This window comes from Euphorbia lathyris, chromosome 2 (assembly GCF_963576675.1).
Source record: "Euphorbia lathyris chromosome 2, ddEupLath1.1, whole genome shotgun sequence".
Lineage (NCBI taxonomy): Eukaryota > Viridiplantae > Streptophyta > Magnoliopsida > Malpighiales > Euphorbiaceae > Euphorbia > Euphorbia lathyris.
Genome location: NC_088911.1, coordinates 43,973,429 through 44,045,517, shown reverse-complemented (window position 1 = coordinate 44,045,517; position 72,089 = coordinate 43,973,429).

Below are 72,089 nucleotides of genomic sequence, written 5' to 3'. Positions count from 1 at the left end.
TTTAAATTTATTTTATATATTATAAAATTAATTCGACAAAAATAAATATAAAAGGAATAAGGTACAATAATACTCATAACGTTTGTAATCTGACTTTTAAAGTTGGCAACCAGTAGCAACTTTACGCATAAAATTAGCAAGTTTGGTAAATTGCGAACATAATTATAAAACACAAATATTTTATTTCTTATTATGCATCAATTGCATATTAGTGGTTCTAAAACAAAGATTTCACATTTTTATGATTTAATAATATAACTGGAGATTAATATTTTTAAATCCAGCGAAATATTTGCATTTTTTTTGTCAAATTCGTACAAAATATAATATATATATTTATTTTTTAATTTTTTTCATGTCTAACCATATGTTTGTGATAGGTTACTAATAATGGTAATGTTACATGTAAAATGTAGATGACAATATTCATGACTGAGAATAAAATTTGATGAATTATTTGTCAAAGTTGACCCAATTTATCAATATTAGAGCATTTTATATTAGACTCACAGCTCTCCAACTCACTTAAACACCTTCCATTTATACTTTGACATCTATCAATTCGATAAACCATTTTATTTATTAACCCATCGCAAACGGAATCAAGAACCACTAAAAATGGAAGAGAGAACGATGCAGCTTTATCCAGCGCCACCGTGGCTCTATCCAATGCCACCCCTATATCTGACTATTTATCAATGATTGGTGCACGCAGCTTCACACCATTCCGGTTAAGAGGGATGAATGCATCGTTAAGAGGGATTAATTATGGGGAAGGAAATGATAATTGTAGAGTTACATTTATGGTTGATAAAGAATGGTTTAGTTATAATACAATCGGTATTTCTGGGTTACCGGTAGGGGTGCAAACGAGCCAGGGTAGTTCGCAAACTGTCCGGGCTCGGTTTGGTCAAAACTCGGTCAAAGCTCGACTCGATAGAGTTCGGTTTGAGTTCGGGATCAGCTCGAGACATTCATGAGCAAACCGAACTTCTTTAGGTTCGGCTCGAAAGCTCGTGAGCGGGCTCAATTGATTTTTTAATTACTATATATATATATATTAATATTTAATATAAATGTAACAAATAATAATAATAAAATAATTATCTTAATTGGTCCTTAAAAAAATATAAAGACATTCAATTTGTATTAGGCTAAAAAAAGACATTTAAATGTTATATTTATTTTTTGGAGTTCAAATTTGGTATTCCTTAATTAGAAGTCTGATTTTAGATAATAAAATATTAATAAAGTATAATTAAGTATATTCAAATTTTTTTTTAAATAAATCAAAACGAGCCGCTCGACGAGCTTCGAGCTCGAGCCGAGCCGAACCGGATCCTGTTCGATCTCGATTCGGCTCAAGTGCACCCCTAGTTACCAGAATATGTTCCGATGGTTTTGGATTAGGAAATTGAAGATTGAGTTTTGCAGTAATGAATCTTCTGTGAGGAATTCAAGTGATTTGTGTGGGATGAATGCTTATTGTTCAACTAAAATTGGAATTTATTAGGAATGTTTATAATGGAAAACTCTGAGTGGAATTACTAGTTCATAAAAAAAATTGAAAAGCACAATAAAATTAGTGGTATTGAATCTAAAATTCTGTTTATTAATATTAGAAAAGTTCAAAAATTGCCAATACAAATACAGATGTGGAGAATAGAAGAAAAGGATGGTGCATTTCAAAAAAAAAAAGAAGAAAATGGTGGTGATGAAGAACTGCGGTGAATAGAATAAAATAATGGTGATGAATTAATATGATTTTAGTTTTTTTTTATGATTTTTGCAAATGATTTTAAATTATTTTATGTATCAATCATTTTTATGGATTTATTATGGAGAGAGAGTATTTTTGAAAAATGTGGACAATCATTTATTATAGAGAGAGAAATATGCCATTCAAAAAAAAAAAGAAAATGGTGGTGATGAAGAACTGCGGTGAATAGAATAAAATAATGGTGATGAATTAATATGATTTTAGTTTTTTTTATGATTTTCGCAAATGATTTTAAATTATTTTATGTATCAATCATTTTTATGGATTTATTATGGAGAGAGAGTATTTTTGAAAAATGTGGACAATCATTTAGGGCTTGATTGGATGGAGGGTTTAGAGGGGTTAGTAAGGGAAGGGTTAGTAAGGGTTGATAAAAACCCTTGTTTGGTAGGGGGAAGGGTTAGTAAGGGTTTCTACAAACCCATGTTTGGAACACACAAAAATTAGAAGGGTAAGGGTTTGGAGGGGTTTTGAAGGGTTTCTTTTTAAGAAATTCCATCCAATTTTCAACCCTCCAATTTGGTGGGTTTGGAAGGGTTAGAAATTAACCTTCCTTCCCCTTCCTTCCCTTTCCTTACCTTTCCCTACCATTCTCTACCATTCCTTTATTAACCATTCCCTACCTTTCATCCAATCAAGCCTTTATTATAAAGAGAGAAATATGCCATTAAGTAACATATTGGTAACCTGCTATAGCAGGTCATTTAATTAGAATATATTAGTCTCCATGGATGGAGACTCACCATTGAGAACTCATATATATATATAGGAGAGGGCTCTTGTGAGAACCATTTCCTAGGTGAGAACCACCCAAAACTACGTCGTTTTGAGTAGAAAAATTTAGAAAAAAACACTGCTGCTTGGGGGGGTCAAACCTGAGACTCTATATTTACACTCCACACAACTTACCACTAAGCCAATTGCTTTCTTTGTAATTTATGTCGCGCGCTGATTAATATACCATTGCCCTTTTAGCTTCTATTGTTTAATTTTGATGCATGCACTTATTAATATCGATTAAATATGGATAATAATAAATTATTAATAGAAAAAAAAAGAAATGTGCATAATAATGAATTATTAATAGAAAAAAAATCTAAGAACATGCTCTAATTTCTTATTTATTTAATTCATTTATATTCTTGTAATTTATATTTTAAAATGTTAATGACGATGTTCTAAATATTGTTACATATGTTCTAAATTTTATAATTTGGGTTCTAAAAATTAAGTATAATGTTTAAAAAAAATATATATGGACCATTTTTACATTTATTCTATAATATAATTTATAACTCATATTTTAAATAACATAACGTATGTTCTAAAAAATATAACGTATGTTGTAAAGTTTATATTTTGTGTGCCAAAAATTAAGTATAATGTTCTAAAAATATCAGTAGATATCTCGATCGTTTTTTCATTTGTTCTATAATATAATTTATAACTCATGCTAAAAAACATAACGTATGTTCTAAAAAATATGTCGTACGTTCTAAACTTCATAGTTCGTGTTTTAAAAGTTAAAATATATGTTTTAACGTTTGTTTTAAAAAATATATAGTTTGTGTTCCAAAAATTTAGTATAATGTTCTAAAAAATCAGTAGATATCTGCATCGTTTTTTCATTTGTTCTATAATATAATTTATAATTTATGTTCGAAAAAACATAACACGTGTTCTAAAAAACATAACGTATGTTCTAAAAAATATGTCATAGGTTTTAAACTTCATAGTTCGTGTTTTAAAAGTTAAAATATGTGTTATAACGTATGTTTTAAAAAATATATTTTCTTATATAACATAAATTACAAAAATATAAAGGAATTAAATATATAAGAAATTAGAGCATATTCTTGGATTTTTTCTATTAATAATTCATTATTATGCACATTTCTTTTTGTTCTATTAATAATTCATTATTATGCACTTTTTTTATATTCATAATTCATTATCGATATTAATAAGTGCATGCGTCAAATACTAAACAATGGAAGCTAAAAGGACCGTGGTATATTAAGCAGCGCGCGATATTATAAACAAAAAAGTAATTGGCTCAGTGGTAAGTAATATGGAGTGTGGATGAAGAGATCCAGGTTTGAATCCCCTAAGTAGCAGCGTTTTTTATTTTATTTTCCTACTCACAACTACGTAGTTTTGGGTGGTTCTCACCTAAGGTGAGTTCTCACCTAGGGGAGGGTTCTCACTTGATCCCTCCCCTATATATATATATATATATATATATATATATATATATATATAATTGGCAAATTCCAAAGAAAGAAAAGGATGAAATTTATGAAACTTCTAAATTTCATTTTTTCAAAACAAATTTTACAATTAAGACTGAAGAAAGAGACCTTCAGTTAACAAAACCTTTTGAAACAATAAATCTACTTTCTCAACAGTCTTTGAAAAAACATCGGGATAAAAAATTTAAATATATCCATATAGGTTTAATCCAAGTCGGAATTAAACCTTTGACCAAAGAAGGACTAGATACCTCCATCCTTGCCATCCTAAGAGATGCTAGATTCACGAACTTTGGCGATTCCCTATTAAGTTCCGTAGAGTCTAGTCTCTGTACAGGTCCAATATCTTTTGAATGTTATCCCAATTTTACTATCTCCTTAAATGATAAAAATATTTTGAAGTCTTTGGTTTTACAAATCAAAACTCACAATTATAGAATGCTTGAAGGGTCAATTCCAGTTGCTTTAATCTATAGAATTCACTATAAGGCCATGATGTCCGCCTTTGCCACTAAGGTAAAATTCCATAGTAAGAAGGGTGAAACCATCCTTCTACAAACAGACTTAACCAAGTCAAACACTGTGATACCCAGATCTATACTTTGGAAGGAAGTTACGCTTCCTGAAGAATGGATATTGGAAGGGGTAAATGAACCTCGACCAGTTAGACCATTAGAGACTCCCAAACCAAACTCCGAGTTGAAACATATAACTCAGTACCAAGATGGGAAAGTTAAACTTTCATTCCATCGACATTCTACCAGTAGTAGATATTCAGATAATTCCTCGGTCTCAGATACCATAGACCTAGGAAGAGTTACTAATTTTCCATCTGTTATAAATTTGCCATACTCAAATATGGCAAGACATTCAACTTCTGAGATTCCCGATTCTATGTTAAGAGGTGTAAATTTCACCTCAGTGATACCCAGGGTAGTTTATGACAATCCTAATAGAGCAGAGAGTTCTGGAACTCAAGCTCGTATTGAGGAGACCCATAATACCCAAATCCAACATGATCAATCTCACATTCCTGAAACGGACTTGCCTACAAGCCCAACGTTTTCAGCCGTCACAGAAAATGTTTTTAATGAATTGAACGTGATTTCAAGAGAATTTAATATCAACAAACAACTTCTTCATGATGACTTTTATTCAGAAGATAACATTGAAAAAAGGTCATGGTTTTTTAAAAATTTTATGGATTCCAGAAAAGCAATTCAAAATGAATTTTATGAATTTGTAAATCAAAATCAAGTTCATATTTTGTTTTTTGATTGGTTTGAAATTTATGCTTCAAAAAATTCCATTGATTATCCTTTTAGAAATTGTGTTAGCCCAATTACCCTTAGAAATAAGGCACCTGAGTGGGAAATGTTAGATAATAGGAAAGTTCAATCGACTCATCCACCACTTAGGGGTATAAGGCTAGATCACAATAACCAAAAGGTAGAAGCGATTCCTTATAAGACACCCAGTAATGATGACAAAACCAATGTTAAAAATATAATTCTCCAAAATAACTATACCAATACAAATTTGAATACAATAGGAAGACAACTAGATAGGATAGAAAAACACCTTGATAAACAACCTATAGTTTTTGATTCCTCCAAACCCATTACCAAACCTAAGATCCAAAATCCCATTTTTAAACCATATCAAATGACAAATCAAAGTTCAAAAAATATCCAAGATAGCAAATCTGAATACATTAAAGCCATTCGTGATCAATTAAGTAGGATGACTCCTACGAGTACCAACTCCAACCAAGATTCCGCTCAAATTATCCCTGATACTCCTCCCCATTCGGCCAGTAAAGTTAATGTCATAACTCAAGACTCTGAAACTGAAAGTCTCATTGAACAATTCCAAGAAGTCACTCCTGAAATTAATAAACTTCATTGGTCTAGGATTCCACAAGACCGTTTGCAAATCATCCCTGCCCCTGATATCAATACAGCTAAACCTTTATCTCAATCTCGTTTCAATGCCACCTCTTTCTATGATTGGAACATAGATGGACTCTCTGAGTATGAAATTCTTGGTCTTCTACAATAGATGACCATGGCTGCCAATGCTTATAAGACTCAACCTGGTACCCAGGATAGGACAGTTGCTGAACTCCTCATAGCAGGATTTTCAGGGCAACTAAAAGGTTGGTGGGATTACTATCTCACACAACAACAGCAAGAAGAAATTTTAGATGCCATTAAGATAGATGAAAATGATGAACCAATCTTTGATGATGATGATGGTGACCCGATTCAAGATGCCGTAGCCACTCTAATTCTTACAATTTCTCTTCATTTCATAGGAGATCCCTCTCATTTAAAAGATAAAAATGCTGAACTTTTATCAAATTTGAAGTGTAAAAAACTTAGCGATTTCCAATGGTACAAAAATACGTTTTTAACTAGAGTAATGCTTAGAGAAGACTCAAATCAACCCTTTTGGAAAGAAAAGTTTTTGGCTGGCTTACCAACCCAATTAGGTGAGAAAGTTAGAAACAAAATTAGAGAAACACATGGACACCAAATTCCTTATAACAAATTCACTTACGGTGAGCTGATTAGTCTAACCCAACAGGAAGGATTAAAAATTTGCCAAGAAATGAAATTACAAAAACATCTAAAATGGGAACTTAAGAAAACTAGGTCCGAATTAGGAACTTTTTGTAATCAGTTTGACATCAACATAAATAAACCCTCAACATCAACTTGCCCAGGAAATTGTAGCAAAAATTCTAGGAGAAATGCTTATAGGAAACCCAAGAAATCCATGAAAAAATATCAAAAGTCCCAAGATGATTATTATAGAAAATCTCACTATAGGAAACCGAGAAAATACAAACAAAAGAAAACTGAAATTAAGAACAAAGAAAATAAATTTAGAGATATTACATGTTATAGATGCCATAGAAAGGGACATACATCGAAATTCTGTAAATTCAATAAAAAATTACATGAACTACAACTAGATGATGAAATAACCAACAAAATCTCCAATCTACTTCTTGATTCCTCTTCCGATACCTCTAGTTCTGATTCTGAAAACCTTTCTTCAATATCCTCTGAAAACAACCAAGACCTTCAATTAGATGAAATCGTTGCAACTAGCTCTACGAGCTCTTTTGAAATTAATGTTTTAACTAGGGAACAAAGTACGACTTTAGATATCATTAACAACATAGGAGACCCAGAACTCAAAAGAGAATTTTTAAATAAACTTTTAAGATCCTTAGACAACCAAGAAGAGAGAAAAGAAGATAAAAAGGTAGAGAAAACTTCCATTTTACCCAATACCAGTAAAGGAGCCTACGATCTAATCAAAATTCTAAATAAAAGGAAAAACCCCATCTTAAATGAAAAAACAAGCATTCAAGAACTACAAAAGGAAATCAAGGAAATAAAATCTGAGCTTAGAGAACTTAAAGAAAAGCAAAGAAAGGATTCTGAATTAATTTCGAAACTTCTTCAAGATACCTCTGATTCTTCTGATTTTCCTGAAGAAACTGAGATTGGTCAAACCTCTTCCCATGAAATTCAAAATGTTCAAAATGTTGAAAAGATTCCAACTGATTTTCTCTTTGTTTTACGGGAAATCACTACCCGAAAATATGTTATCAAAATAACTCTTGTTTTTTCAAAAGATTTCCAAATCGATACCATCGCACTTTTTGACACTGGTGCTGATTTAAATTGTATAAAATCAGGAATTGTTCCAAAAGAGTTTTTAGAGAAAACAAATGAAAGGCTTTCTGCTGCAAATAATTCCAAATTGATTGTTGATTCAAAAACGGAAGCCTCGATTTTAAATAATGATATTCTCCTAAAAACTTGGTTCGTTTCTGTCAGTGCTATTCAACACAGTGTCATTTTGGGAACTCCTTTCATGAATCTGATTACTCCTTATAAGGTGAAAGCAGATTCAATTTCCTCAAGAACAGAAAATGGAAAATTAAATTTTGAATTTATCGAAAAACCTCAAACAAGGAATCTCGATTTAATCAAAGCTTGTTCGATTCATGAAAATTCCTTAAATGTTTTAATCAAAGGGAAAACTTACCATCTTCAATCTCTCCAAAAAGATGTTGTTTTCAAACGGTTTGAAGAACAGATAAATAATCCTTCAATCCAACAGAAAATTTCTGAATTTCAAAACTTGATTGAAAAAGAAATTTGTTCTGATCTTCCAACTGCCATTTGGGACAGAAAACAACATATTGTTGACTTGCCTTACGAAATTGATTTTGATGAGAAACAAATTCCAACCAAGGCTAGGCCAATTCAAATGAACCAAGAACTTGAGCAATACTGTAGAAAAGAAATTCAGGAATTAGAACAAAAGGGTCTAATTTCAAAATCAAGGTCCCCTTGGAGTTGTGCTGCATTTTATGTCAATAAAAATTCTGAAATAGAGAGAGGAACGCCTAGGTTAGTAATAAATTACAAACCTTTGAATAAGGCGTTGAGATGGATTAGGTACCCTATTCCAGATAAAAAAGATCTTTTGCAAAAACTTCATTCTGCTTATGTTTTTTCGAAATTTGACATGAAATCAGGATTTTGGCAAATTCAAATTTCAAAATCTCATAGGTACAAAACTGCTTTTACTGTTCCTTTTGGTCAGTATGAGTGGAATGTAATGCCTTTTGGTTTGAAAAATGCCCCTTCTGAATTCCAAAGAATTATGAATGACATTTTCAATGATTATTCAAAATTCTGTATTGTGTACATCGATGATGTTCTTATCTTTTCAAATTCTATTCAAGAACATTTCAAACACCTTAAAACCTTTTTCTATGTTGTTAAGAAAAATGGTTTGGTTGTGTCGAAATCGAAATTTTCCTTGTTCCAAACTGGCATCAGGTTCTTAGGACACTACATATCCAAAGGAACTATCACACCAATTGAAAGATCCCTTCAATTTGCACAAAAATTTCCCGATAGGATTCTTGATAAAAATCAATTACAGAGGTTTTTAGGAAGCCTTAATTATGTTCTTGATTTTTGTCCCAATATCAACAGAATGGCTAAGCCATTACATGATAGACTCAAGAAGAATCCTGTCCCATGGACTGAAGAGCATACTGCTCTTGTTAGAAAAATCAAACAACAGGTCTTAGAGATTCCTTGTCTTCATCTAGCTGATCCTTCCCTACCTAAGGTTGTAGAAACAGATGCCTCAGACCTAGGTTATGGTGGAATTCTTAAACAAGTTTCCGAGGGTAAAGAACACATAGTTCAATACACCTCTGGACATTGGAATGAATGCCAAAGAAATTACTCAACAATTAAAAAAGAAATTTTGAGTATTGTTTTATGTATAAACAAATTTCAAAGTGATTTACTAAATCAAAAATTTCTTTTAAGAATTGATTGCAAAAGTGCAAAAGAAGTTTTACAAAAGGATGTTAAAAACATTGCATCAAAACAGATTTTTGCACGATGGCAAGCAATTTTAAGCATTTATGATTTTGATATTGAGTTTATAAAAGGAGATACAAATTCCATTCCTGACTTCCTAACCCGTGAATTCCTTCAAAATTCCAGCCATACCGAAGAAAAATAAAGGAAAAGAAATCACTGGGAGAGATTCCACAATCACTGGGAGAGATTCCAACAAAAATTCTGATGAAGATTCAAAAATAAAAACATGGAGAGATGCCGCTCTAAAGAAAGAATCAACTCTTGAAGATACCAACCAATCAGGTTTGGACCCTAAAATCCAAAAATGGTTGGCAGAAACATTTGCAAAATCCCCGGAGCTTCAACAAGCTCTAGTCAAGTATCAGACTCCAAAAGAAGAGATTCCAATTGTTCAAAAACCTGAGAAAGGAGAATCTTCTTCAACAAAAGCCCTTTCTCATGAAATTTCTAAAAATGTTTTAAGTTCCCAAATCTCAACTTCCCAAAAATATTTTCATGATACCCAAAAAACAATCTCCAATTCCAATTTTCAAAATTCCCAAGTGGCTTTCACACATGTTGTCCCTTCTCCAATTCCTTCAACTTTTCCAAGTGATTTTATTGTCAAGAATTCATTTCAAAATGTTCTTTCTGTAGAAAAAGGCTTTTATCATGAAGATCCTCAAGTTTCAATTGAAAAAGCTTTTGGTAAAAATTGGTTTTTCAAATCATGGGACTTAAACAAGACTTCACGATATTATGAAATGATTCTTACTGTCACAAATTCTGCTTCTTTCAAACACTTTTACTGGAAATCTGAACACTCAGACCCAGCATATTCCACAGTAAAAATTCACAAGGTTATTTCTCCGATAGACTGGAAACACCCACTGTCTGAACCTGTGTATTTTCCTGTGGAATACAAAGAAGAAGAATTTTATGAGACTCCTTTTAATTACTGGGAATACCAACAGGCCTGGTGGAATGCCCTCCTGATTAATAATGTTGGGAGAAAACATTCTTGGCTTATCTTTTTTGATACCGCTTGTAATCCAGAAAAATTTCCTCTTTGGTTCCAACAATGGTGGGAACATTGGGGTTGCGTTGAGCAAATCCTCCAAGACAGAATTCTTACTTGTTACAAAAAATTTAAGGCGGGTTACAAACCCAGTGAGGAGGAAAAAAGGTTCTCTCCCTTGGCTTTATTTTGCATGAAATTTTACTTTGCTTGGGTAGGTGCTTCGAAGGTACAATATGCAGAAAATTATAGAAATTCACTGATTCAAAGGAGATTTCTAGTAAGATGGTGGGACAAATTCAAGATTCCTCCTAGTCTCACTGTTGAGAAAATGGATATATGGTTGAAAAATCCTACTAGAAAATCTGGAGAAATACAGTTCACTGAGAATCGATTCCTTCCACTTTCCAAACAAATACCTGAAAAAACCATTTCTTTGGGACAAGCACAATTTTTGGCCGAGAAATCCCACTTAGCCTCAAAATTAGCTGCAGCAAAAACCCCTGAAGAGATGACTGCTTTGTTTAGAAAATACCTTCCCCAATCCCAGTCAGACTCGGACCAGGATGAACCAGCAATTAACTTGAGTGATAATGATTCCGACTATGATCACTTTAGCATGTTTGGTAATTCTGGTTTCTAAAAAAAAAAAAAAAAAAAAAAAGATCCCGCTAAGTTACCTTAAAAGGTACTTAGGCAAAACTTAAGGGACAATTACTCCCCAAAATCCAAATTTTGAAGATTGCAGATTTTGAAGATTCCAAAGATTGAAGATTTTTGAAGATTTCTGAAGATTTTTGAAGATTCCAGAAAACTGTGTTCCAATGAAATTATTTGAAGATTCCAACACGTGACCACTGACAATTTTGCAGACAGACATTGCAGCTGGCATGTGGATATACTGTACCAGTACTATTCACAAAGACAAAATTGCCCTTGGTTACTATTCATGATTCCAAAAATACCCCTGGTTACTATTTATGATTCCAAAAATGCCCTTTGGTTTTCCTATATAAGGAGGTACCCTCCAACACTACATCCATCCATTTTCATACATCCATTTTCAAGCATTCATTCTACTCTCCATACACCTTCTCTCTCCTTCCAACACTCTCTCTCTTCTCTCCATCATCTCTTCCACTTCCATCCCTACCTTCTACCTTCATCCATATACACCACCTTCCTCCTTCATCCATATACACCACCTTCCTCCTTCATCCATATACACCACCTTCCTCTTTCATCCATATACACCACATTTTCCACCCCAAACCTTAAATTTCTCTCTTGTAATCAATTTCAAGAATAATTTGTAATTCCTTTTACGAAGGAAGTTGTATCTCCAGTTTTTGATTCCAAATTTGTAAGTTTTTGATGGTTGGCTACGCCACCTACTTTTAATAAATTTCATATTTCAAGTTCATTTATCTAGATCCTTTCAAATTTTGTGGGATCCCTTACAAAAGTATGCAAGCTTATGGTCTATGATCATAAGTAGACAAAAACTGGGGGACGCTCAAGTTTGAAAGTTACTATTTTGTTTATTTCATTTTCTTACCTATATATATATATATATATATATATATATTTATCTATTAGTATTATATTAAATATATATACATATATTATATTATATATATATTATATATTATATTATATATATATATATATATATTACATATCTATATATATTATATACATATTATCTATATATTATATTATATATTATATATTATATATATACATATACATATATATATATATCTATATTTATATTTCATTTCAATATTCTCATCATCATTTTTGTCTTTTCCTGTTTTATTTTCATATTCCCATTATTATCTTTGTTTTTTCTATTTATTGGTTATATATATATATATACTCTTAGGTTAGGCCTGTTTGATTCCACTTCATTAGCGGGTTAGCGGATAGTTGTTACTGTTATTGTTGATGGTTTGTTATTAGTTAATTGATTATTAGGGGCTAAGGTTCCTGTACCTATATTATACTGATGCTTTGGGATCCTATTTCCCGGTGGTAATTTTGTGGATTCGTCTGGTGTTCGGTGGGTTATTCTGTGTTTCCTCCTTCCGTTCTGCGTGCGACGGTGGTTCTGCGTGCGGCGGGTGATACGGTGGGTTTCGGCTTTCGATCTGTGTGCGGCAGGAAGGTTCGTTTAAAGATTCTGACATCTCGTGATCTCTACCATTTCCTGGCGGGTGAATCCGGATTTCTGTCTACGGATCTATGTGCGGCGGTAAGAACTGATTGGAGGGTGGCTTCTCGCGATCTCTGATCGTTGCCTGTCGGCAAACCTTCGTGCAGCTGTGATTTCTGTCCGACCTTTTCGGATTTTGATTCGGATCTGATCTTCTTGTCCGATCCCTGAGCGGCGGCTGTAATAATGGAAGGAACAGTGGTTCAAACGGATCAGATTGACGATGGACTTGAGTTCCCTGACATTGGAGATCAGCGGGAAGAGATTTCATATGTACTGTGTCTAGTTGGTTCGTTAATTACGGACAAAAATTTTAATTTCAATATATTTAAAAGTCGAATGGCAAGCTTGTGAAGACCGGGTAAAGGCATAACCATAACGGATTTAGGTATGAGGCTGATTTTATTTAGGTTTTACCATAAACATGATCTCCATTGGGTGATGGAAGGTAGCCCATGGTCATTTGATAATAATGTGCTTGTGTTACAAGAAATTAGCCAAGGAGAAGAACCAAGTACAGTTCCTTGGCATTTTGTGAACATTTGGGTGCAGGTGCATAGTTTGAATGCAGGTTTATTTTCTGAAACTGTTGAGAAGGCGCTGGGAAATTTTATTGGTACATATATTGCCTCAGATAATAAAAATAAGTGGTCAGTTGAGAGAATGTTTATCAGAATAAGGGTAAAAATTGATATTAGATTACCTCTGAAAAAAGATAAGAAGGTTAGGAGAGCTGGGGGCAATTGGTTGACAGCGACCTTTAAATATGAAAAATTGCCTTGCTTTTGCTTCATTTGTGGGATAATTGGACATATCGATAGGCATTGTGCCAAGTTTTTTGAACAGCCATTGGATTCTGTGGTAAGAAACTGGGATGCAAGTATCCGGGCACCTAATAGACGCCTCAATGCAATTGGGGGAGAAAGATGGTTGAGAGAAGAAGATGAGAATGCTGCAGATTTTCAAGGAAGAATGGAGCAAACAATCACGCAAGTTAGTAAGTTATCCTTCTTAGCCCATAAATTTGGTGTTACGGCTACTATGAGAGAGGAAGGGATTGGGTCTTCTGATGCCATGGTTATGGATGAGGTGCTAATTATCCCAGAGGAAAGGAAAAGAAGGAGCGCGGAAATAGTAGGGATAAATGTAGATGCATTGAGTGTTAATGCAAACAAACCAAATAGCATGATGGCGTGCGATGAACAGGATGGACATGGGAGAAACATTACAGGAAATGAGAAGATTACTAATATGGAGACCGTTCTAGAAAACGGGCCACAAGCAGGCCCGATCGATAGGGTCTGCCTAACCATATGAAAATTTTGAGTTGGAATTGCCGTGGCTTGGGACATGCCAAGGCAATTCTTGTTGTTTGTGCGCTTGTTAGAGTTCACAAACCGGATATGGTGTTTTTGTCTGAGACTTTGGTGTGTAAAGCACGTATAGAATTCATTAAGAGAAAAATTAATTTTGCTGGCTGCTTTGTGGTTGACTGTGTAGGACGTAGTGGTGGGATGTGTATTCTATGGAGAGAGGATGGGGAGTGCTCACTCTTATCTTTTTCTAATAATCACATAGATATGGAAATTATGGATTCAGTTAAAGGGAACTGGAGATTAACTAGATTTTATGGATACCCGGAGAGGGCTAGAAGAAGAGTTTCTTGGGATTTGCTACGCTCTATTGCCTTCGCTTCGTCATTACCATGGATGATAATTGGTGATTTTAATGATCTTCTTTCTCCAGATGATAAAAAAAAGGTGAGCACGATCACCCTAATTGGTGTTTTCAAGGCTTTAGAGAAGCGATAAGTGATTGTGGTTTACTCGACTTACCTTGGAGGGGTTATCCATTTACACAGATCAGGCATAGAGGTAAATGGAATGAAGTGCAAGAAAAGCTTGATAGGGCAATGGCCAATTCTGACTGGCTACTACTTTTCCCTGAAGCCTCTTTGCTTAATATCACGGTGCCCTTTCGGATCACAGTCTGATTCTGGTAAACACAATTATAGATATTGAGAGTCGGTCGTGTAAAAGATTTATGTTTGAAAGGAAGTGGCTTAGAGAGGCAACATTGGAAGAAACGGTGAAGGAGAGCTGGAATAAGGCCGATTTTATGCCGTTGCTGGATAAATTAGATACTATGTCAAGTTCACTTGATCGTTGGGGCAGGGGTTTACTTCGTGCTGAGCGTGAGGAGGTGAGTAAGTGCTCAACAAGACTTGATCAATTAAGAGAGGTGGACTCTGGGGCAGCGACTGAAGAATATAAAGCAGTAAGAATAAAATTGATTGATAGACTTCTAAAATGGGAAGACCATTGGAGGCAGACAACAAAAATTGATTGGTTTAGAGATGGCGATTCCAATACGAAATTGTTTCATGCTTATGCAAATGGTAGACAAAAGAGGAATAAAATTGGGAAATTACAAAAGGATGATGGGAGCTGGACGTCGAGTACCGATGAGTTATGCAAAGAGGCGATCTCGTATTTTAAAATTTTGTTTGATGATGCTGGCATGGGGCAGGCAATGGGGAATGATCCAGGTAGGCTCAGTGATTTGTCATCCATTTGTAATTTAATCAAAACAAAGGTCACACCTCTGGATAATAAAAAATTATCTAAACCATTTACCCTTGATGAGTTCCGAGTGGCGCTTTTTGACATGCACCCGGATAAGGCCCCCGGCCCGGATGGTTTTAATGCTGGCTTCTTTCAACGATTTTGGTGGTTGATTGGTCCTTCGATTTTTCAAGCAGGTAAAACTTGGTTGGAGATGGGAAATTTCCCTCCTACTTTAAATGATTCAATTATTACCCTCATCCCGAAATGTGAACAACCTTTGTCTATGAAGGACTTAAGACCCATTGCTTTGTGCAATGTGATTTATAAAATCATCGCAAAAGTCCTTGCAAATCGATTAAAAGAAGTGCTTCCTAATCTCATATCATATTTTGATTGCTTTTGAAATAATTCATAGTATGAAAAGAAATATTGGAAGAAAAAAGGGGGAGGTTGCACTTAAGATAGATATAAGCAAAGTATATGATAGAGTGAGTTAGGATTATTTGTCAAATGTTCTCATGAAGCTGGGATTCTCGGAGGTGTGGATTGGATATATAATGCTCTGTGTTAAATCAGTTAAATATTCAATTAAAGTTAATGATCAAATTGTTGGTCCTTTTTTCCCCCGGAGAGGTTTGAGACAAGGAGACCCACTATCACCTTATTTATTTCTATTATGTGTTGAAGGGCTGTCTGCTTTGATGTTGGATGCTGAAAGTAGGGGGGTTATTCATGGAGCTAAAGTGAATAAAAGGGCACCATCAATCTCTCATTTATTGTTTGTTGATGATGCTTTTATGTTTGTTCAAGCAAATATTGAGGAGTGTAGGGAATTAAAAAAGTTGCTAAATTTGTATGAGCATGCTTCGGGACAAGCTGTCAATTTCTCTAAATCTGGCATACTGTGTAGTAATAATGTACATCCAATGCTGGTAGAGGGGATCTCATCTATTTTGGAAGTTTCTCAACCTATCAACACAGGTCGATATCTTGGTTTACCTTCACTCGTTGGAAGAAATAAGAAGGTAATATTTGCATTCTTAAAAGATAAACTATGGAAGAAAATTCAATCTTAGAGATATAAGCATTTATTTAAAGCTAGTAAAGATACTCTAATCAGAGCCACAGGTCAGGCTTTGCCGGTTTATTTTATGAGTGTTTTTATGCTTCCTACTTCAACTGTTGAAGAACTTCAAAAGATGTTGAATTCATTTTGGTGGGGTAATAAGAGGGATGGGTCAAGAGGGATAAATTGGTTGGCTTGGGATAAATTATGTATTCATAAAGATGATGGTGGATTGGGATTCTGAGATTTCACTGCCTTTAATTTAGCAATGCTGGGAAAACCAGTTTGGCGGTTACAGTCAGCCCCTGAGTCTTTGGTTAGTAATTTTTTTAAAGCAAAATACTATCCAAATGGGGATTTTCTAAAAGCTAGGTTGGGTCACTCACCAAGCTATATTTGGCGAAGTATTTGGGGTTTCAGTTATTGTTACAAAAAGGGGGGCGGTGGAAAATTGGAGATGGTACGTCTATCAATGTATGGAAAGATCCATGGTTAAGAGATTCACCTTCTATGACAATCTCTACTGCAATGGTTGAAGGGTTGGAAAATTTAAAAGTAAGCGATCTCTATATCCCTAGAACAATTGAATGAGATGTTGAACTATTACAAGAAATATTTTCGAAACAAGATGGAATGGCCATCATCCGGTTAACTCTGCGTGTATCTGGAAGAAAAGACCAATTTATATGGAATGCTTCCCGTAGTGGGTGTTATTCGGTTTGTAGTGCATACCGCCTTGGAATGGAGGAAATACCAAGTAGTACACATCATAGAGTTGAGGGGGAGTGGCAAAAGATATGGAGAGCTAATGTGCCATTTAAGGTCAGACATTTTTGTTGGAGGCTTGTTCGTGACTGTATCCCAACTCATCACCGGCTTAGGAGTCGGGGTATTAATATGGAGGATGATTGTGTTATGTGTACTCGGGACTTGGAGGATAATTGGCATTTATTTGTGCTATGTCCAAAAGTCTTGGAAGTTTGGAGAGAGGCGGGCCTTGCTAATTTAATTGAACAATCAAGCCTTGATGCAGATAACTTTGCTGGCTTCTTTTTCTATTTTTGCAGATTAGCTAGTGTAAAGAATTCTGAGATTTTTATGATGTTGCTGTGGTCATGGTGGGAGGCGAGGAATGACTACTTTTGGAATAAAAAATCCACAACCGCCGTTGGAGTCGTTTTGAGGAGCAGACGTTGTCTAGCAGACTGGAAAACGGCTAGGGAGCAGAGTATAATTCCTTCTGCGGTACCTAGAGAGGATGTCTGTGAGAAATTATGGCACCGACCACCGACTGATGTTGTTTCCTATTGCATAGATGCAAGCATATTTACAATTCTTGGAAAAACAGGAGGTAGTGCAGTACTTAGAGATTCACAGGGTGCTTTTATCTCGGCCCGGACAAATCTGATGGAAGGAATTATGGAAGTTAGGGAGACGGAAGCTTGGACGGTCTTACATGCACTCGAATGGACCATGGAGGCAGGTTACAATAAAATTCTATTTGAATCTGATTCCTTGACCACTGTTAAAGCTATTACTTCAGGAAGTTTGGATCAGTCTGAGTTTGGTGATATTATTGGGCAATGTCGCACACTTTTATCATCTCAAAACGGTTACACTATCCATTTCATTAGAACACAAGAAAACGATTTAGCTCATGCTTTTGCTAGAGCGACCTCTCAATTTGCTAGTCAGCGTTACTTTGATATTATCCCTAGTGGGTTTCCTCTTTCTGTGTTAAACTTTTGCCGGCTTTTGGCTCATTAATGATATTTAGCTTCAAAAAAAACTATATAAAATGTCTAATATGAACATATTTTAAATTAATCAATAAATGGATTATAAAAATAATTTAAATAACTAAATAATAATTAAAAATAATAATTTATTAAATGGAGTAAAACATTGTTCTTTCGATAATAATATTATATTAATAGGAATGACGTTAAAAAAATGTGTTTTTGTCAAAAATTAAATAACTACCAACAAATTTTTATTAAAAGCTCTAAAATGTTGTTGTTTCCATCCAAAAAGCTAAAAGAGGTTTTTATACAAACCTAACCAAATACTATATTTCTTGTGATTTGGAATAAAACGTTAAAAGTTGCTCTGAAAAGCTGAAACAAACACTCTTTTAATCAATGATGATTATTTTAATTATTTATTTGTTAATAAGGATAATTTCTAATTAAACTTTGTGGTTACAAGTTTTTACAGATCGGTATGTGTGGTTTTTTTTTACAAACCAAACTCTCTTGTTTGCGCTAGCAAAATCAAAACAAATGTCTTAACTCTATTAAAAAGCTGGCGTGATAGAGGGATTTTTTTTACAAACCATGGTGGTTTGCGCCGTTAGCAGGATCAATACAAATGTCTTGACTCTGTTAAAAGGCTGATGTGGCAGAAGGGTATTTTGAAAAAAAAAGATCCAAAACAAATATTCTTCTTCTTCTTCTTCTTGAGGGGAATTTTTGGGAGGAAAAAAAGACCTAAAATAAGTCTTTTCTGTTGGTCCCTTGTAAGGTTGCAAGTATAGTTCCAAGAGGGGGGGGGTTAGGAACTATTTAAACTTTTTCGCAATTAGGGCAGACTTCTTTTTCTAAAGAAAAAGGTTTGAACAGCGGCGCTGAGTAAACAGCAAGATGCTGGCTTAGTCAACAGGTGACTAGGTCAGTTTCTTAGCTTGAGTCAGGAGATAGCACTTAGAGTCTATTCCTGAGCTCAGACGTTCAACGCGCACAACTCAACTTGACCTCTTTACTTGGTCAGTTTTTGGTTATTTTAAGCAAGCAATATAAATAAGGAGTTAAAGGTAAGAAATACTTCACTCAGCAGATTTATCCAGGTTCGGCTTCTTCTAAGGCTACGTCCTGTCCCCGGAACACGTTCCGAGATTTCAAATCCTCTACTGAGCTCTTTAAAGGTAGAGCCTCAAACCTTTTACAATATCAGCAACTGAGTATGACAAGAGTACCTTCCTCTATACTTCTACTCAGTCCTAATCTCTCGCTGAGTACTAAAACCGAGTACTCAGCCTCTCCTTTCTATCTCTAGAAATGATAAGTGTTTTGTCCTATACAAAGATTTGCTAAGACACTTTAGACGATTTAACAATCACTCTAGACTTTTACATAGATATAAGAAATGTAGTGTAAGAATTTGCTTTACTTCTTTGCTTGCAGAACTTGTAGAAATTTGGTCAGCGTAACTGCTTGATCAAGTTCTTTGTAGAATGAAGCTTGTGATGGCACTATTTATAGAGACGTCTGGGCATCGGTCATTTCGAATTTCGAAATAACCGTTGGAGGGAAACGGCTATATGTCGTTGTCATCCTGACTTGCTCAGAGCTCTCGGCCAATCAGAATTGTGTATCTTCTGTCCTCGGTCAGCTCAGCAGATTGTCTCTCCTTTTATGGTAAAGTCAACTGGACAGCATACTGTGTCGTCTGAACTTTGCCCAAAAGGGAAATACTTTGTCTGGAAGTTTTGCTATGCCAGCTGATGTCTTGTACGCTTTGTCGAGACTACTCAGCAGCTTCATCTTGAAGTTGTTCCCGAAGGTCTTCTAGATCCTTCCGTTTGCTGAGTTGCGTTTTGTTCAAAACGGCAACGTCTTGACATATGCGGGCCGAGTGTACTGAGTTGTTTGACTTGGGCCTTGGCTTCCGTATTGGGCTTGGGCCTTTTAATCCTTATGTCTTATAACAGTTTTAACTCAACATTGAACAAACACATTAGTAGAATAAATCAAAGCATTTAAACTTAGTGTGTTTAGAATATGTATTTTAAATTACACTTAAACAATTTTGTCAAATCAAAATTATGTGGAAAGGTGTTTCAACAAACTCCCCCATTTTGATGTTGGCAAAACTATTCAGCAAGGAACTCAGTATGAGCTCCCCCATGATAGTTGACCTAGTATAATTTAGCAAACTCCCCCGTAAGGGTTGAGCTACTAACTTAGTTTTACTCAAAACATTTAAAGGTTTAAATGAGTAAGTCTAAGGTCAGTTTTCAGATATAGGTCAGCTATATCAACATATTCTATTTACTCAGTATTTAGCGAAAGGTTTAGTCATATAGAGTGCGCTGAGTAATTTGTTGTTCAATGAGTTCTTATCAGAATGTTTATAAACACATAGGTCAATGTCAAACATGTTATCAGCATATCATTTAGTTAATAAATGTTACAAGTATTAAACATAGCTGATTTAATTGAAGATACATACTGACTCAGTACTTAATAACATATATCATAACTCAGGATTTGAATAAGAGATGCAAATATGATATATAGATAGAAGTCAGTAATTACATAGCAACATATATATAGATAAGGCAACTAGATTACAACTGTATTAGCCTATACTGAGCTAGCCTATCTATTTCTTTTTCTTGTGTTACGATGACTGACTTCGCTCATGCTGAGCTCTTGCTGCATGTTCTTTCTCCCCCGTTTTGTCAACTTCAGGGAGCCTGAAAGCATCAGTTAATACAGCATGAGTCAGTTCTTGGGATAGCTCTTTAAGCAGCTTAGCGCTTTCATTTACGCCATAAAAAATGGCAACTCCATCAGCTGAGACCTCGTCGGGTACTTTGAGATCAGCAGCACTGAGCATATTGACGCTGAATGCTTGAGCTTTGCCTTGCCAGATAAGAGCTTCAGTAAGGCCAGCAAAGATTTGGTGGAAGGTTTTTAAGAGAGCTGTGTCGTAATACTGACGTTGGATGTTGTTATGACGAATGTGATTGAAGGTCTGTTGTGCAAGAGTCATCATCTCGTTCTGCTTCATTGCGTCAGTATCCATCTCTTGCTTATTTAGATTAAGCAATCGTACTGCCTCACCAATTTGCTCTACTGAGCACTGACTGTATGATACCATTTGCTCGTTGGTCTTAAGTTGCTCAGTATGAAGCTGAGCAAAGAGCATTTTAAGTTCAGAGGAAGTGGCATAGTCAGTGTGCATAGCTGACAACTTCTGGACTTGTTGATGGAGAGAGTTCCGATGTTGAACGGTTGTCAGCTGGATCTCTGCCAACTTAGCAATGGAATCCTGCTTAGCTTGCTGGGCTTGGAAAGATAGGACGACGTTCAGCAGATCCTTGAGTCCCTTAACTTCGTTAAGAAGCTGAGTGACCTGAGAGAGCTGGGTGGTCTCAAGAATTGAAGAGCCAGCAGCAGGAGAAGTGGAATGTTGAAGGTCTCTGATTAATGCTTGCACTGAGTCAATGATTTTTTTGCCGGACTCAGTGGCATTCAGATGGCTTTGCGAACCTTCAGGGACATCAGTATGACCGGAAGGAAGTGGAGTGAAGGGGGTAACCTGGTCAGTGACTGGAATAGAAGTCTCAATCTGCACTTGAGTTGAAGGAATAGTTGATTGATCGGCAGAGAGTTGAGTTTGAGAAGTTGCAATGCGAATACTATCTGTGCTGACGGCAGAGGTATGTGGAGTCAGCACCATGCTTGAGGAAGTAGCATGAACAGTAAGCAGCTCAACCTGACTGGTTGATGTTGCAGAGGCATTGGGGTCGGCATGTTCCTGTTGAGAAGAAACAGAGGCTTGTTTTTCTAAAGGCGCCGATGTAGTGGAAGTGGATTGGCGTTTGAAAAACTTAAGTTGGACGGTAGAAGGGTCCTTAGTTGTCTTTGAGATGACAAAGTCAGGAATAGTTGGTATGTGCACAGGAGGGTCACTGACTAGCTTCTCACTGGCCTTGACCAACTTTCGCCTTCTTCGAGGTGGAGTGTCAGTATGAGCAGGTTCTCCTGAGTGAGTGGGGGAAGATGCTTGTTGCTCAATGTGAGTCTGGTCAGCTGGCTCTTCAACTTGATCAACAGTGTGTTGGTCAAGTACTTGCTCAACTCCCGCAGCCAACTCAGTGTCGACATGCACATCTCCACCAGCTAACCCAGTGTTAGCATCCTCAGCTTCATGTTCGCTGGTAGTTTCCTCAGAATCCTCAGCATCATCCTGACCACTGGCTTCTTCTTCTTCTTCTTCCTCAGTACTATCTCCATCAAGTTCTTCCTCAACTTGAGAGATGAAGTGATCATCTAGTTGGACCTCAGGCTCCTCAGACTCAGCACCTGTACCTTGACACTGGGTGAAGTGAGAGTCACCCGGTACAATAAAGTAGGTCAGTATGGCTTCCAGAGGAGTCAAGGTTGAAGTTTTCTGCTTCTTCTGAGGTTGCTCGGCAGCTTCCTCAGTTCCAGGCTCACCTTGCATGCTTCTCTTCTCAGCTATCTTACCAGCTGACCTCTGCCTCTTTGCTGGAGACTCAACGTTTTGTGAAGGAGTCTCAGCAGTTTTCCTCTTGCGGGAAGCTGGGGCCTTAGTTCTTCGCCCTTTCTTTGGCTTAGCAGCTTCCTCAGCTTGGCCAGCAGCAGCAGCTTTGCCTTTCTTCAAAGGCTGTCCAAATTTCAGTGCCCTCAGCGAGGATGCTGTTATCTCAGTTCCTTTAAATTTCTCCTCACCTTCGAGGTCAATTTTATGGTCAATGAGGATTCTTGTTATTATTGACCCAAGCCTCATTGTACCAGTGCTGCGAAGAAACCCAGCAACGAGAAAGACAGGCATGTTGATGGGGGTGTACGTCAGCATGTGCCATATGAAGCACTGTTCAAAGTTTGTTGCTGATGTAGTGCAGTTTATCTTTGGGTAAATAAAATAACTCAGCAGGTAGTGAGCCATCTTCTGGTGCTGACCCATTGATGATGCTGAGACTTCTCCTGAGTAGCCATCAGGTTTGCAGAAGCTGTGTACATAATTAGTCTTGTCCTGATCTCCCGACTTTCTCAGCCTTGCTCCCTCAGTTTTCAGCTGGAGGAGATTTCCTATGTAGAGAGGGTTGATGAAGATGGTTTTGCCTCTTACCTCAGTGCATAGGTAGTCGGTGGAGTCATTTGCGACTTTGAGGTTGTGGTAGAATTCCCTCACTAGGTCAGGATAAGTTTCATCCCTAACCGAGAACAGCCCAGTCCATCCATTCTGGGAAATCCATTCGCAAAAAGGCTGTTCATTCTGTACGAAGTGTTCCGAAACCCATCTGGAGGGCTCAACCTTCCATTCTCGTACGTTCTCAAAAACTTTGGAGTAGGTTCGGACCTTCACAGTTTTTCCTTGACCAGAGTTTTGGCCAGTTTTTCCCTTACTCGGCGTAGGAGGATTTTGAGTAGGTTCATCGGAGTTAGCCTTTTGGTGGCCGGCACCGGAGACATTGAAAGATAACTTAGTCATTTTCAGGGATTGGGAAAGTTCAGAAGGATTGAGAGAGAAGGTTTCTTTGCCTTAGAATTTGATTAAGCGTAAAGAATAAAAGATGGGAAATTACCCATAATTTATAGACGGAATGAGCGGTGTGGATTTAATCAAATCCATGTGTCAGTTTTGCCTTGGGATTGTGTACCGACAAAAATCCTGGCATTTATGACACATACGGCGAATACGTCATCCTAGGGCTATACGCGTGCTTTTACATTTATGCTAACGGATCTAACACTCAGCATCTAGAATGTCAAGCGTTTGATATTCTGAGTGGTCAGTAATGCATTTACGGATGATTTTAAAGTTTAAGTTTAAACTAATTTACTCAGTGTGCAAGTTACTCAGTATTTGATGTTCAGTCAGTTTCGATGAGTTACTCAGCAAACAATCAATCATTCAGCATAGTAATTCACTCAGCATTCATATTCATTTAGTGCAGGAATTTACTGAAGAGGATTAAACATACCAATTGCTTCTCTCAGTATGCTGAACTGCTCACGGGCCAGTGGCTTCGTGAAGATATCCGCAAGCTGTTCGTCCGTTGGGACAAAGGTCAGCTTGATCTCCCCTTTGAGTACATGGTCTCTAATGAAGTGATGTCTGATGCTGACATGCTTCATTCTGCTGTGTTGAATTGGGTTCTTGGAAAGATCAATTGCACTTTTGTTGTCACATTTGACTTCAATTGTCTTCGTTTGAACACCATAGTCTTCAAGCTGTTGCTTAATCCATAGGACTTGAGCAACACAATGACCAGCAGCCATGTACTCAGCTTCAGTGGTAGACAAGGCTACTGACGCCTGCTTTTTGCTGAACCAGGATACAAGACAGCTTCCTAAGAAGTGGCATCCTCCAGAGGTGCTTTTACGTTCTAGCTTATCCCGTCCATAGTCAGCGTCAGTGTATCCGATGAGTGTAAAATCATGAGTATTTGGATACCACAGACCTGCGTTCACTGAGCTTTGCAAGTATCTAAGGATTCTTTTTACAGCAATGTAATGAGATTCCTTAGGGTTAGATTGATATCTAGCACAGTAGCATACTGAGAACTGAATGTCCAGTCTACTGGCTGTTAAGTAAAGTAGAGAGCCTATCATACCTCGATATAATTTGCTGTCTATTGACTTACCATTCTCGTCAGCGCAGAGGACAGTGTCAGTGCCCATAGGAGTGGATATTGGCTTGCAATTCTCCAAGTCATATTTCTTTAATATCTCCTTGTCATATTTGGCTTGACTGATGAAGATGCCATTCTTTCCTTGTTTAATTTGAAGACCGAGGAAGAAGTTGAGTTCTCCCATCATGGACATTTCAAACTCAGTCTGCATTTGTTTGCTAAACTCCTTGCACATTGATTCGTTAGTTGCACCAAATATTATATCATCAACATAAATTTGGGCCAGCAGGGTATCTTTACCCTTTCTCTTAATGAATAAGGTTGTATCAGCTTTGCCCCTGACGTAATTTCTAGTCAGCAGGAAACTGGTCAGCCTCTCATACCAAGCACGTGGTGCTTGCTTGAGGCCGTACAGAGCCTTTTTTAGTTTATAAACGTGGTTAGGGAATTTAGGGTCCTCAAAACCTGGAGGTTGATTAACATAAACCTCCTCGTTTATAACTCCATTAAGAAATGCACTTTTGACATCCATTTGGAATAATTTAAAGTTCATGTAAGATGCATATGCACATAGAATTCTAATTGCCTCTAGCCTTGCCACTGGGGCAAAGGTCTCACCGTAGTCAATACCTTCTTGCTGACTGTAGCCCTGAGCTACAAGCCTTGCTTTGTTCCTGACTACGTTTCCTTGTTCATCCATCTTGTTCCTGAAGACCCATCTTGTTCCGATGGTCTTTTGACTCTTTGGATGAGGTACTAGCTCCCATACATCGTTTCTTCTGAATTGATCGAGCTCCTCTTGCATTGCGTTCATCCAGAATTCATCGTACTCAGCTTCAGCGAAATTCTTCGGTTCTTGTACTGAGACGAAGGCAACATTGCTGAGGTACTTCCTGAGTTGATTCCTCGTCATCAGGGTATTCCCAGCAGAATCAAGGATTGCACTCTCTGAGTGCCCTCTTGGGATCCTTATCTCTTTAGGTAGATTTATGTCTTGTGCTGTTTCTGTTTCAACAATCTCTGCAGAAGTAGATGGGTCAGTAAAAGTAATCTTAGGTTCACTCTTACTCTTGGTCAGCCTTTTCGTGAATGACTCAGTAGCTGGTTCTTGGTCAGCGGTGGTTACTGAGTGAGGATCATCTTCAGTCAGCGGCTGGTATCTACCTGTAGGGTCAGTTTCGTCGAACTCTACATGTACTGACTCTTCTAAAATTTGAGTTCGATTATTAAAAACTCTGTATGCTTTGCTGTTTGTTGAGTAGCCCAAAAAGATAGCCTCATCAGCTTTTGAATCAAACTTTGCTAAGCTATCTTTGGTATTTAAAATAAAACATCTACAGCCAAAGGCACGAAAGTATCCAATATTGGGCTTTCGTCCTTTCCAAAGTTCATAGGGGGTTTTCTTTAATATAGGTCTAACTAGAGCCCTATTAAGAATATAGCATGCTGTGTTAACAGCCTCTCCCCAAAAATACTTTTGAAGCCTATGCTCATCCAACATTGTCCTGGCTATTTCAACCAGAGTTCTGTTCTTCCTTTCTACAACCCCATTTTGCTGAGGTGTTCTAGGAGCAGAAAAATTGTGGTCAATGCCGCTGGCTTCACAGAATTCAACAAACTTTTGGTTTTTGAATTCTCCACCGTTATCACTACGGATGTGAGCTAATTTTAGGTCTTTTTCATTTTCAATTTTTCTAACCAAATTTGTAAATGTCTCAAAGGTCTCATCCTTGCTGGTCAGCAGGATAACCCACGTATACCGAGAGAAGTCATCTACAATGACCAAGGAAAATCTTCTTCCACCCAGACTCAGCGGCTGGACTGGACCGAAGAGATCCAAGTGTAGTAACTCTAACGGACGTTTAGTTGAGACGATATTTTTGCTATGAAAAGATTGTTTGGTTTGTTTTCCAGTTTGGCAAGCGTGGCATAATTGATCTTTTTGAAATTTAAGTTCAGGCAGTCCCTCAACCAATTGCTTTCTTGCTAGTTTGGCCAGGAGGTCCATGCTTACATGACCAAGTCTCCTGTGCCATAGCCAGGAATTTTCTTCCTTTGATACTAAGCACACAGTTTTTGAAAACTTTTTCTCTAAGTCTAGCATAAAGACATTATCTATCCGAGGGACAGTTAAAATTAACTCATTTGTTTTACCCTCGTATATTTTACATCCAGTAGCATCAAATATAACTTTTCTCCCATTATCACATAGCTGAGCTACGCTGAGTAAGTTATATTTGAGTCCGCTGACTAGGGAGACAGATTCAATAGTAGGATTACCTCCGATGGTTCCTGACCCTACTATCTTACCCTTCTTGTTGTCTCCAAAACTTACGCTTCCTCCTCGTTTACGCTCAAACGTGATGAACTGAGTTTCATCACCCGTCATATGCCTTGAGCATGCGCTGTCAATATACCACATCTTTGACTTCTCGGCACATCTCAGGCTTACCTGCATTGTAACTAGTTACTTTTAGGTACCCAATTCTTTTTGGGTCCTGGCTTGTTAGGCGCAACAGGTATATCATCATATTTTATTTTATGGCGACATACATGGACAGTATGGCCATTCTTTCCACAGAAGTCACAGCTGACCTTCTGTTTAGGATTTTTTACTGACTTGTCAGCACCCCAATGCTGAGCGTGCCAGCACACCTTAGTGGTGTGTCCTAACTTCCCACAAAAGTCACACTGGACTTTTCGCTGGGGTTTCCATCTCTGCTGAGTACCTTGGTACTGAGTTCTCAGAGGAATGTTATTTTTATTAGGAACCTTTAGTTGGTTCTGGATGGTTGTGACGTCCTTCCTCAGTTTCTTTGAAACTGACTGGACTTCAGAGACAGACTCATGTATGATTTTCATATTATCATGCAGAGTTGAATTGTCCTGAAGAAGGAATCTGAGGTCACTCAGTTTGACCTCTTCCACTTCATCACAGCGCCTGCTGAGTGCTCTAATTTTCTTATTACACTTCTTGACAAGTGTATAGAGATCACTCAGGGCATTAACCATATCATTTCTGAGCTGGGGAAGAGAAATTACCTCATTTGATTGCTCCTCGTCTTCTGATAGGTCAGCATGCTCAGAGACGCATGGCTCAGCAAGTTCGTCAGCCATGAAGCATATCTTCGCTGACTCGGTGGCCTCAGTTTCTGTAGATGAAGACTCATCGCTGTCGCTCCAAGTAGCCACCATTGCTTTCTTCCCACTTTTCTTGTCTTTCCTCAGCGTGGGGCAGTTTGACTTAATATGGCCAGTTTGATGGCACTCAAAGCATGTAATGGGCTTTGAGCTGTCCTTTCTGTATTTGCTGTCACTTGAGTCAGCCTTATACTTATCAAACTTTCTGTAAGGCTTTTTAGAGTATTTGTCACTCTTCTTGAATAGCCTTTTCATCTTCCTTGTGAACATAGCCATCTCCTCATCGTCAGTTGAACTCCCGTCAGTGGAGTCAGCTTTCATGACAAGTGACTTCTGCTTCTTGTCTTCAGATTTTTCCTTCACCTCAAAGTTTTTCATGGATATCTCATGGGTCAGCAATGAACCGATGAGTTCGTCATATTTGTAGGTGGTTAAATCCTGAGCTTCCTCAACTGTTGTCTTCTTTGCTTGCCAGTCTTTAGGAAGACTCCTGAGAATCTTTTTGACTTGTTCTTCCTCAGTGAAGATTTTCCCAAGTCTCTTGAGCTCATTAATGATATTGGTAAACCTTGCATTCATGTCTGAAATGCCCTCATCATTGTTCATCTCGAACAGCTCGTACAGTCTCATCTGCTGATTCACCTTGGATTCTTTTACTTTATTTGTTCCCTCGTAGGTGACTTCCAGCTTTCTCCAGATCTCTTGTGCTGACTCACAACCTGAGATTTTATTATATTCTGCAGCATCGAGCGCACAGTGAAGCATATTGATAGCTGAAGCATGGTTTTGGAGCTTCTTAAGATCATCCTCTGTCCATTTGGCCTCAGCTTTTACAACTGTTTGGCCAGCCACAACCTCGACAGGTACAAATGGGCCTTGGACTATATATAGCCAGGCACTCATGTTTGTGGCCTGAATGAAGTTTTTCATCCTATTCTTCCAGAAGGTATAGTTTGACCCGAAGAATAGGGGAGGCCTAGTAATGGACAGCCCCTCAGGCAGTATTTGAGTTGTTTGGTTTCCAGGGAGAAACCGAGTGCTGTTTTCGCCCATGGTAGGGATCAGCTCAAGGTTGTTAGACCTTTTAGAGTGAGCTTTTAGAGCTCTGATACCACTTGTTGGTCCCTTGTAAGGTTGCAAGTATAGTTCCAAGGGGGGGGAGGTTAGGAACTATTTAAACTTTTTCGCAATTAGGGCAGACTTCTTTTTCTAAAGAAAAAGGTTTGAACATCGGCGCTGAGTAAATAGCAAGATGCTGGCTTAGTCAACAGGTGACTAGGTCAGTTTCTTAGCTTGAGTCAGGAGATAGCACTTAGAGTCTATTCCTGAGCTCAGACGTTCAACGCGCACAACTCAACTTGACCTCTTTACTTGGTCAGTTTTTGGTTATTTTAAGCAAGCAATATAAATAAGGAGTTAAAGGTAAGAAATACTTCACTCAGCAGATTTATCCAGGTTCGACTTCTTCTAAGCCTACGTCCTGTCCCCGGAACACGTTCCGAGATTTCAAATCCTCTACTGAGCTCTTTAAAGGTAGAGCCTCAAACCTTTTACAATATCAGCAACTGAGTATGACAAGAGTACCTTCCTCTATACTTCTACTCAATCCTAATCTCTCGCTGAGTACTAAAACCGAGTACTCAGCCTCTCCTTTCTATCTCTAGAAATGATAAGTGTTTTGTCCTATACAAAGATTTGCTAAGACACTTTAGACGATTTAACAATCACTCTAGACTTTTACACAGATATAAGAAATGTAGTGTAAGAATTTGCTTTGCTTCTTTGCTTGCAGAACTTGTAGAAATTTGGTCAGCGTAACTGCTTGATCAAGTTCTTTGTAGAATGAAGCTTGTGATGGCACTATTTATAGAGACGTCTGGGCATCGGTCATTTCGAATTTCGAAATAACCGTTGGAGGGAAACGGCTATATGTCGTTGTCATCCTGACTTGCTCAGAGCTCTCAGCCAATCAGAATTGTGTATCTTCTGTCCTCGGTCAGCTCAGCAGACTGTCTCTCCTTTTATGGTAAAGTCAACTGGACAGCATACTGTGTCGTCTGAACTTTGCCCAAAAGGGAAATACTTTGTCTGGAAGTTTTGCTATGCCAGCTGCTGTCTTGTACGCTTTGTCGAGACTACTCAGCAGCTTCATCTTGAAGTTGTTCCCGAAGGTCTTCTAGATCCTTCCGTTTGCTGAGTTGCGTTTTGTTCAAAACGGCAATGCGGGCCGAGTGTACTGAGTTGTTTGACTTGGGTCTTGGCTTCCGTATTGGGCTTGGGCCTTTTAATCCTTATGTCTTATAACGGTTTTAACTCAACATTGAACAAACACATTAGTAGAATAAATCAAAGCATTTAAACTTAGTGTGTTTAGAATATGTATTTTAAATTATACTTAAACAATTTTGTCAAATCAAAATTATGTGGAAAGGTGTTTCAACATTTTCTTCTTTTTTTTTATTAAATTCTGAAATTTCAAACGTTCTCAATGTCTCAAATTTTCAAATGTTGAGAACGTCTAAAATTCAAGACGTTTTCTAGAACTAAAAATAATAATAATAATAATGAAAGAGAAGTCAAAAGATAATTTTTTTCTCGAAATTACTCATGCCCTTTAACAGAGTTAAGGCATTTGTCTTGATTGTCCCCCTGTTCTGATATGTGGAGTTGTGATTGTACCATCTTCTAGCTTTTCCTGAGTAAAGTGGCAGTCAATTTCTATGTGTTTTGTTCTTTTATTGAATATAGGATGGTTGGCAATATAGATAGCTGCTTCATTGTCACCATAACTTCATAGGTTTAGTCTGAGCAAACCCAATCTCACCAAGAAGATGTCGTAGCCATACAAGTTCACACGTAGTTTGTGCCATATCCCTATACTCAGATTCAGCACTGGATCTGGATATCACACTCTGCTTTTTACTTAGAGTGATAATGACACAGGTTAGCTAGAAATTAGATTCCGATGCCAGAAAGGTAAGGTGGAGCCGAAGAGGACAAGCCACGCGCTGCCACGAGTTGGCACCTGAGGACTGTCAAATCAATACTAAATTGATAACTATTATTATATGCAAACTCCATTAAAGGCAAGTGTACATCCTAACTACTTTGAAAATTCAAAATGCTAGCTCTCAGCATGTCTTCCAAAGTTTGAATGGTATGTTCACTTTGACCGTCACTCTGTGGATGGAAAGTTGTACTGAAATTCAATCTTGTTCCTAATGCATCCTGGAAACTAGGCCAAAACCTTGATGCAAATCGAGGATCCATGTCAAAAACAATAGAAACCGGTACATCATGAAGTCTAATGATCTCCTTGATATACAACTGTGCTAGCTTCTCTAAAGAAAAAGTCACTTTCACCAGGAGAAAGTGGGATGATTTTGTTAATCTATCCATAATTACCCATATAGAATCATTACCATGTTGTGTACGACGTAATCCACTAACAAAATCCATTGTAATATGTTCCCACTTCCAGTCAGGAATAGGAAGCGGTTGTAAAGTACCAGCAGGTCGTTGATGTTCTGCTTTGACTTGTTGGTAACTTAAACACCTACCCACATATTCAACTATCTCCTTTCTCATTCATTTCCACCAGATTTCTGTACATTTTAGTACTCCCAGGGTGCATTGCATATGACGAATCATGAGCTTCTTGATATCGTTAACATTTGGAACACACATTCTATCTCCGAACATTAACATGCCATCTTCTGTTACTTTATATTCAATCTTCTTCCCCTCTATAACGTCTTTTCTTATTTGTTCTAAAAATTCATCTTGATTTTGAGCTTCTTTAATTCTGTCTCGAAGAATCGGTCTCACCTTCAACATTGCATATAATACTGCCTCATCTCCACAAACTAGTTCAACATTCAAAGCTCTCATATGAAGCAATAAAGGCATTCTCACCGATCTTATATAACTCAAATTTCCAACATTTTTGTGACTCAAAGCATCAGCTACGACATTCACTCTACCAGGATGATATTCAACAGTCAGATCATCACTATGCCATTTTCCCTTTCACATGACACAAGATACATGACAGACATTTGTTTTCGTGTCGTCTGAATATTTTTGTCACAATATTTTAACTGTATGTCATCTGAAGGCGAAATAAAAAATGCGCTCGATTCTCAGATGACATTACGATTACAGAATCCTGTCATCCAAAGAAAATGCGCGTTTTCGTTAAATTTGATGCGCTCAACAGATGACACCTCTAATAAATAAATGTCATTGTATGCCGAAAACAAAAAGGCGGAAAATGAAATTTCAGTTACGCGGCCATACCAAATTTTAGGCGCTCTATTGTTTGACTGAAATTTTAGCTGATATATAAACCCTCTCTCTAATCCCAAACCCCAGTTTAGGTTATGCAAGAGCTTCATCCCTCTCTATCTTCATGGTTGATTTGGACATGCAATCACTGGGTGAGCTCGAAACACGGTACTGGTAAGCCATATTTTCTTCGTTCCTAGATGTATTAGAGCATCATTGTTTCTTACTCTATCTTTTCCTCATCCGATTTACTTTTGTGTATGTCGATTTCAGCAGCTGGAATAAGGATCTTGTGATTTTCAGACCTATCGTTGAAAGGTTTAGATCTCTCGCTTAGCTACACTGATTTTATTGTATTCAGATTCACTGCTAAAAAGCTTGGGTCTTTATCTTTTTTAACCTAGGGCAATATAGTGCCTGATGCTGAAGATGGTATGAACTCATCTGATTCCTTTTTATTTGAACATAATATTTGCAGGGATAGTAAGAATGCTTCAGTACATGGGAAGGCTTACTGAAGAGATTGTCAATCAGTTCATGCCTTTAGCATATGGGAAGATTTCTTTAACTTAATGAATATATATTAATGTTATGTTGGTTTGAACTGATTGGTCATTCCTTTAGAAGTGATTGAGTATATTTGATGTACTGTTTAGGAACCTAGAACTCATTGATTTAGGAAACTACCATGATTTATTATATATATTGTTATGTGGGTTTGAACTGAACGATTACATATATGTATGATGTTGTGGGTGATGATGAAATGATTGGTATGAACTTATTGGTTAGATATAACTGTTTAGGAAGCTGGGACTCATAGAGTTTATATATGAATGATCATTAAGCATATGGCTGATTAGGCATACTATAAAGCTTTGAATGTTCATTGTGATTGGCAATACTCTTACACCTATGAGTTATACTTCTAGAAGTGATTGAGTATGTGTATGAAATATGTTTATGTTTGATGTTTTGTTGATGTTTATGTTTGATGTTCTGTATGAGTATGTGTACGATTGTTCATTTGGGCATGTAGCTTATTAGTTACATGTATGATGTTATGATTGGCCATACTCGTATGCTATGAATGTTCATTGAGTGAAATAATGTTTATGCCTACAACATATGGTTTCTGAAGCATAGTCATATTATACACTTCATCACCATACTCCTTTTTATTTGAACATGGCCTATGATGATAAGTAAGGAATAAGTTGTCTTGAATAAGTAAGGAATAGACATGCATGAATAAGTTGTCTACTTGTTATAGCATTTTCACTTAAATATACATATGTCTACTTGAATAAGTTGTCTACTTGTTATAGCATGTTAGACATACTCTTAAAGCTGAAAATGTTATGAACTCAACTTACTCATTTTTATTTGAACATGAGTTATGCTGATAATTAAGGATTCTGAATGCAATTCGTTTACAATATACCTTAATCATGCATCAAGTATTAGAGGAACATTGTAAAAGGGTCATTGAGCATGTATTAAAGGGTAAATTTAGGCTAATTCCATGTACTGATATGGCTTGCAAATGATAAGATATATTTTGATTAGATAGAATATACATATACATACGAACTGAATAACAAGCTCTACGTAAAGGGTTATGTATGTGCATTGGCCATACTCTTACTATGTTCCTTTCCACTCGGTCTGATATCGTAACAACAACATTAAACATGGTGATAGGTTTATGATGCATTCAGCACAAACAGAGTCCCTTGTGGTGTCAGCATCATAAACCTCATTACCAAGTTCAGAGTACAATGAGTACATCCCAAGTGGAAGAAGCATTGTAAAAGGGTCAGTTTAGTCTACTTGCACATACATACGAACTGAATAGCAAAGCTCTACGTTATATTACAAAAGGGGGGATGAGTGTTGCCTTTCGGTTGTAATTGACGGTCCCAAGCTCCTTAGCTGTTTTGACTAGTGAAAGGAAATTTGGAATTGGAATGAGAACCACATTTGGAGCTCACATTGCCTTTTGATTCTCATTTCACTTAGTCAAGACAGCTTAGGAGATTTGAACACCCTCATATTTAGCACAAACAGAGTCCCTTGTGGTGACAACATCATAACCCTCATTGCCTTTCGGTTGTAATTGACGGTCCAAAGCTCCTTAGCTGTTTTGACTAGTGAAAGGAAATTTGGAATTGGAATGAGAACCACATTTGGAGCTCACATTGCCTTTCGATTCTCCTTTCACTTAGCCAAGACAGCTTAGGAGATTTGAACACCCTCATATTCAGCACAAACAGAGTCCCTTGTGGTGACAGCATCGTAACCCTCATTACCAAGTTTAGAGTACAACGAGTACAACCCAAGTGGAAGGAGCATTATAAAAGGTGATGGAATTTAAGGCTAACGTATGGCAGTGGAAATATAAAAATATTAACCTTTTTCCATTAACCCAAGATCCGTTAATCGTTATTTCATATAAAGAGGGATAGAAGGAAATACCTTTTGATGAACTATCTACCGTTGCAAGTGAAGTGCCCTCAACTCTTCCTCTGAGTTCACGAGCACAAAACAAACACAACCCAAAATCAAGTTAGATATCAACCGTATAAAAGCAATCAAGAATAGATTGCCTCTAATCAATCAACACAAGATCAAGGAATAAAAGAAAGAGATGAAAATCAATTGAACGGAAGGAAGCGGTAGACAATCTCATCCTCAAACTTGTGGGTCAAAATTCTCTCTGTCTCTCTGGCTAGGGTTGGCCGAAATTTACATAGGAGGGGGGTATAAATACTCTCTTGTATCTAAACCCTAGTTAGATAGAATTAGGTTACTGAATAAGAATTTAGTTCGGAATATAATTCTTATTTATTATCTATTAATATATCTAAATATAAAGATAATAATAATAACCTTATAGGATAATAATAGGAGTAATTTTAATCTCATTAAACCTCCTAACTTATTTATCCTTTTATTAATTTAATTCACAATCATAATCTAATTAGAATTGTTAAAATCAAATTAAATTATTTATGTATTTTCATACATAAAATCGCCCCCCTCTCTCTACTGGGCCTTAGTGGACTCAGTTGGGCTTCCATCAATTAATTAACATATGTTTCTCTTTTGGGCTCCAAGTCTTATGTGTGACCCATTAGGTTCTTATTGCTTCTAGCCGTATGCAACTATTAAATTAATTTTCACAGAATTATATTTAATCTTTGCATAACGGAATGAGTACACGAAATGTGATTAGCAAATCCGAAACATTCCCCCAGAGCTATAAGAAGACAGGTTGATTCTGTCGTTGACCTTTCCGTATTAGTTACAGTATAATTCGATCCTTTATCAACTACATCCTTGATCTGAATCTTATGACTATGGATAATGTCAAGTCACATATAGCGAGACGTTCGTTTTACTTGTACAAGCCGAGTCAACTCCAATTAGATAGGTTAAGTGAAATCTGTATTTCAAGTCTTAAGCTATCACCTTGCAAGGATTTAGAGTCGAGTCTTCCACAAGCGATCCTTGGACGTATCTCCCATTTATCAGGAGTGACAAATGCTCAATCCAATGTATAATTATCCTGCAATTACTTCCTGTGATACCCAACGTCTGCCGTTCACACCCCAGAGTCATCTTTGTTATGGATCGTGTTACAACAGGATCAAAGCATCACATTCCGTAATCCAGAATCACTAATTAACATTCCTTTGAGTCTGAGGATTACTTATACCTATTAATACCAATGAGATGAACAGGTGACAAGGATGAATCTATCCATCCTGTTATCTCAAGTCGGGTCCCCAATCCTAATGAACTCTTTTTCATTGGATCCACGTAACTGTCCAGATATCTGTATATATGAAGCTTGTGAGATCAACTTTCTGCCTCGACAGAAGACATTATTACATGCAAGTCTCAGCAGTGATATGTCAATCCTAAACATATTACTTAACTTGGGGGTGGTTTTAAGTTTATTAGTTTATTATAAAGTTTCGTCTCACTTCATGCTTGTATGAACACTTTATAATCACTTTAAACAAACTTATGGATTTCCTTTTATTAGACTTTATTTAGTTCTTAAAAGGAATTGTCTTTATATAGTTATGAAACCATATCTCATTAAAATAAATGATATAAAGAACACTTCATTTACATTAAGTTTGTATCCTAGAACAATTGTCTATAGGACACTAAACCCCAACATACTCCCACTTGGACTAAAGCCAATTGTTTCTACAACTTATCCCAGTAGAACTAAGATGACGATTATGTACTTTCTGGGTTAAGGGCTGTTAGGCATGAAATTGACTTAGTTTAACATAATATTTATATGTGAATTTGGGTGTTTTTGCATTATATTGCAAGATAAAGGACTGATTAATGTTTTTTTATAGGTAAGCATTGATAAAAGCCAAACTCGCTAGAAACAGCTTGTTTCGCTACTGCCAAGAAGGAGTGGAGCCTTTATTTGATCCAGCGGTTAAACGCCGGATACTCAATGACGGACAGTGACAGATCATAGGTGGCAGAGGCTGAGGCAGCAGGTGATAAAGTGTTCAGGTGGCATTTCCCAAAAGCAACAAGAGACAAGAAGTTTCGACCCTTGAGTGTTCAAGGGTCAAAAAGATCAATGATTATTTTACTTTGTTTTAGTTTTAGTAAAGTGTTGACTTATTTTTCTCTGTAATATTTTGAAGGGTACTTTCGGGTACCAGTTGTGGCCCTATCTTTCTCCTTTAAATAGATGTAGCAAAGGAAAGATAGGGAAGAAGGTTGATAATCGGATATTTTACTTTTTAGAATAGTTAAAGCTTTAGAATAGAGCTCCAATGGAGTTTCTCGTTGTATCAAGAACTTCTGATTGCTCACTGCTCGATATGAGTGAGTAATCCATTTTGAATGGGCAAGGCTAGTCCAGGCCAGTAATGTAAGTCTTATATCGTTTTCAATGAATGTGTAGTATTTTGCCAATGTTATGATTAAAGAGGGTTTAACTTCTGTGCTTCGGCATTTATGCATGTGATAGATGAATGTTAGGACACTGCTTGCATCTTCATTGATATCTCTATTAATCTCGCAACCTCGAAGCAGACCTGTTAGATGGTTGTGTCGAAGGTTTTCTTAAATAGAAATGCAGCTTCGATCTTAATGCAAGAAAGAACGTATCTTTAGGACGCTAAAGGTTCTAGTAAATCTCAGGAACTTAAGAACACACGAAAGTTGACTTAAGCGGGCATTAAAGCTGATACTTTGGCTTCATTGGCATCATCACTAATTCGTTGGAATGTTGTAAGACTTAGCACAACCTGTTCGGCAGTGCCTAGCCTGTTCTATCCTTTAAACTGTCTTCTATTTGTCATATCTTTCATAACTTTAGCACACTGTTGTCTTAACTATCACACTCAAACAATCAATCCTACTAAGAAGATACCTTTATGCACACACTCTATTCAGCAACGATTTTCTCATATCATTTTGATCTCAATCCCTGTGGATACGATACTTGACTTATCACTTTATTACTTGTATCTAGTACACTTGCTAGAGTCACATCATAGGACAACAAGTTTTTGGCGCCGTTGCCGGGGATTGAAAGCAACAAAATATATCTGAAATTTCTGTGAAACAGGGTGTTTTTAATCTGTTTGCTAAGGCGTGCAGGAAAAAGAAAGTCTTTACCAGTTTATGCGCAGAGCTGGACCTCCTATTTTTCCTATCGATCTCGAATTAGAGAGGACGTGTAGACGAAACAGAGCGGGAGCTCGACGTGCACGACAAAGAGAACGACAAAGAGAGAGAAGAATAGCTGGAAGGGTACCACCCGAACAACCAATTCCATCAAACCAAGAAGAAGAAGGAGAGAATAACAACCCTCATGTTATGCGAATCAGAGATTATTCGAGGCCAACCACAGAGGGACATTCATCATGTATCGTGTTACCCAACGAGGGGAACAACATGTTCGAGGTGAAGGGGTCCATGATACAAATGATCCAGGCCTCAGTACAATTTAATGGGTTCCAATATGAAGATCCAAATGGGCATATTCAAGAATTCATCACGCTGTGCAACACATTCAGGTCAATGATAAGTGCATAATTCAACAATAAATAATCCCGCTTTTGTGCTTTATAATTGTCATGTTTTGTCATTTTTGCGGGTTTTATTGTTTGTTTTTGGTATTTTCATCTCTACAGGCCAATGATGACTAAAAGGAGATAAATTGGGCTTAATTTGGGCCGAACTGATGTCGGGTCGTGATCTAGAGCTGATTGGGCAGATATGGGTCTGAATCAGAGTTAGTCTTGCACAAGACTAAGGCAGTTACGGGCTGACAGTTTCCCACTTCAAATAGGATTGCTTTCTTGATCCGGATTGGATGATTTGAGAACAAGATTTTCAGCTTAAGCACGAATTTGTAGGAGACAACTGAGGAGGCAATTAATTTCAAATTTGAAGAAGGATTCTAGAGCTAATTTGAAGGGATTTTAATTCCTTATTTTGAGGAGCCGTAATAGACTTAAGAACGACAGATTTTCCAAGCCCTGATCATCAGTTTTTTACATTTCATTATTATTCCAGCAGAATTACACACACTTTTGATGGCTATTGATAGCTAACTTTTTAATTTCGGTTAAGGGATAGTTCAAGGGATTCTTCTCCGTTATCGTGAGATCGTTGTATTTCACTCTTCTCATTTATTAAGTCGTTTATTTGTTCATTGTGTTCAGAGTATTATTCTCAATTGATTATTTGTTCCATGAATGGTTACTGCAGGATCGTTTATTAGATTGAATAATCATAAGGCTGATTCGGTTTATTAGAGTTTCACCTAGGACAACCGAACTAAGTAGCTACTGACTATTTGAACCAAGCTGGGTTCGTGTTTGGAAAAACGGATCCAAGTCTGACAAACCAGAATTCATATTCCACGTGACATTAACACGAATCAAGTTAGGCTTATCTAAGTCGAATGAACAGATAAGTTAGTTTACAATCGCCGACGCTGAGAGACGATTAACTAAGATCAGGTTCTTCTGTTTCTTAAAGCTGTCAGTAAATTAAATCCTAGGCGCTGAGATAGGACTGTTTATTGATTAGGAACAAGTTATTTGCAGTGCTTAATTAGTTCATTATTAAGGAAGAACGCTCAAATTGACCCGGCAAAAACATGAGAACATAACCTTGTCTGTCAATGATCGTTAACGAATGAATTATCCCGCGATTCCCCTTAACCGAACTCGCCCAAATATTATTCACAAACCATTATAGATTCCTGTTTTGCTTTATTTGATCTTTTACTTGCTATCTTTAATTTAATAAACTCAACAATTTGAAACCCCCATTTAATTATTTTGTTAGGTCATTAGAAGTTTTAAATCAATATTATTCCCTTGGGTTCGACCTTTACTTGCTCTATTACAAATTATTCGTTTAGGGAAAGTTGGGATTATTTTTGGTGGAATCGGTACCCATCAAATTTTGGCGCTGTTGCCGGGGAGTAATCTAATTCGATTTATTTCTTTTATGACCAGGTCCAATAATTCAGAACAGCTTCTCTTTGAATCAGAAATAGAATTACTGGCTCGGAGGTTTCGCAAGGAAGTAAAGTTACAGAAATTACAAAGCGGTGAAACTTCGAGTTCTAGTGACGAAGAAGAAATATCCAGCGAAGAAAGTGAACAATCAGAAGAGGAAACAATGGCAGACAGAACTCTAAGACAACTTCAGGCGCAAGAGGTCAATAATCAGCCCCTATGCATCACATATCCCAACTTAGATGTGTCGTTTGAGCTGAAATTCGGGTTGATTCATTTGTTGCCCAAGTTTCACGGCATGGAGAGTGAAAGTCCTCATAAGCATCTTAAGCAATTCCATGTGGTGTGCTCCAGCATGAGACCGCAAGGAGTAATGGAAGAACAAGTGAAGTTGAGAGCGTTCCCATTCTCACTAGAAGATGCAGCCAAGGATTGGCTTTTAAATTTGCCATCAGGAACAATCACTACATGGAACCAGATGGTACAATCGTTCCTGGACAAATATTTTCCAGCCTCCCGAGCGGCATTAATTCGGAGAGAAATCAGTGGAATCAAGCAAAAAGATGTGGAGTCACTTCATGAGTATTGGGAGAGGTTCAAGAAGCTATGTGAAAATTGCCCTCAACACGGGATAGCTGAAAATTCCCTAATCCAGTATTTCTATGAAGGGATGCTTTGCATGGAAAGAAAAATGGTGGACGCGGCGAGTGGGGGATGTTTCCTCGACAAAACGCCAACCACAGCTAAGGAATTGATCAGGGTAATTGCAGCAACTTCTCAACAGTTTGGGAAATCTCAGGAAGGTCCCAAGAGGGCGTTGATAGGGGTCAAAAACCCCTATCTTTGGGTACGGTTTTAGGACGGGTTTTAGAGTTATTTGGTTAATAAGCGAGCAATTCTCGCATTTAAATGCTTTTGTGTGAGTTAGTTAGGAATAGGAAACGTTCTATTTACTTTTCGTCGTTTAGGCTCGTTTTATGATCAATTTAGGCAAATACGGCCGAAATAGCATGCATAGTAGAATTCCGTTATCTTTTGAAGCTAATTGGTCCGTCAAAAGTCGCACCAAACGAAGCGTTTGCTCAAAATAGGCGATTGACAGATCAATTTGGCTCTTGGACTAATGTTTTCTGGAGTTTTTATGCGTGTGCAGGTGTAAGTTCGGACGAAAAAGGGCATAGAAGTCACTCGGCATGAATCGAGCACGCTTCGGGCGAAAACGCTCGGCGAGCAGGGCCCCACGGGCCATTTCTGCTCACCGAGCAGGCCACCAGGGGCCTGCTCGGCGAGCAGAAACGGCCCGTGGGGCCCTGCTCGCCGAGCGTTGCTCGCCGAGCAGGCCACCAGGCGCCTGCTCGGTGCGAGCAGCCCTGCACGCCGAGCAGCCCTGCGGGAATTGGTCAAAAAGACCAATTCTGCCCCCACGAAGCCACGTTCGGCCCCACGTCTTCCTACACCAATAAGGACACGAAAATAGGTCAAAACGAGGCCCGAGACGCGTCTATAAATAGGATTTTTCCATTGTAAATTAGATATCTTTTTCCTTTGTAATTTTCTTAGCTTTTCACCTTGAGAAATCCTCTCCACCTCCTCCATATCCTTCAAACCTCCATTGAAGACCTCCGAAGCTCCATTCACCGAGGATTTCTCAAGCTTCATCCTTAAATCCTAGAAAGACGCCTGCATTGGTAGACAGGTTCCCTGAAAGGGATTTTTCTTCTTTTACATTCTGTCTAGCCTCTGATACATACTATGAATTCTAGGTTTATTGTAACTTCGTGACAATGTTTCCATCTTTGATATATACTATAGTTCTTGTTTATTCAATTGTTTTGATGTTTTAATCTTTGTCTTACGCTTTGTCTGATTGGTTTAACTCATTCGATAATCCCAAAATTAGGTTGGCACATATTACGAGCTGAATCTGACCTAGTCAGTGCCTATAGGATTGACGACCCTATAGAAGATTAATCCCAAATTACTGAGCCTTAGAGCTAGTTTCGGCCTTACAAGGGAATCACGAACTAGGGACTTTAGGAGGATAGGTCGGGTTAATCGCCTTGGACACAAGTGACTTAGGTTTCAATTCAATTGTTTAGACATTCTATTTTCATTATCATCGTATCCCTTCATGTTCCTTCGGTTAATTACATTGGTAAAAGATCACTTAGGAGTAGTTTAACTTAATTAGGGGTAGAGTAACTTAGTTAGAATCAGATAACTTAGCTAGGAATAGCGTAATTCAACCTAGGAGTAGATTAATTTAATCAAACAAACTCAAAACCCCCTAAGCCTAGATAACATCCGAGATCGAGTAGCTCGGTACTTGCAGAAATAAATCCTGTGGACGATAACCTGGACTTAAACCAGAAATTTATTACTTGATAACGACGGGGTACACTTATCCCTTAGTGAGTCCTCATCTAACCTTAGGTGGGGACGCATCAAGTTTTTGGCGCCGTTGCCGGGGATTTATTTCTTCTGCAATATCGAACCAAAGGTTGATTTGTTAGTTTAGGCATTGATTGTGAATATCTTTGTTTATATCGTTTATACTTGTTGATATATGATTTCTTTATACTTTTCTATACTTGTTCATATCTGTATACTGTTACTTATCAACTTTTGTGCTAGAACTTCACTTTTTCTCAGCATTCTCTGATCAATGAATTGGCAAGAAAAAATCGAGTGGCAAGCTCAAAAGTTTACTATCCCATCAAGACAATACATTCATACCCTGGAGAATGAGGCTCCCAATCCCTCCATGGCCGACTTAAATGAGAAAATGGATATCTTGATGGCAAATCTGAGCCTCAACACCAATGAAAGTGTAAGTTTTGTGGGTAATCACCAAAGGTATAATTCTAACCCCAATTCTTACAGCTTTTATGGTAGTGATTGGAGGAGACCTCAACACCCAAATCTGTCCTACGGGAACCCTAACATGTTGAGGCCTCCAAATAGGTTTGTTAATGAGCACAGGGAAAACGAATTGGGAATGTTCCCTTACGAACAAGCAAGCCAAGTTCCTCCACAACCCTCTAGCTCACGAGATGAGGTGCTGTCCCTTTTGAAAGGAATATCAGCCCGACTTACAATCAACGAGGAGGTTTGCAAGGACTTGAGCAACCAATTGGCTCAAATAAACCATGAGATTCAAGAGCAATCCCGAGATGCTCTCCCAGGCATAAAGGAAAACATAGAAATCCCACAAAGGGAATCAGCTCAAGCCATCTCCTTGAGGAATGACAAAAAGGTAGAACCAAGTCCACTATCACATGCATCACTCGAGGTAAGTGAGGAACTGGAAGCGGTAAGCAACCCCGGTTCAAAATCTGAAATTCTAAATCATGTGATAGAGATAAAAGATCAAATCAAAACTTGTGTATCTCAACTACCTTTTCCTCAAAAATTAGAAAAGTTTAGGTTTGCTTCATGCTCAGAAGTTTTCATTCTCTTCGACCTACCAAGAGAATCCAAAAGGGAGCAAACCAAACTTTTTCATAATATGTTTAAATTCGACCTCCTGCTTTCATTAAACTTATTAGAGGCTCTTAATCCGTTTTGTAGGTACGGGTTATTTCTCAATGAGTTCGAGTTCCTAACGCGAGTAGAAGCTTACACCTAGGAAGGAACTCCATGTCGAGCTAACCGACTATAAAGTAGCACTTCTTGGGAGGCAACCCAAGTTTGGATTAAACTTTTTCTAGGTTTGTTTTTCTTTTTAATTCAATTATAGATTTCTGCTTTAACTTTGGTTAGTAAGTTGTCTTCTCCACCCTAACTTTTTGCACATGCGCTTGATGGTTTTAGATGCAATGTTGGAACTTATTGCATATTTTAAGTGTGAGGAGGAGGGGTAGACAAACTTACAAAAAATTGTATAATTTTTAAATTTTTGTGGCGTCGTGTCTAGTTTAGTTTAGCGTTTTCGGGTTTTATTTATGTTTTTGCATGTTTAGGACCTAAAACCGTGAACCTCCTTCGAATCCAAACTTAGTTATTTGTCCTTGAGGGCTGAGAACCGAATCTAAGATTGCATGACAACTAGTTTAGGTGTAGGATACAATCCTTGTATCTGTAAAAGCATGAGCTAAAGTTTGCATTTAGACCCTACTTTTGAAGAAATGCTAAAATCATTACTTAGGTAGATAACTTAAGAATTGAAGGCATGTGATGTTAAACTTGAGTTTGGGGAGAACTAGTAAACACAAAATTGAAACCCAAAGAATTGTGAGTTAAATTTGAGCCTAAGAGCGAACATCAAAAAGCTCTTTTTCTTGACATTTTTGTGTGAATGCTTTGACTTGTGGAAAGATTACAGATTTTGCACCTAATACTGTGTTGAACCTACATGCAATGATTTGAGATGATAAACGATGAATCAGCCTCATTAGAATTAACCCTTTTCTTTACCTTATTTCTTCTTTTTCATCCACTCTAGGAAGCCCCTTTGAGCCTACGTTTTTTGTAGTTTATAGATTTTTCTTTCGTTCTAACCTGTTTTTGCAAACCACAACTTGGTTTGCTATTTAACCCAATTTCTTTTGCAAAGCTCAAATAGAGCCTTTGTTTTCTTCTAGCGCTTTATCTTTGTTTATGGCATTACATTAGCAAGCCAAAAGGCTAAGAAGTGAATGAGCATCACTATCTCAAAAAAAAAAAAAGAGAAAAACAGAAAAAAAAGAAAAGAGACGAACAAAAGGGAAAAACTTCATTCCCCAGTTCCTAAAAATCAAAAACGTCTCAAGAAAACATCCCAAAAAAAATAAGGGATGAATAAAAAGCTCAGTCACTTCGTATTTGCTAAAGCCATTTTAACTTTGTTTTTGTAGCGCTAGAACTTTTAACCCTTGTTGTACCTTTAACCCTCTAACCACATTACAACCCCAATTAGAGGCTGTTTTTGATATCATCGGAGTCATATAGCATAGTAGAGGAACTCGGATGAACGTGCAAAATCAACGTAATCCTAAGCAAGAACATAAGCCGAGAGTAAACACTTTAGCCACCAAAATTGTGTGAATGAGTGAACTACCTATGGTGAGGTGTTTTACTTAGCGATCCCCTTAAACTCGTTTAATTGAACATGTGTCCATTTGCTTAAAACTATGACCCATGATAATTGAAATGCGGCTTTTGGATATCGTGTCTCTACTTTGTATTTCCGAATGCATGTAATTACAGATGCTCGAAGTTGTGTCAAGCACCTAGTCAAACCGGGAGGTTTTCTAGCTTGCTTGTGATGGCGGGTTTAGTTTTTAGTTTACTTGGGGACAAGTAAAGTTTTAAGTGCGAGGAGGTTTGATAGGGGTCAAAAACACCTATCTTTGGGTACGGTTTTAGGACGGGTTTTAGAGTTATTTGGTTAATAAGCGAGCAATTCTCGCATTTAAATGCTTTTGTGTGAGTTAGTTAGGAATTGGAAACGTTCTATTTACTTTTCGTCGTTTAGGCTCGTTTTATGATCAATTTAGGCAAATACGGCCGAAATAGCATGCATAGTAGAATTCCGTTATCTTTTGAAACTAATTGGTCCGTCAAAAGTCGCACCAAACGAAGGATTTGCTCAAAATAGGCGATTGACGGATCAATTTGGCTCTTGGACTAATGTTTTCTGGAGTTTTTATGCGTGTGCAGGTGTAAGTTCGGACGAAAAAGGGCATAGAAGTCACTCGGCATGAATCGAGCACCCTTCGGGCGAAAATGCTCGGCGAGCAGGGCCCCACGGGCCATTTCTGCTCGCCGAGCAGGCCGCCAGAGGCCTGCTCGCCGAGCAGGGCGCCAGGCGCCTGCTCGGCAAGCAGGAGCCTGCTCGCCGAGCAAGCCACCAGGCGCCTGCTCGGCGAGCAGGGGGCTGCTCGGCGCGAGCAGCCCTGCTCGTCGAGTAGCCTTCCCTGCTCGGCGAGCAGCCCTGCTCGTCGAGCAGCCTTCCCTGCTCGGCGAGCAGCCCTGCGGGAATTGGTCAAAAAGACCAATTCCGCCCCCACGAAGCCACGTTCGGCCCCACATCTTCCTACACCAACAAGGACACGAAAATAGGTCAAAACGAGGCCCGAGACGCGTCTATAAATAGGATTTTTCCATTGTAAATTAGATATCTTTTTCCTTTGTAATTTTCTTAGCTTTTCACCTTGAGAAATCCTCTCCACCTCCTCCATATCCTTCAAACCTCCATTGAAGACACCTCCGAAGCTCCATTCACCGAGGATTGCTCAAGCTTCATCCTTAAATCCTAGAAAGACGCCTGCATTGGTAGACATGTTCCCTGAAAGGGATTTTTCTTCTTTTACATTCTGTCTAGCCTCTGATACATGCTATGAATTCTAGGTTTATTGTAACTTCGTGACAATGTTTCCATCTTTGATATATACTATAGTTCTTGTTTATTCAATTGTTTTGATGTTTTAATCTTTGTCTTACGCTTTGTCTGATTGGTTTAACTCATTCGATAATCCCAAAATTAGGTTGGCACATATTGCGAGCTGAATCTGACCTAGTCAGTGCCTATAGGATTGACGACCCTATAGAAGATTAAGCCCAAATTACTGAGCCTTAGAGCTAGTTTCGGCCTTATAAGGGAATCACGAACTAGGGACTTTAGGAGGATAGGTCGGGTTAATCGCCTTGGACACAAGTGACTTAGGTTTCAATTCAATTGTTTAGACATTCTATTTTCATTATCATCGTATCCCTTCATGTTCCTTCGGTTAATTGCATTGGTAAAAGATCACTTAGGAGTAGTTTAACTTAATTAGGGGTAGAGTAACTTAGTTAGAATCAGATAACTTAGCTAGGAATAGCGTAATTCAACCTAGGAGTAGATTAATTTAATCAAACAAACTCAAAACCCCCTAAGCCTAGATAACATCCGAGATCGAGTAGCTCGGTACTTGCAGAAATAAATCTTGTGGACGATAACCTGGACTTAAACTAGAAATTTATTACTTGATAACGACGGGGTACACTTATCCCTTAGTGAGTCCTCATCTAACCTTAGGTGGGGACGCATCAGGCGTATGAGGCAAGCAGCTCTAACATCGAAGAAAAGTTGAATAAACTGACTAGTCTTGTGCAGAACTTAGCTATGGGAAAGGCGGCTCAGGTGAAAAAGTGTGGGATTTGTACTGCCACTGAACACGCCACTGATGAATGCCCTGTTCTGTATGAAGAAAATTCAGAACAAGCCAATGCACTTAATGGGTACCAAGGTCAAAATCAAAGAACGTACGATCCGTACTCTAATACGTACAACCCAGGGTGGCGTGATAATCCAAACCTCAACTACGGACCAAGACAGCAAAATTATCAATCACGGCCTCACCAATCCACCCAAAACTCAGGTATGCCTTTAACTGATGTTGTCCATAATCTTGCAACTAATGTGCAGGAACTCCAGAAACAGATGACTCAAATAGCTACAGCTCTGAGTGAAATTCAATCTCAAGGTAAGATGCCCTCTCAACCGGTGGACAATCCAAAAGCAAACGTGAGCGCAATCACCCTTCGCAACGGAAGAGAAATCAAGCAGCCCATTTTAAGCAAGCCTGCCAGCAAGAAAAATGTAGTCGAGGAAGATAAGATTCTTGAAGAAGAAGTGCAAAAGCAAGATAAACTCCCTCCTTTAGTTACTCCAGCACCTTACCCGAATCGATTTGACAAATCGAAGAAGGACATCTTTGAGGTATTTCGCAAGGTCGAGGTAAATATTCCATTGATTGATATTGTTAAACAAGTTCCTCGATATGCTAAGTTCCTTAAAGATTTGTGCATTAATAAAATCAAGAGAGTTGGGTATGAAAAGATTACCATGGGTGCCAATGTGTCGGCTGTACTTCAAAGAAAAATGCCCCAAAAAAGTAAGGATAGAGGTATGTTCGATGTTCCATGTCAGATTGGGAATACTAGTATTAAAAGGGCAATGTGTGACTTAGGAGCGTCTATAAATGTCATGCCTAAGTCTGTTTATTCCTCTTTAAATGTTGGTCCTCTTGAAGAAACTGGCGTCGTTATTCAACTTGCTAACCAGTCTATAATCTATCCCGAAGGTCTGTTGGAGGATGTTTTGGTGCAGGTTAATGGTTTAATTTTTCCAGCTGATTTCTATGTCGTAGACATGGAAGATGAAGATCACTCTTCAAATTCGTCGGAAATCCTGTTAGGTAGACCATTCCTAACAACTGCTCGGACAAAAATCGATGTTCATGAAGGAACAATGACTATGGAGTTTGATGGTAAAATTGTTCAATTTGATGTTTATAAGGCCATGGAAATTCCTAATGAAGTGTCTTCTGTTTGTGGCATAGATGTTATTGAACCAATAACTCATCAAGTTTTTGAAGTATGTAGGGAAGACAAGATGCAGGAAGTTATAGAAGAAAGCTTAGATGTGAGCAGCAAAATAAAGGAGAAAGACGTAGAGCTTGGAGAAGATGTGCAGGAAGCAATGCAACAGATGGCAGCTCTGAAATTAGAACCAGAGCGTTCTAATGCTAAAACAATTTCACACACTACTCAACATCTTTTACCTTCCATTTTGTAGGAACCAAAACCAGAACACAGAGCCTTATGGACAATTGAGCAGTGTGACATGAATGTTGATGAAGCAGGAAAACTCAGGAAGTTGAAAGTACAAGGGCTTGAGGAACTAAGGAATGAAGCTTGTGAGAGTTCGAGTATTCACAAATTGAAGACTAAGAAATTTCACAACAACATGATAGTTCAGAAACAATTTCAAATAGGACAGAAAGTGCTACTATATCATTCACAGTTGAAATTATTTCGAGGGAGATTAAAATCATGTTGGATCGGATCTTTCTTAGTAACTAATATCTTTCCTCATGGTGCAGTGGAAATTCAGTGTTTGGAGAACGGAAAAGTGCAGAAAGTAAATGGTCATCACCTCACGCCATTTTATGAGAATATCCCGATTGAAAGTGGTGAAGTTATGGGGCTACAAGTTCTTGGAGACTAGCCTAAGATCTCAAGAGCGTCTAGCCAAAGACGTTAACTAGCGGCGCTACTGGAAGGCAGCCCAGAGTTAGTCTTGCACAAGACTAACATCTATCACTTACATTCAGTCTTGTTTTTATTTTATTTTTATTCCATGTAGGCTAACTGATTTAACTAACATTATCTTCTCCAAAGGGTTAGAAGTTCTGAGTTTTGATTTACAGGTTTGAAGAAAAATAAAAGAATGGAGGAATAAAGGCCCAAGAGAATGAGTTGGGGAGTTAATAAAGCCCAAGAGTGTTTAGAAGAAAAAAATTAGAAATGAGGGGTAAAAAAAAGTGAAAAAGAAATAAAAATTAGAAACAAGGGTTTTGAACCCACCACCGCCACTTCCAATTCCACTCTCCATTTCTTTAATTTTGATTTCTTTTCATCTCCTTCACCCAACATCACCGCCACTTTCTTTCCTTCTTTTCTTCCTTCACCAATCCATGCCACCTTACTCACTCACCCCCACTTTCTAATTTCTTTTCACTTCCTCCACTCACAACCTTTTTTTTTCTTTTTCCTCAAATTTGACCAGCACCACCCTCTTCTTCAATTTCAATTTCTTACAAATTTCACCCACCATCACCAACTTCCACTTCCTTTAATTTTTGTTTATTTATTTGATTTTTTTTCTCTCTTTTCATTTCCTCAATTTCAATTTCTTACAAATTTCACCCACCATCACCAACTTCCACTTCCTTTAATTTTTGTTTATTTATTTGATTTTTTTTTCTCTCTTTTCCTTTCCTTCAATTTCTCACTTTAATTTTTCCCCTTTCAAATTCTAACACACAACTCCACCATAGCCTCAGGTTACAACGGTTTTACTCAATCGCAATCAGTTTTCATACCGAAACCAGTGATGGCCGCAACTTCTACGGACACATCATCATCGATACCGCCTGAGTCACCACACGATGGAGGCAACCACCCTGCTGATGTAGTGGTTCCTACAAGGCGCCGAACAGCACCACCGCCAACAGGACTATCGGGGTCCCTTCCCTTAAAAAAGGGTAGTAAGCTTCTTAATCACTCGTTTATATTTTATCTTTTTATTATATTGGTTGTTGAGGTTGCTGCCCTTGCCCCTAATTGATTAAATTCCGCACCGAGGACGGTGCGAGGAGAAAAGAGGGGGAGGGATGATGTATTAGAAGTGCTTTCATGTGAATATGGTTGTTGCATTTTGATAGATGTTTTGCTGTCCATTCTGTTGGTATTTTTATACATGTTTAACACACTCTTTAGGCTAGAAATCTGTGAAACTATTGGCATAATTTTAGAATAGTATGAGGTAGTCGTCTCAAGAAAAAAAATGTGTTTGAACTAGTGTGAGGTGGCTGCCCTTTGTTTTGTTTCATTGAGATTTTACCATTGCTAGCTCATTATCTTCGAAATGCTTGACAAAGTTACTTGTTGTTGTAGTACTGAGTCCCCTAAGTGTTATCGAGTCTTGCGAGTACCTTTCTGAATTGTCGGAGTCAAGTAAATGCTTCACCTACACGCTGACAAACTAAATTGTTTCCAACATTGCATGAAAACTCGTTTTAATAAGTTGACTTAGAAGCAGCAGCACCACTTTACACCCCATTTCTAGTAAGCATTTGAGCCTAATGGAAAGAGCAAACACATTACGCATTTGTTCTATTTTCTTTTCTGAGTGCGTCCGCATAGTATGTTAGTTCTAGAACTTGCCATGACATACGTTTCAAGACCCGATTGATGAATTCGAACCGTTAAAATGATAAGGGCATTAGGTTTCTTTTGCTGTTAACCTTTCCACACTTTTGAACCCTGAAAAAGAAAAAAATTTACCAAAATTTAACCAGCCTTTAGACTGCCAATTTGAGCCTTTTTCCCCATTTTTGATACCTTGTTTATTCCTTTGGCCAAGGATAAGTTTTAAGCCTTCAGAGTCCAATTGAAGTTTGTACAAAATGTTGGGTCGTTTGATTTTGTGTTTCGTGTCATATTTTGAACCACAAGCTCTTTAAAGAAGAGACAACAAATTGTTGTGCTCTGTAATTACTTATTGTGGTTATGAAGAAAAAAAAAGAGAAAATAGAGGCAGAAAAAAAAAAGAAAAGAAAAAGCCTCAAAGAAAAGCAAAAAAAAAAAAGAGAAAAGAAAAAAAACAGAGAAAAAGAAAAAAAAAAGAGAAGAAAATAATAAATAGGTTATAGACATTTGCCTGTCCTAGTTCGTTTACTGTTTTAGTTTCTTTTGTTTATGTTCTCGTTCGTTTCCATGATTATCTCGAATTGTTTTCTAGATATTCATGTGAGATTATGAGTTTGTCGTCTTGTAAATATACAGTTTTACTTTTGTTTTGGCCTAGTTTGGAGTAGTTTGTACTATTTTACTACTCTCGGATCCCCTAAAGTTTTTTTTCCCTCTCTCTTTTCTAACCCATGAGCCTAACCTACGTTACACCCGTGTTAAGTCCCTTTGATTTTCTGTTTGAATTCATACTATGTGGTGGAGGTTCGATTGATTGGCAAGCCTATGTCAACTACATTCTATGATTGTGACTTGAGTGAATCCTCTAAAATGAATTATAAGCCTAAACACAAGAGTGCATAGAGTGATCACGTGAGGGTGTTGTTGCTTCTAGTTTCTTGTTTTACACATTACGTGCAGTGTTGTTGAGATGTTTTTGGGAGTTAGAAGTAGTCTAAAAATTCAAAAGATTCTTGACTTGGATGATTGGTAGTCAATGTCTTTATAACGCTTAGGGGAATTAGGAACGAATGGTAAGACAACCTAAAAGTATGCGGGGTTAATGCCATGATCTGGTATGCACGAGGACAAGCATTGGGTAAGTGTGAGGTGTTTGATAAGTGCATAATTCAACAATAAATAATCCCGCTTTTGTGCTTTATAATTGTCATGTTTTGTCATTTTTGCGGGTTTTATTGTTTGTTTTTGGTATTTTCATCTCTACAGGCCAATGATGACTAAAAGGAGATAAATTGGGCTTAATTTGGGCCGAACTGATGTCGAGTCGTGATCTAGAGCTGATTGGGCAGATATGGGTCTGAATCAGAGTTAGTCTTGCACAAGACTAAGGCAGTTACGGGCTGATAGTTTCCCACTTCAAATAGGATTGCTTTCCTGATCCGGATTGGACGATTTGAGAACAAGATTTTCAGCTTAAGCACGAATTTGTAGGAGACAAATGAGGAGGCAATTAATTTCAAATTTGAAGAAGGATTCTAGAGCTAATTTGAAGGGATTTTAATTCCTTATTTTGAGGAGCCGTAATAGACTTAAGAACGGCAGATTTTCCAAGCCCTGATCATCAGTTTTTTACATTTCATTATTATTCCAGCAGAATTACACACACTTTTGATGGCTATTGATAGCTAACTTTTTAATTTCGGTTAAGGGATAGTTCAAGGGATTCTTCTCCGTTATCGTGAGATCGTTGTATTTCACTCTTCTCATTTATTAAGTCGTTTATTTGTTCATTGTGTTCAGAGTATTATTCTCAATTGATTATTTGTTCCATGAATGGTTACTGCAGGATCGTTTATTAGATTGAATAATCATAAGGCTGATTCGGTTTATTAGAGTTTCACCTAGGACAACCGAACTAAGTAGCTACTGACTATTTGAACCAAGCTGGGTTCGTGTTTGGAAAAACGGATCCAAGTCTGACAAACCAGAATTCGTATTCCACGTGACATTAACACGAATCAAGTTAGGCTTATCTAAGTCGAATGAACAGATAAGTTAGTTTACGAATCAGGTTCTTCTGTTTCTTAAAGCTGTCAGCAAATTAAATCCTAGGCGCTGAGATAGGACTGTTTATTGATTAGGAACAAGTTATTTACAGTGCTTAATTAGTTCATTATTAAGGAAGAATGCTCAAACTGACCCGGCAAAAACATGAGAACATAACCTTGTCTGTCAATGATCGTTAACGAATGAATTATCCCGCAATTCCCCTTAACCGAACTCGCCCAAATATTATTCACAAACCATTATAGATTCCTGTTTTGCTTTATTTGATCTTTTACTTGCTATCTTTAATTTAATAAACTCAACAATTTTAAACCCCCATTTAATTATTTTGTTAGGTCGTTAGAAGCTTTAAATCAATATTATTCCCTTGGGTTCGACCTCTACTTGCTCTATTACAAATTATTCGTTTAGGGAAGTTGGGATTATTTTTGGTGGAATCGGCACTCATCAGTCAAACAGATACGTTTCTGACGATGTTATCAGACTGAAACTGTTTCCTTTTTCCCTAAGGGATAAAGCAAAGAACTGGCTAAGAAACTTACAACCAGGAACAATCACAAGTTGGGAAGAGATGGCACGAGCTTTTCTAATGAAATATTTCCCACCTCGACAGGCCATAAAACTGAGAAATGAAGTATCACGGTTTGTATAAGAAGAGGATGAGTCGCTAGCAGAAGCCTGGGAAAGATACAAAGAATTATTGAGAAGGGTACCAAATCATGGTATCCCTATGTGGATGCAAGTGCAAAATTTCTACAATGGTGTGACCAACATCTACAAGATCCAGATTGAATCGATTGCAAACGGAAACCCAGAAGATCTAGAGCCGCAGGCTTTATATGACCTTATTGAGAAGGTAGTAAGCACAAGTTACAACTGGCACTCCGCCAGAAGTGAAGGAAAGAAGTCGGGAAGTGAAGATGTGGTGTTGAAACTAACAAGCCAAGTAGAACAGCTTGCTCGACAGCTGGGAAAGATAAATGTGTCTTCGATCCACAATGAACCACCATTCAATGACATTTGTGATTTTTGCGGAGGAGCTCATTTCAACATAAATTGTCCCAGAGTTAAGCAGGGAAAGGGCACATAGGCTGAATGTGACTATGCAGGGTATAATCAAAGGAACCGGCCTAACCGCTATTCTAACACATACAACTCTGAAACCAGGAACCATCCAAATTTTGGATGGACAGGCCAACCAGACCAACTGGGGCAACCATGGTATCAAGACCAGCCAAGGTATCAACAACAACAAGGAGGACAGTACCAAAGACAACCTCAGCAGCACTACAAGCAACCTGTGCCACCAAAGGAAGACGTAGAGCCAAATATGAAAACAATGATGATGCAGTTTATGAAACAGACACAAGCATCAATAAAAAGTCTGGAAACACAGGTTCACCAGTTAGCTGCATCCACGTCAAAAGGAAAGGGAATAATGCCGAGCAACACAGAGCCAAATCCAAAGGGCGACGTCATGGCAATCACCCTAAGGTCTGGTAAGGAAACTCAACCAATTGTTTTGACTGATAAGAATGCTGAGTGTGCAGGAATGTCCAAAGAAGCTGAAGGGGAGCAGGAACAGGCTGTTCCTAGTGATGAAGACACAAGGAAGGCGAACTGCACAGGTAAGCCGTATCAAGAGGAGCGCGAAAGAATGTATAAACCACCACCGCCGTATGTTCCACCTGTGCCATATCCAATGCGTCTAATCAACAAAAAGTTGGAAGAACAGAATTCGAAAGTGTTGGATACCTTAAGGAAGTTACACATCAACATTCCTTTTGTAGAAGCACTGGCACAGATGCCGACATACGCCAAATTCCTCAAAGACATCCTATCTAACAAAAAGAAGCTGGAAAAAATTTCCATGATACAACTCAACAGAGATTGTTTGTCAATACTCCAAAACAAGCAGCAGCTACCTAAAAAGTTAAAAGATCCAGGGAGTTTTTCTATTCCTTGTTCAATTGGAAAGCTAAATATTAAAAATGCACTATGTGATCTAGGGGCTAGCATAAACCTCATGCCGTATTCTGTATATGCAAAACTTGGATTAGGAGAACCCCAACCTACTCGTATGTCTATTCAATTAGCTGATCGTTCAGTATGCTATCCTAGGGGGGTTGTGGAAGATGTGCTAGTCAAAGTAGGGAAATTTATTTTGCCCGTTGATTTCATTATAATGGACATTGATGAAGACTTGCATGTTCCTATCATCCTAGGTAGACCATTCTTAGCCACGGGGAAAGCATTGATAGACGTAGGCGATGGACAATTATTTTTAAGGATTAATGGGGAAGAAGTCATCTTTAAGATGAACGATGCAATGAGACGTGCAAATAATAATGATGACATATGCTGTTTCTTGGATGATTTTCAAAGTCTTTCTACTTTGCAGGAACAGGACACTTTAGAAACTTTATTGGGGGAAGAGGTGAACATATGTGAAGGAACAGGCTGTTCCATTGAATCCAACCTACCGGCACCTCCTTTCGATCCTACTGTTCCTACTCATCAAGAACCACCGGAGATACCAACTGTGCCGGTGTCTAAACCAGAATTGAAACCATTATATATGCACCTCGAGTATGCGTTCCTTGAACCACCCAGCGGAAGTCCAGTCATCATATCCTCGAAGTTAACTCCTGATTAAAAGGTGCAACTCATGGCAGTCTTGCGAAGAAACAAGGATGCAATCGCATGGAAAATTGATGACATCAAAGGAATCAGCCCAGCGGTTTGTGTTCACAGAATCTTGATGGAAAAGGAGCACAAACCATCTGTCCAGCCGCAACGCATACTAAATCCCCACATGAAGGAGGTTGTGCGAAAAGAAGTAATCAAGCTTCTTGATGCTGGCATTATTTACCCAATCTCTGATAGTGTATGGACCAGCCCTGTTCACGTTGTGCCAAAGAAGGGAGGAACAACCGTAGTTCTCAACGAGAAAGACGAGTTGGTGCCCACAAGAACAATAACTGGATGGCATGTCTTTGTTGATTACAGAAAGCTCAACGAGGCCACGAGAAAGGATCATTTCCCTCTGCCCTTCATTGATCAGATGTTAGAGCGGTTAGCAGGATATGCCTTCTATTGTTTTCTCGATGGTTATTCAGGATACAACCAGATTGCAATTCACAGTGAAGATCAAGATAAGACAACGTTCACATGTCCGTATGGGACTTATGCTTAAAGAAGAATGCCGTTCGGGCTGTGCAATGCTCCAGCCACTTTCCAGCGATGTATGATGTCAATTTTTCATGACATGGTGGAGCGGACCGTAGAAATATTCATGGACGACTTCTCGGTTTATGGAAACTCATTTGATAGCTGTCTAAACAACCTCGAAGCTGTGCTTGTGCGATGCAAGGAGACTCACTTGGTCTTAAATTGGGAGAAGTGTCACTTCATGGTCACGGGAGGAATTGTCCTCGGGCATAAAATTTCAGAGAAAGGGATGGAAGTGGACAAAGCAAAGGTAGAGGTGATAGAAAAGCTAGCTGTGCCTGCCAATATAAAAGACGTGCGAAGTTTTTTGGGGCATGCAGGGTTTTATCGCAGGTTTATCAAAGATTTTTCGAAAATTGCGCTTCCCTTGTCGGCCTTACTTCATAAGGAAGCCGAATTCTCTTTCGATGCAAACTGTTTGAAGGAGTTTGAGCTCTTAAAGACCAAGCTGATCAACTCGCCTATACTGGCAGGACCAGACTGGGAGCAGCCTTTTGAGATGATGTGCGACGCAAGCGATACTTGTGTGGGGGCTGTCCTTGGATAAAGCATAGAGAAAAAGTTTAGGCCTAAACGATGCCCAGCAGAATTACACAACTACAGAGAAGGAGCTTCTTGCAGTTGTGTATGCCTTCGACAAATTTCGACCTTACTTGGTGTTATCCAAAGTAGTTGTGCACACAGACCATGCTGCACTACGCTACTTGTTCGCGAAAAAGGATGCTAAGCCGAGGTTAATCCGCTGGCTATTGTTACTTTAAGAGTTTGATCTCGAGATTAAGGATAAAAAGGGAACTGAAAATGTCGCGGCTGATCATTTGTCAAGGATTTCTCACCAAGGCAGCCAGGAACAACCAGAGATTCTGGAAAGATTTCCAGACGAGCATCTATATGCCGCACAGTCTACGCCGTGGTTTGCCGATATTGCTAATTACCTTGTGAGTTCGCTCAAGCCACACAACCTGTCCACGAATCAAAGGAGGAAGTTTTTTTTCTGAAATTAAATATTATTTTTGGGATGACCCTTATCTTTTCAGGTTGTGCGCTGATCAAATTATTCGAAGATGCATATCGCAAGAAGAGGGACAGGACGTTCTAAGCCACTGTCATGACCGTGAAGCTGGAGGACACCATAGCGCTAGCAGAACTGCAGCCAATGTTCTTCAATCAGGTTTTTTCTAGCCAACACTTTTCAAAGATGCCCATCTGTTCGTTAGCACTTGCAATGAGTGCCAGCGAACAGGCAACATCTCGGCTAGGAATGCTATGCCCCTCAACAACATAGTTGTTTGCGAGATTTTTGATATCTGGGGCATAGATTTTATGGGTCCATTCCCTACATCTTTTGGGAATAAATATATCTTAGTAGCTGTAGATTATGTGAGCAAGTGGGTTGAAGCAATGGCTAGTCCCACCAATGACGCCCGTGTGGTTGTAAAATTCCTGAAAAGGCTGTTCGCCAGATTTGGTGTCCCACGAGCGATCATTAGTGATCAAGGAACCCACTTTTGCAATGCCAAATTCGAGAAGGTGATGGGAAAGCTTGGAGTCTCTCACAGAATTGCCACACCTTACCATCCACAAACAAGTGGACAGGTAGAGATTTCCAATCGTGAAATCAAAAGAATTTTAGAAAAAACTGTTGGCAATTCTAGGAAAGACTGGGCAAACAAGCTTGACGATGCTCTTTGGGCATATAGGACTGCCTATAAAACACCAATTGGAATGTCTCCGTTTAGATTGTTATACGGAAAATCTTGTCACTTGCCAGTAGAAATGGAACACAGGGCCTTTTGGGCATTAACTTTCTTAAATTTTGAGCAACAAGCTATTGGAGATCAGAGAAGACTTCAACTCTGTGACATGGAAGAGTTCAGGTTGTTCTCATATGAGAATGTCGTGAATTACAAAGACAAGACAAAGGTGTGGCATGATAAGAAAATCCAGACAAAGACGTTCCACGAAGGTCAGAGAGTCCTCCTGTACAATTCAAGACTCAGGTTGTTTCCTGGGAAGATAAAGTCAAGATGGACGGGACCTTATCTGGTGCGCAAGGTGTTTGGTCATGGAGCAGTTGAGATTGGCAGGGAAGGTCAGGAACCTTTTAAGGTAAATGGGCAAAGATTGAAACCATATTTAGAGAGCGATCACACAAGGAAGATTGACACAGTTCACTTTCAGGACCCCCCAAGCCAGTAGAAGCGAAAAGGGTGTTCGCTACAAACACCAATTGTAGCACAAGTAACTTTGCATTTAAATTATTTTTTTAATTTTCAAAATTTTGTTAAGGAGTATCAATTGTAGAATAAAGTCACTCTATGTCAAACATTGATCCGTAATGAGTATCTCAGGAACAAGCATAGTCGTAAAACTCACACCCTTTCCTAAAGGTCAAGTTTTACGAATGTACCTGTTCAGTAAGGGAGTGGTTTACCATGGGAAGTTGGGCGGCGAAATAAAAGTCAGAAAAAGTAAAAACGTCTAATCCTATATCCTTAGGCACTCATTTCGCCTGTCTTCCTCGATGAAATCAAACGGATAGGGAGCAATAAATTCGAAATTTAAATCATGACCGTTCGTCACCCCTATTCTTATTCGAACGAACACGCCTTTTGTCTAATTTGTCCAGGTGGCATCCTCTGGACCGCCCTCATAAGGACAAATTGGCAACGGAACGTTTCTGTTCTCCCTACTTAAAGAGATCTACTTCATTACGGTCATTCGCTCACTGTATTTTCTTTTCCTTTGTTAGTTCCTTTCACTTAGACATCACATGCTCTGTGCCCTTTATCACTGGGAAACCTTATTTAAATTAGAGCACAGCATGAGAACCCGTGGTTCGGGAAAACACGTAAAAGTTGAGGGTTCGGCCAGGAAAGAAAAGGCAAAAGGGAAGATGACGGAACCCAGCACTGTAGCTTTTGTTCCAGATGAAAAGCTAGTGAAGAAACTCTGCCAGTTCAAAGATCCTGAGGTGCAAAAGTACTACGAAGATTTGGCTAAACTTGATTTCGGGCCCATAAGAACAGTTTGTTGGGACACCTTGAGGCGGCTAAAGCTTGAAGATTGCGTGCGCACGCTCATGAAGGCAGGCCATTTCGGCTGCTTCTTTGAGATGAAGGAGCCTGCATATAGGGAACTGACATTAGAGTTCCTGGCCACCTTCAAGCACGATACTGAGATCACCGATCCTGAAGAAGAAGGGAAGTTCAGTTTCCGGCTTATGGGTCATACTCAGAGGCCTTTGCTGAACCTGTTCAACCAAATGTTAGGTGCTGCGAATGATGATGACCTAGAATCTGAAAGCTACAAGGAAGCATTCACCAAGACCCCTGATGTCTTTGACTCTACTGCCTTCTGGAATTCTCTTACAGGTCAGCAGCATTATGACGGGAGTGTCTCCAAGGCGTCAAATATTGATGACTATGCTATTCGTTACTTACACAAGCTGGTGTCCGGCACAATCTTTGCCCGAGAAAATCAAGCTACTATACCGCATGCCGACCTTACAGCTTTGTGGAGCATGTCAATTGGGCCAAGAATGAACCTAGGTTACTGGTTTGGGGAGTACATCAGTGCTTTTTGTAAGAAGAACTCATCGCTTATCTGTTGCGGGAGCATTGTCACAAGAATTGCTGAATCTATCGGAGTCTTTAAGCCTGAGGACCACTCTCGGCTCACTATTGTGAACCTCCCAGACCAGATTGACCTAAAAAGCCTGCAAAAGATGTTGTTCGGTAAAATGGTGAACGGGAAGTGGGTTTGGATGTCGGACTTTGTTACATCAAGGAAAGTTGAGAGCTGGAAGGGAAAGAATGAACCAACTGTGTCGGTCTCATCGGAATAATGCTCGCTATTGCCGCTCACTACGATTACGAGATTTGGCAAATGGATGTGAAAACAGCTTTCCTAAATGGAAACCTACTTGAGGATGTATATATGATGCAACCTGAAGGTTTCATATCAAATGATGCAAAGCTTTCGAGCGAGGACATCCTTGACAGGTTAAATGCCCTATGTGCTCAAAACCAAGCCAACCGTGAGATGATATTTGCATTCGAGCAAAAGTATGAGTCCCAAGAGGTATCGATCGACATGCTCAAAACAATCTGTATTGAGGAGCATGGTAAGGAGAGTCCATCCGGTTTTTCTGTCAAAAGTCCGGTAAGAAAAATGCCTACTGCTAATGCTAATGCTGAAACTTCCTCGAAAGGGGAGGGCATTCCTGCCGCTGCGGATAGAAAGGTTAACTCCTCTCTCTCCCAGCCCGCCTGATCTGTCAACATGGTCGATGTCCTAGCATTTGGTAACCTCTAACACCCTTACTCTATCCAACTGTGCTATGCCTGTGCTGTATGCTTTAAATTATCTACAATCTGCTGTCATCATTATAACATTGAGGACAATGTTCTGTTTTAATTTGGGGGTGGGGGTTGTGTATCACAATAAATGCAGGCATAACATGATAAATGCTAAATTCAGTTGTTTAACTAGTGATTTGATGTAGAACAAATATCCCTTGAGAATCTTTTATGCATATGTCCTTTTGTGATTTCTGTGATTTCTGTTTCTTCGTTCTCATCTCCTTGTTTAATCATTATCTATTCGATGGTTTTATGTTCAATGGGAATCACTAAACAGACTGTGCATGTTTTGATGGAATTATTGGGTTTTACTTGTTTGTTTGAATTTTGTCTCCCCGAATCGGGAAGTTCCAAAAATTTTGCAATTTTTTAAATCTTCTTTCACAATTAGTAACCCTTGTCTTACTGCATTTCCCTAAAAATAGTGAGAACTCGAGCCTGAGAGTGCATCTATAGTATGCATTGATTATTTTCTGAGAGGGCCATCGCTCACTATCTTTAGGGAGGATTTGCCTTGGTTTGCCCTATTGAAATGGAGATTCTTTTTTACAAGCATAGGAAGAAAAAGGCATTAGTTCCCCCTTCCACTACACAAAAAGACACATGTGCTTTGCACTCACGTTTTAGGGTACCCAACTTGAGCCATAACCTGTTCTTTTTGAAAACCATGCAAAGTGACCCCGTCCTTTCACTGATATTCCCAAATACCCTGAGTTCTGTCTTGTGCTTCAAAACCAACTGTTTAAATTGAAATCATGTGCTTTTAAAATTACACAGCAAAGGCAGTTGTGCAGATAATAAAGATAAGATAGAAAGGAACCTGGGAAGTTTGTGTTTGGATGGAAAGATCTTTAATGATTGATATGATTAGAAAGGATAGGTTGTCTTAAGAAAAAAGGCTGTTTGAATGCGGAAAATGGGTAAATCACTCTGATTGTTGAAAGCTGTATCGGTTAAATAAATTGCATAAAGACAGAATTCATACACTGAAATAGCTTTTCACTATCAAACCAGAACCCGAGCCTAACATTACAACCTTTGTCAAGTCCTTTGGACTATTCTTGAAAGAATTTTGACCCATAGATTCAGGACCAATAGGCAAACTCACACCCTAAGGGTGTGGTGTCTGAGCTGAGGAGTGAAATCGAATTCTTTTTCCTATGGTAAATAAATGCCATGCGAGAGTGAGTGAATTATTCCATTCCTTAGCGAGGCATGTTTGGCGAGTGGTAGCTTCTTGTGAAAGTAGAAGTCTAAATTTTAATCTTTAAGGAAGTTTTCGAGTAAAAGGACGCACTGTTTAAAACAAGCTCAAAACTCTTTGATAAAATCATAGCACGCATCTGTTAATTTCCTCATTGGGCAAAATAATCTCTGTTTCCCTTTTTCTTTCTCTGAAAAATTTCATTCCTTACTCTTTTCTGTTACAGTAGTCGTCATTACAATTTGTTGCTTGAGGACAAGCAAAGGTTCAATTTGGGGGTATTTGTTAGGCATGAAATTGACTTAGTTTAACATAATATTTATATGTGAATTTGGGTGTTTTTGCATTATATTGCAAGATAAAGGACTGATTAATGTTTTTTTATAGGTAAGCATTGATAAAAGCCAAACTCACTGGAAACAGCTTGTTTCGCTACTGCCAAGAAGGAGTGGAGCCTTTATTTGATCCAGCGGTTAAACGTCGGATACTCAATGACGGACAACGACAGATCATAGGTGGCAGAGGCTGAGGCAGCAGGTGATAAAGTGTTCAAGTGGCATTTCCCAAAAGCAACAAGAGACAAGAAGTTTCGACCCTTGAGTGTTCAAGGGTCAAAAAGATCAATGATTATTTTACTTTGTTTTAGTTTTAGTAAAGTGTTGACTTATTTTTCTCTGTAATATTTTGAAGGGTATTTTCGGGTACCAGTTGTGGCCCTATCTTTCTCCTTTAAATAGATGTAGCAAAGGAAAGATAGGGAAGAAGGTTGATAATCGGATATTTTACTTTTTAGAATAGTTAAAGCTTTAGAATAGAGCTCCAATGGAGTTTCTCGTTGTATCAAGAACTTCTGATTGCTCACTGCTCGATATGAGTGAGTAATCCATTTTGAATGGGCAAGGCTAGTCCGGGCCAGTAATGTAAGTCTTATATCGTTTTCAATGAATGTGTAGTATTTTTCCAATGTTGTGATTAAAGAGGGTTTAACTTCTGTGCTTCGGCATTTATGCATGTGATAGATGAATGTTAGGACACTACTTGCATCTTCACTGATATCTCTATTAATCTCGCAACCTCGAAGCAGACCTGTTAGATGGTTGTGTCGAAGGTTTTCTTAAATAGAAATGCAGCTTCGATCTTAATGCAAGAAAGAACGTATCTTTAGGATGCTAAAGGTTCTAGTAAATCTCAGGAACTTAAGAACACACGAAAGTTGACTTAAGCGAGCATTAAAGCTGATACTTTGGCTTCATTAGCATCATCACTAATTCGTTGGAATGTTGTAAGACTTAGCACAACCTGTTCGGCAGTGCCTAGCCTGTTCTATCCTTTAAACTGTCTTCTATTTGTCATATCTTTCATAACTTTAGCACACTGTTGTTTTAACTATCACACTCAAACAATCAATCCTACTAAGAAGATACCTTTACGCACACACTCTGTTCAGCAACGATTTTCTCATATCATTTTGATCTCAATCCCTGTGGATACGATACTTGACTTATCACTTTATTACTTGTATCTAGTACACTTGCTAGAGTCACATCATAGGACAACAAGGGCTTTGTCAATGGATCTGCAACGTTGTCCTCAGTAGGTACTCTTTCTATTCTCACATCTCCTCTTGCCACAATTTCTCTTATAATGTGGTATCGCTTCAGGTAATGCTTGGATGCATTATGAGACCGTGGTTCCTTTGCTTGCACAATGGCTCCATTGTTATCACAGTACAGTGTAATAGGATTTACAATGTCAGGCACCACACCAAGTTCAGTAATGAACTTCTTAATCAAAACCGCTTCCTTTGCTGCTTTCACAGCAGCGATATACTCTGACTCGGTCGTAGAGAAAGCTACGCTTCCTTGCTTGGAAATCTTCCAGCTGACCGCGCCCCCATTCAAGATAAACAGGTATCTTGATTGGGATTTAAAATCGTTCTCATCTGTGAGATGACTGGCATCTGAAAATCCTTCTATTTTTATATCCCCTTCTCCGTACACTAGGAATATGTCTTTAGCCCTTCTCAAGTACTTAAGAATGTTCTTGACGGCATTCCAGTGCTCGTCTCCCAGACTACCTTGGTAACGACTCGTTATACTTAACGCGAACGCTACATCAGGTCTAATGCAAAGCATAGCATACATAATCGAACCGATTGCGCTAGCGTACGGGATTACAGCCATGCGCTTCTTATTATCTCCAGTTTTAGGACATTGATGATTGTTTAACTTTACTCCATGTACCATGGGTAAGTTACCTCGTTTCGATTCAAGCATGCTAAACCGCTTTAGCACCTTTTCGATGTATGTAGCCTGTGAAAGACCAAGCAGTCTTCTTGATCTATCTTTGTTGATCTTTATACCAAGTATATAAGCTGCTTCACCAAGGTCTTTCATGGAGAAGTTACCTGATAACCATACTTTTACCGACTGTAGTAGAGCTATGTCATTTCCCATTAATAATATATCGTCCACATATAATATCAGAAATGCAACTGAGCTCCCACTTGCTTTCTTGTAAATGCAAGCTTCTTCGCAATTTTGTTCGAAACCAAATTGTTTTATGGTTTCGTCAAAACGCTTGTTCCATCTTCTTGATGCTTACTTGAGTCTATAAATGGATCTCTGAAGTTTGCAAACCTTGTTTGCATCATTTGATATGAAACCTTCAGGTTGCATCATATATACATCCTCAAGCAGGTTTCCGTTTAGGAAAGCTGTTTTCACATCCATTTGCCAAATCTCGTAATCGTAGTGAGCGGCAATAGCGAGCATTATTCCGATGAGACCGACACAGTTGGTTCATTCTTTCTCTTCCAGCTCTCAACTTTCCTTGATGTAACAAAGTCCGACATCCAAACCCACTTCCCGTTCACCATTTTACCGAACAACATCTTTTGCAGGCTTTTTAGGTCAATCTGGTCTGGGAGGTTCACAATAGTGAGCCGAGAGTGGTCCTCAGGCTTAAAGACTCCGATAGATTCATCAATTCTTGTGACAATGCTCCCGCAACAGATAAGCGATGAGTTCTTCTTACAAAAAGCACTGATGTACTCCCCAAACCAGTAACCTAGGTTCATTCTTGGCCCAATTGACATGCTCCACAAAGCTGTAAGGTCGGCATGCGGTATAGTAGCTTGATTTTCTCGGGCAAAGATTATGCCGGACACCAGCTTGTGCAAGTAACGAATAGCATAGTCATCAATATTTGACGCCTTGGAGACACTCCCGTCATAATGCTGCTGACCTGTAAGAGAATTCCAGAAGGCAGTAGGGTCAAAGACATCAGGGGTCTTGGTGAATGCTTCCTTGTAGCTTTCAGATTCTAGGTCATCATCATTCGCAGCACCTAACATTTGGTTGAACAGGTTCAGCAAAGCCCTCTGAGTATGACCCATAAGCCGGAAACTGAACTTCCCTTCTTCTTCAGGATCGGTGATCTCAGTATCGTGCTTGAAGGTGGCCAGGAACTCTAATGTCAGTTCCCTATATGCAGGCTCCTTCATCTCAAAGAAGCAGCCGAAATGGCCTGCCTTCATGAGCGTGCGCACGCAATCTTCAAGCTTTAGCCGCCTCAAGGTGTCCCAACAAACTGTTCTTATGGGCCCGAAATCAAGTTTAGCCAAATCTTCGTAGTACTTTTGCACCTCAGGATCTTTGAACTGGCAGAGTTTCTTCACTAGCTTTTCATATGGAACAAAAGCTACAGTGCTGGGTTCCGTCATCTTCCCTTTTGCCTTTTCTTTCCTGGCCGAACCCTCAACTTTTACGTGTTTTCCCGAACCACGGGTTCTCATGCTGTGCTCTAATTTAAATAAGGTTTCCCAGTGATAAAGGGCACAGAGCATGTGATGTCTAAGTGAAAGGAACTAACAAAGGAAAAGAAAATACAGTGAGCGAATGACCGCAATGAAGTAGATCTCTTTAAGTAGGGAGAACAGAAACGTTCCGTTGCCAATTTGTCCTTATGAGGGCGGTCCAGAGGATGCCACCTGGACAAATTAGACAAAAGGCGTGTTCGTTCGAATAAGAATAGGGGTGACGAACGGTCATGATTTAAATTTCGAATTTATTGCTCCCTATCCGTTTGATTTCATCGAGGAAGACAGGCGAAATGAGTGCCTAGGGATATAGGATTAGACGTTTTTACTTTTTCTGACTTTTATTTCGCCGCCCAACTTCCCATGGTAAACCACTCCCTTACTGAATAGGTACATTCGTAAAACTTCACCTTTAGGAAAGGGTGTGAGTTTTACGACTGTGCTTGTTCCTGAGATACTCATTACGGATCAATGCTTGACATAGAGTGACTTTATTCTACAATTGATACTCCTTAACAAAATTTTGAAAATTAAAAAAATAATTTAAATGCAAAGTTACTTGTGCTACAATTGGTGTTTGTAGCGAACACCCTTTTCGCTTCTACTGGCTTGGGGGGTCCTGAAAGTGAACTGTGTCAATCTTCCTTGTGTGATCGCTCTCTAAATATGGTTTCAATCTTTGCCCATTTACCTTAAAAGGTTCCTGACCTTCCCTGCCAATCTCAACTGCTCCATGACCACCTTACGCACCAGATAAGGTCCCGTCCATCTTGACTTTAGCTTCCCAGGAAACTACCTGAGTCTTGAATTGTACAGGAGGACTCTCTGACCTTCGTGGAACGTCTTTGTCTGGATTTTCTTATCATGCCACACCTTTGTCTTGTCTTTGTAATTCACGACATTCTCATATGAGAACAACCTGAACTCTTCCATGTCACAGAGTTGAAGTCTTCTCTGATCTCCAATAGCTTGTTGCTCAAAATTTAAGAAAGTTAATGCCCAAAAGGCCCTGTGTTACATTTCTACTGGCAAGTGACAAGATTTTCCGTATAACAATCTAAACGGAGACATTCCAATTGGTGTTTTATAGGCAGTCCTATATGCCCAAAGAGCATCGTCAAGCTTGTTTGCCCAGTCTTTCCTAGAATTGCCAACAGTTTTTTCTAAAATTCTTTTGATTTCACGATTGGAAATCTCTACCTGTCCACTTGTTTGTGGATGGTAAGGTGTGGCAATTCTGTGAGAGACTCCAAGCTTTCCCATCACCTTCTCGAATTTGGCATTGCAAAAGTGGGTTCCTTGATCACTAATGATCGCTCGTGGGACACCAAATCTGGCGAACAGCCTTTTCAGGAATTTTACAACCACACGGGCGTCATTGGTGGGAGTAGCCATTGCTTCAACCCACTTGCTCACATAATCTACAGCCACTAAGATATATTTATTCCCAAAAGATGTAGGGAATGGACCCATAAAATCTATGCCCCAGATATCAAAAATCTCGCAAACAACTATGTTGTTGAGGGGCATAGCATTCCTAGCCGAGATGTTGCCTGTTCGCTGGCACTCATTGCAAGTGCTAACGAACAGATGGGCATCTTTGAAAAGTGTTGGCTAGAAAAAACCTGATTGAAGAACATTGGCTGCAGTTCTGCTAGCGCTATGGTGTCCTCCAGCTTCACGGTCATGACAGTGGCTTAGAACGTCCTGTCCCTCTTCTTGCGATATACATCTTCGAATAATTTGATCAGCGCACAACCTGAAAAGATAAGGGTCATCCCAAAAATAATATTTAATTTCAGAAAAAAACTTCCTCATTTGATTCGTGGACAGGTTGTGTGGCTTGAGCGAACTCACAAGGTAATTAGCAATATCGGCAAACCACGGCGCAGACTGTGCGGCATATAGATGCTCGTCTGGAAATCTTTCCAGAATCTCTGGTTGTTCCTGGCTACCTTGGTGAGAAATCCTTGACAAATGATCAGCCGCGACATTTTCAGTTCCCTTTTTATCCTTAATCTCGAGATCAAACTCTTAAAGTAACAATAGCCAGCGGATTAACCTCGGCTTAGCATCCTTTTTCGCGAACAAGTAGCGTAGTGCAGCGTGGTCTGTGTGCACAACTACTTTGGATAACATCAAGTAAGGTCGAAATTTGTCGAAGGCATACACAACTGCAAGAAGCTCCTTCTCTGTAGTTGTGTAATTCTGCTGGGAATCGTTTAGCGTCTTCTTTGCATAACGGAATGAGTACGCGAAATGTGATTAGCAAATCTGAAGCATTCCCCCAGAGCTATAAGAAGACAGGTTGATTTTGTCGTTGACCTTTCCGTATTAGTTACAGTATAATTCGATCCTTTATCAACTACATCCTTGAACTGAATCTTATGACTATGGATAATGTCAAGTCACATATAGCGAGACGTTCGTTTTACTTGTACAGGCCGAGTCAACTCCAATTAGATAGGTTAAGTGAAATCTGTATTTCAAGTCTTAAGCTATCACCTTGCAAGGATTTAGAGTCGAGTCTTCCACAAGCGATCCTTGGACGCATCTCCCATTTATTGGGAGTGACAAATGCTCAATCTAATGTATAATTATCCTGCAATTACTTCCTGTGATACCCAACGTCTGTCGTTCACACCCCAGAGTCATCTCTGTTATGGATCGTGTTACAACAGGATCAAAGCATCACATTCCGTAATCTAGAATCACTAATTAACATTCCTTTGAGTCTGAGGATTACGTATACCTATTAATACCAATGAGATGAACATGTGACAAGGATGAATCTATCCATCCTGTTATCTCAGGTCGGGTCCCCAATCCTAATGAACTCCTTTTCATTGGATCCACGTAACTGTCCAGATATCTGTATATATGAAGCTTGTGAGATCAGCTTTCTGTCTCAACAGAAGACATTGTTACATGCAAGTCTCAGCAGTGATATGTCAATCCTAAACATATTACTTGACTTGGGGTGGTTTTAAGTTTATTAGTTTATTATAAAGTTTCGCCTCACTTCATGCTTGTATGAACACTTTATAATCACTTTAAACAAACTTATGGATTTCCTTTTATTAGAATTTATTTAGTTCTTAAAAGGGATTGCCTTTATATAGTTATGAAACCATATCTCATTAAAACAAATGATATAAAGAACACTTCATTTACATTAAGTTTGTATCCTAGAACAATTGTCTATAGGACACTAAACCCCAACAAAAGGGTCATTTTAGTCTACTTGCACATACATACAAACTGAATAGCAAAACTCTACGTTATATTACAAAAGGGGGGGATGAGTGTTGCCTTTCGGTTGGAATTAAAGGTCCAAATCTCCTTAACTATTTTGAGTGGAGAAAGGAAATTTCGAATTGGAATGAGAACCACATTTGGAGCTCACATTGCCTTTCGATTCTCCTTTCCCTCACTCAAGATAGTTTAGGAGATTTGGACACCCTCATATCCACTTTGTATAGTCCTCAGTCCATATCCGGGCGAGCCCCTCATACTCTTCCCTGTTGCTGCGGTATTGCTCAGCAACTGCTTCTTGCCCAGGATATGGCTCCTCACTGTGGGGCTATAGAAGTAGATCATATAGGTGCCACAGACACTACAAAATGCATAGAATAATTAGATAAAAAATATGATGTTGTATGTTTATCAAATGAAATAGATAAATGGTTGCATTATACCGTGGCAGTGGATAAGTGATGGGTATTAAGGATACGGGGAAGACGAATCAACCCTTGAGGAGCCATGTTAGGATGATATATCCTATTCCAGAAGCGAAACTGAGAATAAGATGAGAGATTTATTAGTGTATGTTTCATGTAGGTGATTATATCTTACTAATCTGAGTTAATATTTACTCTTGCAGGACTGTTTGGGAAATTCGGAGGGTAGCTGATTCTGATTTCAAACACACCCCTTTCATATGGGGTGTATTGGGGGCCTTTCATTCTGATCGACCATTTGAAGAAGTTACCATTGAGAGGACCTGTACGTTATCATCCAAGAAGAATCATTAGAAATACACAGAAGAAACCAGGAAGAGTTACAGAACAACTATGGATTGACATTACGTACCATCGATGGCCAGAAGCCACTCTGGGTTCTCCATGTACAATTTCTCCAAGTCAGCAATTATCTCTTGTGGAGTTTCAACAAGGGGATCCATTGTTACAGCGTAAGGTTTCTGGTTGTTGTAGGTATAGATTCTGAATGATTATGATGCATATATTTATAGTGATATGATTGTGGTAAGTGAAAGGTCGTGAAAGGGGAAGGGTCTACGTAATTACTGAGTTTAAGGTTGTGTGTAATATTAATGACCTGCTTGGCTTTTGCAGACACCAAGACCTTTGGGATTATAGGCCTAATTATTACTCCAAGATATGGATTGACGTTATGGAAGATTATTGGTTATTTTTTGTGTTTTAATTCAGAAATCTATTGGTTATTCAAGATATGGATTGACGTTATAGGCACAAATGTAAACATATTATGAGTATTGGTCTCCAATAAAATTAAAACCATTGATATACAGAATTTCATCTTCATATTTTAGTATGTTTCAGTATTCAGGTATAAAAACCAGAAATTCAAATGAAGAAGAAGGCAAAAAGTGACATTTTAATTTTTAAAAATGTCATCTAAACAGCAATAAAAAGACATTAAAATAAACGTATCTGTCATATGAAAAAAATCCTTTGACATGATTGATATAGACCTATGCCATTTAAACAGTCTATAACGGCAGAAATTATTATACGAACTGTCATCTCAAATTCAATATGCCAATTTCCCACACGCTAATCTGACGGTTTTAATTATTAGAATGTCATGTGATGACATTAAAGGTGACGGCAGTAATAAATAAGCTGCATTGTAACAAGGGTAAGATGACATTAAGCAAATAGGCTACTGTCATGTGTGATGACAAAACATGACAGAACCTGACCGTCGTCTGAAGATGCAATGGACGGCAGCGAGCCCGTGACAAATTTATATCTCACGGGACGACGATTTTTAACCGTCGTCTGAAGAGGGTTTTGGCATAGTGCATAGTCTTTCAATAACTCAATCCATCTCCTTTGCCTCAAATTCAATTCCTTTTGTGTCATTATATATTTCGGACTTTTATGATCAGTGAATATTAGACACTTTTCACCATAAAGATAATGTCTCCAAATCTTTAAAGCAAACACCATGGCAGCTAATTCAAGCTCATGTGTCGGGTAATTTAATTCATGTGGTCTTAATTGTCGTGACACATAAGCAATAACTTTATCATTCTGCATCAATACAATTCCAAGACCTTGCCTTGATGCATCACTGTACACTGTATACCCTTCACCCACTATAGGTAGTGCTAACATAGGAGCACTGATAAGTCTTGACTTTAATATATCAAAACTTTCTTGACATTCAGGTGTCCACTCAAATTGAACACCCTTCCGCAGTAATCGTGTCATCGGACAAGCTATAAGTGAGAATCCTTTTACAAATCTTCTGTAATAACCCGCTTTCATGTACATTCGACGGTGCTTCCCAATTAGCTACAGCTTCAACTTTCTTAGGATCAACTAAAATTCCCCTAGCTGATACCACATGACCCAAGAACATAATTTCATCAAGCCAAAACTCACATTTGCTAAATTTTGCATACAATTGCTTCTCCCTTAGAATCTGCAGAATTGTTCTCAAATGCTTACTGTGATTTTCCTTATCCTTAGAATACACAAGGATATCGTCGATAAACACAATCACAAATGTATCTAAGTATGGTTTAAAAATCCTATTCATAAGGTCCATAAACGCAGCAGGTGCATTAGTTAATCCGAATGGCATAACCAAAAATTCATAATGTACATGAACAAAATGGATGCAATACCCTAGAGACGACTTGAACCTCGTAGCTGTAACCGAACCTCGCGCTAGGATCGAGTACCCCTCACGATACCTTGCACTTCTTCGCCTAAAACAAAACATTAAAAACATTTGGAAAAATGAGACAAAAAATCTCAATAAGAAACTATCAGCTATAAAAACAAACTTTACTTAACATAGCTACATATATACATTTATAAAGGATTTAATCAAAACCTTATAAAATATACTCAAAACTTAAGTTCATAATATAGTCAAAGTACTAAACCAAAAACCAAAGACTTATAATCTTGTATCCATTTTTTAGTTCATCCCCTTTTATTTCAATCATAATTCAGAACATACACGATACGTCTCTTTAACATTGCCTATCCCATATGGTATTACCTGACACTTCACTGCCATACCCAATAGGTTTTCAGACTATGTACATAGGCCATATTTCTCACTAAATATGGTCTATAGATTCGAAACCACCCAACCGGACTACTCTTAATGGATACCAAACATTTTATTCCATATATATATATATATATATATATAGACTTCACTTCTTCATAATCAAAATCACAATTTTTCCATTCTCCAAAATATCAATCCTTTATACCATCAATCAATAAAAAAATTCCAGAGTTAATCAATCAAACGAAACCTCAAATCATCATAACCAAGTAAAATCTGAAATTCACATATAAGTATAGTCAATAGCTTCATTTGAACTATAATTTCACAATAAAAAGCAAGATCGTGAAAAACCCCAATTTCACAAAATTCATGTATAACCCTAAGATATCAATTTCTGAAAATTCTTTGATTATATATATATACACATAAAACTCAAAATATAGTTGATACTTATCTTGGCTACTAATTGAACAAAACACACCCGATCGATTGTCCTCTAAATTCTGTCTAAGACGTTTTCCCTCCAAACGCTTTCGAAACTCAAAAACTCTTCGGTTAGGACTTAGGACTATGCATAAGGATACTATGGTTTAAATTTCGAGTGATTCAGACGGTCGAAACTCCATAAATCAAAGAAATGGTGGAGATACGGTCGAAGAGAAACTGATGATACAGAAGAAGAAAGAAAAGTAAAAAGAAAAGAGATGAAGATCACCGCACCACCTGGAAAGGTTTGGGATATATATCCCAAATCTGACAAATATC